Source organism: Sinohyriopsis cumingii, chromosome 9 (genome assembly GCF_028554795.1).
Source record: "Sinohyriopsis cumingii isolate HCF-2022 chromosome 9, ASM2855479v2, whole genome shotgun sequence".
NCBI lineage: Eukaryota > Metazoa > Mollusca > Bivalvia > Unionida > Unionidae > Sinohyriopsis > Sinohyriopsis cumingii.
The window spans coordinates 88,219,953-88,292,041 of record NC_142969.1 but is presented as its reverse complement, the minus strand read 5'-3'; the positions used below and the strand labels follow the sequence as shown (position 1 = coordinate 88,292,041).

Genomic DNA, 72,089 nt, shown 5'->3' with positions numbered 1-72,089 from the left:
TTATTGAATTGCATAAATAATAGCAATACTATTTTCGTAATTTATTATATAATAAATATCTCTTTAAAATAAAAATATTGTAAAAAATAAATCTGAATCTCAATAATTTCTCAAAGAAAAAAATATATTCATAAGAATAAAATAGTAGCAATGATGAGCGGTTACCATTCCGTGGGATCTCTTCATTTGCCAGTATTTGCCATTCCATGGAGATCCTTCATTCGTGGTCTTTCTTATGGCCGACATTCTTTGTTATTCTTTCTGACACTCTTTGTCATTTTTTCTGAATATAGTATGGTGCACCCTTCACGAGGCTTTTTTTTTTTTTCTGGCGATATTCTTTCTGAATGTCCTTGTGTGGGGTATCCTTCAATGTGGTTGAGAGGTCATCTTTGCTATTGTTTATTATTGATATTATATTTAAGGATGGCACAACACTCGCTTAATTCTATGGACGGCACAACACATACATACCGGGGCATTTTCTACATTAAACAAATTTCTGCTCACCTTATAAGGTCAATCTCGGGGAGAGCAAAAAACACCCACCATGTTTTGACATGGTGTGATGGTGTGCTTGTCTGTTGAATCTCGATCAAATGGGGCGGACCCCCAATGACAAAACGGGTCCTATATTATATAAGCTAACCAATACTTTGAGATACAAAAGTAGCTCACATGCCGGGCTTGGCGCATTCGCTGTTTGATTTATTTTTCTTAAACAGCATAGTTGACAAAATGTAATGGAAGCAATAAACCTGACAGATTCAGTGAAAGCAGTAGTAAAATAAAAGTAGGATAGTTATTTAATCTTTCTATTTATCTCCTGACACAGTCAAGACAGAATTATATCCTTTCGTCTTGCCAGACAATTACAACAAAATGGTCTGTTCAATTCTTACCTGGATCAGCACACTAAAGTTATGACTCTTGTTTTTCTGAATTTTCACAATTGTCTTATGTCGACAAAGAGAACCATACCGTCGCAGCATTTGTATTGCACCCTATCATAACTCAAAACTTAAAAATTTCAAATGTCCAAAACTTAATATGTCAAATTCCCATGTACCTCAATACAGACCTTAAAACAATGTTAAATTTCCATAAGGTCTTCTAATTCACCGGCCATAATGTTAATTTCCATAGGATCCATTACCTCTCAATCCATGTTAGATTCATGTATGGTGCTATAACTAGCTCAATTTCTGTTCCTCTCAGCTAACCCCCCCCCCCCAAAAAAAAAAACTCATTCATGTTTAATTCTAGTAGGCCCCATACGGTCCCATAATGTTAGGTTTCCAACGAACCCCAATATTAAATTCCCATATTGTCATCCTTTTTACAAGACAACATATTTGAGCCACATGGTGTCAGTCTCGTTTTGCACGGTGGCGGTTTCAACACCCAATGAAGCACCGTTACTATTATTCGCCGCTATTCTATGAAATTATGTTGAATACCTTTGCACATTTATACTATTTCGCTATTAGTACGCATAATTTTCAAAGTCACTAAGTTTGGTTAGGTTTTATTTAAGGCCTCATTTCTTGGTTATCTGTCTTCTATATCTGACCCTTCTCCGAGCTTAGCACACACCTAGCCATGAAACTACTTTCGCTCGCGAAAGTACCTTTATAAGAGGAGCCATATGGACGGTTTAAATGTTTGCATAAATGTAATTCGTTAATGAGATGAACCCTATAGGACCAATCAGTCCGTTCCTTAGTAGTCGCGTCACTTTCAACTGAACCACAACAGAGGAGAGGTCATATATTTCAACTTGAGAGAATATTCACTATTTAACCAACTGTCACTACCCCAACCTCCACTTATAATTTACTGGTATATGTTTGGTATTTGTGCAGTTTTTCGAAATGCGAAATACCTCTTGACAAGTACACCTTTAGTATTTCTTAGGTTCTGGGTATCTACCTGTAGTTTACAATTCAGTATACACAATATGGGACTGGGAATGTGTCTTCATACATGTCGGAGGCAAAGGGAAACAGGAGCCACGGTGTCCCAGTGGCTGGCGAACAGTTCCCGTGAAAGTGTATTGTTCTAATTTTACTACCTGATTAGCAAGTGCAAGGCATTCTACGCCGGCACAACAAAATATGCCCATGTTGCCGTTTCTTAAAATACGAAACAAATTACATTGTTCAGGTTTGATAGTAATTATACTCTTTCTTACATTCTGTTATTTGGCAGGACATGCTAATCTAAACTTTTCGTCTACATTCATCTGTGAAGGGTTGAAGTCTCAGAATTGCTATGGAATAACTTTCTAAAGTTAGGCAGATATTCAATTTAAAGTATAATTTCTCAACTGCGCTCTATTGTCTTTCTTTTTGCATGTATCAGCGGATAGTGTCTGAGCATTAGTAACTTTACTTATCTTCAACTTTCCGCGTCATCATTCCACTAAGCATTCTATTGCCTTTCTCTGACTATTATTTCTGTTATTCACAAATTCTTATTTAAATTAATATATTTGATTATCGATTACTTGTGCCAATCTGGAAATATACAATCACCAATAAAATAATACGGAATTAAATTGACATTTGATTTCAATGAGGCAGATATAAATTTTGAAAAAATGTGATTACACACATATGAGGCGATGTGTTGTAGGAATCATTGTCAGTAAGAATATGTGAATTGCGTATTGTAAAAATATGTTTGAGGCAAGAACCTGGTACATTTTAAACAACTCAATTAGTTTATGCTTGCAGCGTCGAAAGATCCAGGCTTTCCAAATGGGTTTCGTTGTTGAGAAATTTCTGAAACGCACATTTAGTAGCGTTTGTTACTATTCCAATAACGTTCGAAATTGTTTATTTCAATGATTATTTTTTCTTGCTATATTCAAAACAGTGAAAAAGTGAAATTCAATTTTTGATTTATTGCTGAATATGATGTAACAGCCGGATGTAACCATGAAATTCGAAATGGTAACAGGAGGCAGAGTGTTATTCTACGTGGAATTTCAAGTTGTCAAAGTGATTTTTGTAGACTATTGTGTTGTAAATAAACAAGGCTCATTAGATCATTCTAGGAGGTTATTTTCTATCAGGTAATGGTTGTTTTAGAAGATACTAATCTGTGACCTGGGGTCAAGCAGATAAATATATTATCTTATGACTGTTAGGATTTAGTCAATCTAGCTTTAACATCTAGCACGTTAAATTGTATTATGTTGTGTCCAGTTTGAGCTGAATTTTATTTTCTTCAAATTATTTGAATACATGTGCTTATGTTCTCTGAAAATACAAAATTGCTCTGAAAAATTCCTGGATAAAGACATTCACTTGAATGTATTCTGAATTCAACCTGGAATAATATTTCTTTGATTCAACTAGAGAAAGTTAACACATCATCACTTTGTAGACCATAACAGACACGTCATCGCCTTCATTTTGTATCTCTTTGGGACTTGAAACTAGGTGTATTCAGAACTTTTTAATACTAGGATTTAGTCGATAATTCTTGGAGTAGTTTTGGATTTAATACTCAATACCTTTGGTTCTTTCTTGTCAGTTTCATCTTTGTATTTTTGGGAAATAAGTTATTTGTTAAACTTTACGAAGCGCGTTGTCTTCACTCTTGTCTGGTACTCATTTTAAGTGCATAGACTGGTAACAGAAAATTGGGAACTCGTCCGGGATTCAGATTTTGCGAAAATATTTCAGAAAACTTTGTTCTTGAAATTTAAATTCCCCTAATTTCGGAAATTTTAAATCCGAAGTACTATTTTACATTTTACAAATCTTAAGTGAAATCAGCAGGCTTTTTACAATGTCATCAGAAGTGGAGATTTTTAGTTCAAATCCTACCCAGGAGCAGTTTGACTCTTTGACAAAAGATGAATTGCTTCAGCTTGGCAGAAAACATGATCTTTCTGAGGCAAACGTTTTTTTTTAACGAAGCAAGAAATAAAAAATAATTTGGTCTAATAGTGGTTGAAAAAGAATGTTTCAGATAAAAGTGCCTAGGTTTTGATTAGTAAGTGTGTATCAGACTGCAACATAAAACTAAATGAATACATATTAAAATACAAGATGGAATTAGAGTTAAGCAAGCTCGAACTTCTGAAAAAAAAAGTGACAAACAAATGCAAATGCAACTGGCGAAACAAGAGAAACAATTCCAATTAGGTAGAGAGGAAAGAGAGAGGAAAATTATATTAGTGAAAGAGGAGAGTGAGACAAATGCAGTTACTGAAAGAAAAAAAAAACAAACGCTGTTGGAAAAAGAGGAGAGAGAGAAAGATAGAGAAACAAATGATGTTGGAGAAAGAGGAGAGAGAGAAAAACAAATGCAGTAACAGAAAGAAGAAAAAGAAAAGCTGATATAGAAATAGGAGATAGAGAAACAAATGCAATTGAACAAAGAGGGAAGAGAGATACAATGCATATGCAGAAAGAAAAGGAAGACAGGGTATTGCAGAGAGAAAGAGAGAAGGAAGAAAGGGAATGCAATGTTAGGTCATGCTGAAATTTAGAAATAGCCAAAGGAGCATTGTTATTACAGAGTGCACTTTTCGACAAAGACCGATACATCCGTACATCGATGTCAGTACAGCAAAGTGCCGACTATCACATGGATAAGGAAAACATCTTAAAGAGTTCTGAGTTAGTGCCTGAGGCTAATCGGCAAAAAATTGAGGAACTACGGAAAAGAAGCTGGACAAACTCATATCGATTTGAAGAGAAAATGAGCAGTTTTTTGAACGTGGTGCTTAGTCAAAAAAGCTTATCAAGATTACGAAAATCTAAGACAACTCCAATTACTCGAAGAGTTCAAGAATTATTTATATAGTGACATTAAAACTTATCTTGATGAGCATAAGGTTGAACCTTTGAAAATGCTACTCGTACTATTAACGGGTATTCATTAACTCATAAGTTTTATTTTGTGACGAGTCTTCTACTCAGCAGTCTTCTGGTAGAAAAGCACTTCAGCGTAATACAAGTCCTTCTACATTTCAATCTGGCACAACTTTTAGAAATCAAATGTCTAATACGAATGATCAGCAATCCTTATATCTTCCTACGTGTACCTATAATAGAAGAAAGGACACGTTATTTGTGATTGCAACAACTTGAAACATAAGCATCAGAATCAAGACAGACCTATTCCAAATGCCCTTATTTGAAGAGGTCAATGTCACGGTTATGTATTAAAAGCCATGCATTTGTTGGGTAAAAAAAAAACTGTGATTTTATTATGGAAAATTATGAACCATTCATGTTGAAGGGTTCTATATCATTCATAGGTGAATCGGCCAACGTATCCTTATTATGATTTTAATGGACACATGAGCATCTCAGAATCTCTTATTATCAGGCAATTTGCCTTTGTCTGATAAGTCTTCTTGTGTTCTTTTTCAAGCAGTAGAGAGCGGCTTTGTTGATGTTCCACTCCATTGTGAAAATTTGTCATCAGCCTTAGTCTCAGAACCCGTGACAATCGGAATAGTCCTTCTTTACCCATTGAGGGCGTTCATTTACTACTAGGCAATGACCTAGCTGGATATAAGGTTGTGGTTAATCCACTTGGAACTGACAAGCCTTATTTGGATCAGAAAGTAGATCCAATTGAAAAAGAATTCCCTGATTTAAACCCAGCTTGTGCAGTTACTAGAGCTATGGCAAAGAAAGCTCTTGAGAATTACGGACACATGTATTAGACAGGCTTTTGATGAAGTCACTGTCACTCCTTGTTTGGATCAATCAAAATGTATTGTTCACAGCGATCCTCTTTTAACTATTCATTCTCTTTATTCTAATCAGGGTGACAAACGACAATCACTGGTCGTCGAACAGGAACACGATTCTGAGATATAATGTTTGTTTCAAGGGACCATTAGTGAAACTGAAGCCACCTAAGTACCTGTTTGTTATTTCATTAAAAATTGGATTCTTATGTGAAAATGGAGATTCTCCCTAGGTAACTGATGTTGATTACGGGTCAGTGAACTATCAAATTGAAGTTCCAAAATGGTAAAGATAAGAAATCCTTAGTCTGGCCCATTAAACTCCTTTGACTGGTCATTTAGGGATTTATAAGACTTATCACAAGATCTTGAATCACTTATATTGTTCAAAAATTAAAAGTGATGTTTGTAAATACTGTAAACCATGTGATGCTCGTCAAATGGTTGGAAAACCCAATCAGAAGATACTTAAGATTCATATGCAACCTATTCCTGCATTTGACGAACCATTTAGCATAATAATGGTAGATTGTGTCGGTCCATTACCTAAGACCAAGTCAGGTAACCAATACTTATTGATAATAATGTGTGCGCCAACAAGATTACCAGAGGCAATCCTTTGAATAATATCAAAACTAAAACAATAGTAAAAGCTTTCATAAACTCTTTTACTCAATTTGGACTTCCCAAATCTGTCCAATTTGATCATGGATCAAATTGTATGTCTGGAATATTCCAGCAATGTATGTACGAATTAAGCATCCAACAATTCAAATCTTCTGCCTATCATTCTGAGAGCTAGGGGGTTTTAGATAGATTTCATCAAACTTTGAAAAATATGATTCAGTAATATTGTTTTCATACGGGTTAAGATTGGAATGAAGTCATTCATTTACCGTTGTTTCCTATTAGGGAATCAGTTCATGATTCGTTAGGATTGAGTCCCCTTGAATTAGTTTTTGGACATAATGCGCGTGGACCACTGAAGTTGTTAAAATAAAACTTCTTTCTAATGAAGATACAGAACTCTATCATTTCGATTATGTTTCCAATTTTAAGTATAAGTTGTCAAAGGCTTGTGAGGTTTCAAAAACTAATCTGCTCCCTATTCAGTCAAAAATGAAACTAAGGTATGATACAAATGCAAAGGAAATGAGTTCTTAGCCTGGTGATAGAGTTTTAACTCTCTTGCCCATACCACAAAATCCTCTTGAGGCCAAGTATTATGGTCCCTACACGGTTAAAAAGAACCTAAATGATTTAAATTATATCATAAATACTCCTGGGATGCAAAAATAAAAACAACTTTGCCACATAAATATGTTAAAGCAGTATGTTGAGAGAGATAGCAAAGGTTAATAATGGAATTAATTTAGTTGTACCCGCCCCACTAAGTGAGGATTTAAGCGAAGGAATGCAATCGGACTATATTGCTTTTGGAGCAACAAATCTTCGGAATTCAGAAATTATGAATAATCTTAGAAAGAAACTTTCACATTTGCAACGACATGAAATAAATGAACAGAAACAGTTATTGCTTGAATATGAGCACTTCTTTCCAGATGTTCCTACAACAACAAGCATTATCTACAATGATGTTCACATTTTAATTTCAACACCTGTGAAGCAACACCCGTACAGGATGAAACCTCTCAAACAGGAATGGTTGAAAAAAAATCAGTTTTTGCTTGACAATAATTGCATATAGCCGAATAAACGTAGCTGGACTTCACGATGTATACATGTACGACACCAGATAATACTTTCCACATGTGCACTGATTATAGAAAGGTGAACAGTGTAACTAAAACAGCTTCCTTTCCATTACCAAGAGTCGATGACTGTATTGATAATATAAGGGATCCAAAGTATGTCACCAAATTTCACCTTCTGAAAGGATTCTGGCAAATTCCACTGACAGATAGCGCAAAGAAAATTTCGTCATTCTTGACTCCAGATGGACTTTATCAATCCAAAGTGATGCCGTTTTGGATGTAAGGTTAACCAAGTACTTTTCAACATTCAATGAATATGATAACATCTGGTCTAGTTAATTATGACGTTTTCATTGATGATGTAATTATCTACAACGACACCTGGAAAGAACATTTAGTGACAATTCGGAAATTCCTTGACACTCACTGATGCAAGTTTGACAATCAATTTATCCAAAAGTGAGTTATACCGTGCTTGTGTAAGATTTCTTGGACATAACGGCGGACATGGACAAGGTGAACCTATGGATGCTAAAGGCAAGGTTATCTCTGAATCCCCTGTGCCTATCAGTAAAAAGCAACTGATCCGATAGTTGGGTATGGTTGGATAACATCGGAAATTTTATTCCAATTTTTCCATAATTGCTGAATCCCTGATAATTTTATTGAGTAAGAAAACCCCGTTTCATTGCACAGAAAAGTGTCAGGAGGCTTTTGGTATGTTATAAGCAATACTTAAGAGTCCATCCGTTCTTACAGATCCAGATTTCAAGCAATCATTCAAACTGTTGATGCACGTGTTGTTGGGGTATGAGCAATATTGATTCAAGAAGATAATAATGGTGTTGCTCATCCAGTATGCTATTTTTCTAAGAAATGAAAAAAGCACCAGAGAAGTTATTCAACAATCGAGAAGGAATGTTTGACTTTGATATTGGCATTACTACACACTGACCTTACGTTAGTTCACCTCCTTCTTAGATTACTGTGTTTAGTGACCACATCCATCTTACTTTCAATGGCATGATGAAAAACAAAATAACAGAGATTATTAGGGTTGAGTTTTTTGTTACGGAAATATAATATTGACATCAGGCACATCAAGGAAAAAGACAGTCTAATAGCGGATGCACTTTGACGTGTATAGAAATGTATTGTTCACTGTTTACATTGTGTCATTCATAAGATTTGATGTTATCTTTTCACCACATGTATATTTGACTTATAGTAAAATGAAAGCTTTATTGTGTAAATCTTTCGTGTTATGTATATTTAGTTTACACTGTTTGCTTGTTAGTTTTATTTTTTGTAATTTTATTGTATGTTTTTGCAATGCAACATTGTTTACTGGATTTGATAGTGTCCACAATTGAGTTCATTTCTGCTTGACCTGATCGACTTTTTTTGTTTTTTATATTTCAATTATCTAAACAACTAATAATAGCTTCATTTTAATCGATGATTATAGGTATTTAACCAACTTATTATTCAGGTAAACATGTTGATTTTAGACAGGGTTTTGGAGATTCGAAAGGCTATTGTGTTGTAAATAAACAAGTCTCATTAGATCTTTCTAGCAGGTTATTTTCCATTTGGTAATGGTTGTTTTTAGAAAATGCTAATTTGTGACTTGGGGTCAAGCAGATGACTATATTATCTTGTGACGGTGAGGATTGAGTCAGTTGTGTTTTAACATGTAGCACTTTGTGATGTATTATGTCATGACCAGTTGGGCTGGATAATATTTTCTTCAAATTATTGAATACAAGTGCTAATTTTCTCTGGAAATAAAAACGTCCTCTGACAAAAATCTTGGATAAAGACATTCACTTGAAGTTATACTGAATTCAAACCTGGAATAATATTTATGTGATTCAATAAGAGACTGTTGACATATCAGCACTAAATAGACCATAAAATACACATCATCCAATTCAATTTTGGATCTCTTTGGGACTTGAACTGAGTTTTATTGACGACTTTGTATTACTGGGACTTGTGTTTTTGATTCTAGGATTATTTGTGAATTTAATTCGCAATACCTTGAGTTCTTTTTACTAATTTTTCACTTTGTATTCTTGGGAAATAAAATATTTGTTACATTTTACGAAGCTTGTATCTTTTATGTTACTTGGGCTTTGTGCATAGACTCGCAACACATGTGCTCACACTGGTGGACAGAAAATGACACAATGCACCTATTTATGTATCCATTGTCCATCAAGCAATAAAAGCGAGGTATTCCATTATGTGCATTGCACCATCTTGTAAAGGGGTACATTGATGATCAAGTCGATAGGTAAGGCTTGAATCCAGACTTGAAATAGTTAGCAGTAGTACCCTAAGTTGAATTGACGATAGCCATGAAAATAAGTACATCAGCTTATTGTATTACTTTTGCTTATCTACGCTTTATATAGACTGAAACATCAGTGCTTCTTTCAAAATAGGTCGAGGGGAAGTCTCCTCCATTGTGTTGTTATATATCTTAGTCCGGACCATATCATTGATATAATTACAGATTTGGTACTGAACAGATCTCCATCAATCTTTGTAAAAAGCATTTATGTTTATGTTTCAGGACCAAATAGATTCAGAAAATAGGAACGACACGGAATTAATGTAAACCAAAACTGAAAATAAATATTTGCTTTTCTTTTAGACATTTTTATATCTTCACACCACGAGATACAGAAAACTTCATGAACTCGTGCTTATTTCGCATAGGATTTTTCACTTGAGTTATTGTTTTAATGACACTCTCTCCTGCTGGGCCTTTGAAAGTCGTACACGCCGCAACTACAGATTTTTCTACACCCATGCACAACTTAAGACACTGCTTGTAATCTGCATACACAGCGTTTTGAAAATAAAACAACACACCTTTCGATATTGATTGCTATAATTGTTTTCAACCTCAGTTTACTTTTAAATGACTCATAAATAATAGTTATAGACAAAACACGAATGATTCAAAGATTAAAGAGTGAAAAAACGATGAACAGAAAAAACATGAAAATCATGGACAAACTCGTTTGCTAAAGCCAAATAGTTAGTTGATGTTTGTAAGCCTTTTGATGTAAGTCAAGTGACCTTCTTTGGTTATAAGGTTCTATTACCCACATAGATGCATTCTTCATCTGATTTAATGATCAAAATATAAAAATCAACCTAATACATTAATTTTGAACACTAACATATTAGCAAAGTATTGAATTATGTAGTATAGGTCACGACGTTCCTTTCACCAAGAAGGATATACTACTTTTAAGCTCCATCCGGTCTCCATGTTTCGTGATTCTAGGGAGGATATAATGCATATAGCATGTCACCAAACTAATACGATCATAAGCTAAATGCACCGAAAACAACAATAGGCAGTAAAACGTGAAATATAGCCTACGATGAACATCCTTTGTTATGACCGCAGTCGCCTAATGGATATATCTAGTGTCGCCCAAAAGTCCGACAAGATTTTTACTGTTTCTGTGAAAATAAATATGTTTTAGTCACTTGATATATATAAATTAGATGGCAATAAGGTAAAAACTTATTTTAAGTCAACATTTTTTATATATAATATTCGCGTTGCAACCTTTCGGCGATATCATGTATATTACGTATATCGTTCTCGGTAGTTCGTATGTTTATATCACTAAAATATATTTTAAGTTTATTTTTGATCATCAACATTTTTACGTATCTCACCTTTAGCATATATAATGAAATACCATAGCACCACATATTAGCTAAATATTTTGCCCAATTCAAGGTTTAACCTCCGAAGTGATACCTTCGAGCGTAATGCGCATGTTTATAAATTGTCCTAGTCAGATTCCGGAAAAAGCCGTCTTGATATTTTTAAAAATAGTTGCGTGTTTGTAGTTGCCTTACAGAAAGCGCATTGTAATTACTGCATATTTAATGCAGGGTTTTGTAGACGTAACAGAGATTTAGCAGTGTATCCAGTAGGAAGACTAGGCCAAGGTATGGAAGAGGTTGGTTGATTATGCAATTTGACTGAATGTGACTGTTGCTTGTTTATTCCGTCAATAACTCCTGCTGCAAACTGGACCAAAATAGCTAGCAGTGACTTGCATCATTGTTAGATATAGTGCATACTGTAGATTACAGATTGGCTTTTGATTTAATCTACATGCAATTTAGGTGCTGGAGATACTACGCAATGCCACATCATTATAGGGGTGGGGTGTGTCTCGTATCGTTGATTAAGGTAGTTTACCTATAAATGACTATTTGGATTAACGTCGTTTTCGCCCTTGAGGACATGCACGACGATTACCAATAAAGAATATCCGGTACGGATAAAATACCCCCAGGACAACACCCACCTCCCACATCTTAAAAATAAAAGACAAGACATAATTCCCTCCCCAGTACAAGTTATCCTCTCTTAATTTTGTTTTAACCAACACACATATACTTCTTTTTGTGTCGCCATGGACCATTTGATTATGAAGCTTAGTGTGGGCCTCCTTTAAGCAGATAAATTAAATTTGTTGTGCCTATTAGATGTTAGATCATAACTGTAATAAATAAGGAGATTAAGATGCCTAATGATATAATGACTTATTACACGCACATTTGTTTTCACCTCACTTTTATAAGCATCATAACACACACTTTTAATCCATTGCATTAAATCCTTCAGCTGTTCTTTAACACTTGTATTTTTAAAGTATACCATATCCAATGGAAATAGAGCATTACTAGCATAGAGATAGACTAAGAATTGAATGTACAGTATTTGACTATTATTTTGTAAATTACATAAGATCTGAGCCATAATATTATTGTATTATCATGAAATTCCTTAATTAAATTAAATATTAATATTTCTGATTTCTTTTTTCTCTCTTTCCCATTTTAAGATAGACTAGTATATTTCTGACGGTTTAAAAAGTTAAAACTTGTTCTGGCAGAGGGATTATGTCCTACCCTTCATTTCTTTGTGTGGATTTTATCCTACACCCAATAACATATGGTTTATTAAATATTTGTCTGTGATGCCAGGAATGATAAGGTTTCACACATGTGAGAAAAATGGCAGTACAATTTTACTTGTAAGAAGTGGGAATTTTGTACACTTAATCCCAATAATACACCCTGGCATTGATGTTTCATGGTTCTTTCTTACAAAATAAACAGTGTTGAGTAGCATGTTCCCTGAGTGATAGACAACGAAATACCATAGCCCACATATTAGCAAGATATTTTGCCCACTTCTAGGTTTAACCTCCGAAGTGATACCTTCCAGCGTGATGCTCATGTTTATATATTGGCCTAATCAGCTTCCGGAAAAGGCGTCTCAATATTTTCAAAAATAATCAGGGGTTTGCAATTGCTTATTGAAAGCACATTGCATTTATTGCAAACGTAATGCAGGGATTTGTAGACGTAACAGGGATCTAGCAATGTAGCCAGTCAGAATAATATTCAAAAGCATGGAAGAGGTTTGTTGATCATGCAGTTTGACTGAAAGTGACTGTTGCTTGTTTATTCCGTCAATAACAAAAATACAATCGTATCTACCTGAGATACCCATTTCATAACTAAGCTTGCATAATAGTAGGCATTTCAGTTGAAATGCAAAATTGATGATATCAAATATGATGGATGTCCAGGAAGAATTACAAGTACCTGCAGTTACAATATGAATTTTTTTATTCATAAAAATGCCCACTATATGCACATCATGACTGGCCCCCACCTTTTTTCTATGTTGTTTACATGCATATCTTCAGGCTTTAACCTTTGATTATTACTATATTTAATTGAACTTTCACTTTACAAAGTAATGATCGCATCAGCTATATAAATGTTTATCCACAATTTCAGTTCGTTACATAAAAGATGATATGGTTTGGCTGTTGAACTTTTTTGTCCATCTTTAAAGTCCAGCAAGGAACCAGCCAGTAGGGGGAGGGTGCTTTCAATAGGACATTTTGTCTTCTTTTAACTCAATATAAATTTGTTTTTAAACTAATAGATACATGTATTATGTTCTTGTTTGCTTTTAGCTCTACTGGTCATATACCAGAAGTGATTTTGGATGGTCTGTTGACTGTCTTAAGTAGTCTATTGGTTGTGTGTGTTAACACAAGTATGTTTTTGCTGCTTCTCCTAAACAACTTATAGGATTGACCTGAAACTTTACAATCACATTCATCCCAGGGTTTAAAAAATGGTGCTGCTCTGACATCGAATATGGCGACTACAGTGGCCATCTTAAAAATATTGTTATCACTATTCCTAAATGGATGGTCTTATCACCATTCTGTTTTCACATGACGTCTAGCTGGTCCCTAATGAAAATGGTACCACCAGTATGGCTGTCTCTGACCATCTTTAAATTCTTGTTACACTTACTTCTCCTGAATGAATGGTCATATCAACATTTGGTTTTCACTAAATAATTCTGCTGCTGGCAAATTGGTTCTTGATAAAATGGTGCCAGTCTGACTTTCGGTATGGCCCAAACGACAGCCATTATGGACATCGTGTTATTGCTACTTCTTCTGATTGTATGTCCATATCAACATGGAGTTTTCACTAAGAGACTTTGCATAAAGTCTATTTGGTCCTAACTAAAATGGTGCTGAGCTGATATCCAATATGGCCACTACATTAAACATCTTGAAAGTCTTGTCATTGCTACTTTTGAATGGATGGTCCTATCATCATGGAGCTTTAACTAAAATACCTCTTGGGCTTCGATAACAGTGATACTGATAATAAGTACAGTATAGCCACCACAGTGGCCATTTTTAAAATATTGTTATTTCTAATCATCCATTATGGATGGTTGTCTCAACATGAGGTATCCACCAAAAGACTATTTAGGATATCTAGCTCATCTTAAATAAGAATGGTTCCGATCTGATATCCAAGATGGCCACCAAGGCAGCCATCTTAAAACTTTTGTTATCGCTTGCCTTTGTATGATGTCCAGTTGGTCTTAAATGAAAGCTGTGGTAATCTGATGGACAAAATGTCCATCACAGCAGGGCTTATCATTGGAAAAGTACAGTAAATTTATTTGCTTGATATATTGAACAGTTTAAAGTATTGTGCATTCTCATTAGGCCCAAAATTATCGTAGCCGTCCTACAGCGCAATCATTTTAGCCATATGAAACTTTAGAACCCACTGTTATACTTTATTTTTCCTGACATCCATTAAAAAGTATTCAGATAATTAAACACTCTATCACCAAATACTTAAACCCCATCATTCAAATAACACCTATTCTTTTCTTTTCTTATAGGGGCCCCGAATGGCTGAGTGGTCTCAAGAGCTCTTCGTTATGGATCACAGCCATCTCACCTCTGTCTGCCTAAGTTCGAGTCTCGGATTCGGCCAATGTGGGTATGTGAGAAAGCTTGCCAGTAGCTTCTCGAGGGTCGGTGGTTCTTTCTGGGTATTTACCGGGTTCTTCCTCCACCATTAATACTGACCGCCATGTATAGCCTATCGTGTGCTGAAAAATGGCGTTAAACCCTACAACAACAACAACTTTTCTTATATGTGTGATCATTAATATAATCCAGGATAATTACTGGCTCACTTGGCCACTACATGTATATGTTGTACCTGACTTGACCATGCTTATGGTGCTTGACCTTTGTGTTTGGATTTGCCACATAATTTGCCTGCCATGATGGAGTCCACTGGTATCGTGTGTTATATATTTAAGTGATTTCCATTATCATCTCGTAACGTGTGACACATATTTTCAAATGAAACAAATGATGAATGCTCATTCTGAAAAATGAACACTTCACCTTCAGAACAAGCACCAGATTACCCAGCTAGCCCCATCTAGATCTGTCATTGATGATCACACATTGGTGATTCCAAATCAGATAATGGAAATGACCTTAAGAAAGATCATAATAAAGAAAAGACAGTATTCACTTGTGAATGGGAGATTTAATTTACTTCAGTGAAAATCAGTGGATCACGTGGTAAATTTTCTATATTGCTAAACTTTTGTTTAGATCTGCTTGGTGACAAATGGGTGATAGGTGTGTGTTGGCATCTGTGGCGTTCTATGACGTTCTGCTATGAGTTGGGGTGGGGTGCTCCCAATATTTTATTTCAATTACTATGGAACTCCTGCCCTGGCTCGTTTTTGTAAGAAGTGAAATTAGTGATAGAGAGAAGTAAAGCTCCGAGACCTGAGTCAGCAATGCCGACAATTAAATTATTGACTGCACAAAGATGAAATTAAAAAGAATAACTATTTAATACAATTTAAACGATATTAATTTTCTTCCTCTCGACCATGTAACAACCTATTTCATCACGTGATTATAGTGTGAGATGGCTTTCCCCTGTATTTGGTTTCTACTCATCTGTGTTCTACTCTGCCAATTCCGTTCCTACTTCCGGCGATCTCCGTACTACGACTCCCATTCTACGAAACTTCCTATACTCTTCCCCATCTTGTCTCCTTTTCTCCTCCTCCTTCTCTCTCTTTCTTTAGCGACTAGGCCTGTTCTCTGCCTACTGTCTTGTTCTAACCTGTCCCCCTCTCTGAGACTAGGGACTTAACTACCCGGTAGTTCTGTCCCCAAAAGCTTCCTGCGAAAAACACAAGGACGTTAGCATGTTTCGTTAGCCATCTCGCCTCACATTAAATCTTCGGTCACGCATTCGTGCACATCGAAAAACCCACACGTTCTTATAGAAAACAACGTTGCAATAAAGAGCGGTTTCTACTTATCATACATACATCACCAAATTGTGTCACATCAATATATATATATATATATATATATATATATATATATATATATATATATATATATATATATATATATATATATATTCTTAATCTAATTATTCTGAACAATATCACAACAATCAGACTCATTTCTGTACATTACACTCCCACAAGTGTACACAAATATTCAAATATCAATATTATGTAATTTTACACACTGCAACCACTTCCAAAGTAATACTTCAATTCAACAGTTGCAAAATCTAGAATATCACATGAATAAATACACTCTTTTATTACCAAGTAACCAAGTAGCGAATTACAATATTAATTCTGACTACTTGCTAGCAATCTATATAATCATAGCTCATTTCTCAAGTACGCATGTAAATTAAACAATACACAGGAAATTCTACTTACTAACGATTCTAGCAAGTAAATATATATACTGCACATAATTACAATTACAGTGCCGTAACATTCTGCAACAATTGAACAAATAACTCATTGATCTTTTCGAAGCTTTCTGTCCTTAGAATGTACTAAGGGTTTTCCCGCCCGTTCATGAGTGGCTTCCTCGGAGCATATTGCTGCTTGACCAGTACGATGGCTTACAATCACTAATTCGTTCCATTTCTGGTTCGAACTGATGGCCCCACTCTTCCTAAGTTCCGATTGGATATCAATTCTACCCCAGTTGGTCAACTTAACAGACGAGCCTCAGTCCATCTGTCAACGAAGGGGAGATTTACAACAACAACAAGGGTCCTTTGTTCTAGAACAAAGCTTCCAACGTCTACATGTGAGTGTTGACACCCAGCGAAGCGGGGCTCTTGTATAAACACGAATCGCTACGATAACCGCAGGGTCTACATCTATACATGGCTGCTAACCCATTCCTTTGTTCCTGACTTACGTAATCGCGGTCAGGCAAACGTGACAGCATGATTTACACTACTTAAGGTACTATTAAAACTTGTTATTAGCTTTACTTGTCAAAGAACAGAAGAGGTTATATGATTGTCTATCATGCATCATGTGTTATCCATCCATGTGTCTGTTACTGCTAATTTGTTATCAAATCTCCTGAACTGCATTGAGGATGGCGGTGAACCTTGTCTTATACACGCATTCATCTCATGGTCTAGTTGCTCATAAATAAAGACGCTGCTGCTCAGACATCCAGTATGAAAACAGAGTTCTCACCAGAAGTCTTTGGGCGGGAAAACCTTTAGGAATCTTACAAATGGTCGAGGTGAGCAGAAGTGTTTTCTGTGCGTGCTGAGGCAAAGCAGGTAAATCAGGTACTGTGGTAAGAGAATCAGCATTGTTTATTCATATATTCTCGGCTTATTTGGATTATTTGAATTATTGTTTGATTGTGTATAGTAAATTGTGCGTATCCCGGCTGGGGTACGTAACAATTATAACAGGTTTTGCATTTATTCACCACTGTGCTGTTTGTTTCTTCATTTCCGGTAAGAACAGGAGAAATATTTGGATGGAAACGGATTAATATTTACATATTACATACAATTAGTAGAGCGTGACCGCCTTATATTGCCATAGTAGAGGTATATTAGATATTTCATCATTGAAAATAATAGTGTGGTATCTGCGTTTGTATTGCAGTTTACATTTTTGTACGAACACTGTTCAAATGATTAAAATGAGTACAGTTGGAACTGAAACAATGGCAGCAGGAACAATTCCTAAAAGTTCAAAGCTCAACCAGTATTTTGAAACACATGTTGAGAATAGACAGCTAATAGTGAGGCATCCGGTGGGTTGTCAAACAATCGACTTTGGGGATAAAGCACAGGCCCCCAAACAAGCAGAAATCCTAATGGCACTACACACCCTTGGTATAGATATAGGGCAAATAGACGGAGTACAAAGCGGCGGGAGGAATAAATATGTGGTTTTCCCTAAACACCAGACTCCTTTACTTGACATGCCCACTATAGAAATAAAGGGACTGACTGCGACAATACAAACGACGGAGCCCTTCATACGGAACATAGAGCCAAAGATTGCGGAAGTTCATATAGTGGGCTTACCGCTAGATGTAGACATGGTAAAAGTAGCAAGGAAAATCGAAAATAAGTTCCGAGAGAGGCTACATCAAAAATGACTATCATATTGGGTTTTGCACCCATTAAATCAGGTAACGGGATTATATATTTGAAAAAGAAGGATGCAAAAAAATCCCACTCTTTTTGTATGTCTTAGGGTTAAATTAAGGAGCTGGTACAGAGGGTCGGAGTTCGACTGAAAATGTCACAGATGCCATCAAACGGACAGGAACCGAGATACTGCCCAATGCCCAACCCAGAAACACAACCAGGAAACTCTACAATTCCAACATATGCAAGCAAAGTAACTATGAAAACACATGGACAAATAAGAGAAGAAACAGAGCAAATTCTTAGACTTATACAAGATGTAAGGAAGGCGACGAATTAATAGGAGGGAGACGAGCCGATACACACATTGCCAAATATTGACATCACAGCAATAGGGGCGACTAACAGAAAACTCCAGACTGAGCCCTAACAAAACGAGTACGAATGGAAAGGAACACAGTATTCGACTACAGGATCGATTCGAATGCCTCTCTGATGCGGAAATACAGGAGGAAAATGATAAGGATGAAACAGAGGAAGGATTGATAAGAATAAAGTCACTCGCATCAACACCTTTACCAATAATGATGAAGAGTAAGAGAAAAGCGGTGACTGGCCCAGAATCCTCACAAGAAAATGAAAAAGAAGAAGAGAAAGAAGGGAAAAACAGTAGCGAAATAGATGCAAGTAAAGGACAAAACGGGACGGTAATGAAAAGTGCAGTAACTAAAAAAACAGGGAAGAAGAGATTGAAGAGGAGGAAACGGAAAGAGAAATGGATAACAGAGATGAAATGGAAGAAAAAGAAGAAATAGAAGGAAAAAAAGGGGGGAGCGAAAGCGACTCACAAGACAAACAGGAAGCAGTAACAAAATATGACACTACGGAAATGACGACCGACGAAACAAATACGATGACCAATGATGCGGGGGAAGAAACCTACACTTACCCAATCAGCATAGATAAGGGGAGGATTGACTCCAGTGCCCCGTTTTAGTAAAACACATTTAAAATAAAATTATGAAGATAATCTAGAAAAATTATACAACAACCAACAATGCGGCAACCTGGAGGGAAAAATAAATGGAAGAAATGAACTTTCACGTTTTATCTATTAACGTAAATGGAATTAATAAGGAAAAAATAGCAAAATTTAGAAAAGATTTAAATTATGACATCTTATTTTTGGAAGAAACTCATAACGGTTTTAAGGACGGTGTAAGGATCTTTTGTGAGAGCCATCTAAATGGGATTGTAATAAAAAATGATTTTGAAGGAGATGATATAAGACGAGGTGTAGCCACATTAGTTAAAATAAAGCGGGTATGAAGTGGGAGAGAGTAGAAGAGGACACAGACTTAAAAGGGAGACTATTACATATAAAAACTGGGAAAACACATTTTATAAATCTATTCATACCAGCAAACAAATATCGTAAACAAGAGTTTTTGGGAAATCTAACGAAATATTTAGAGAAATACACGATGGAAGAGGTCGTACTGGGAGGAGATTATAATTGGGTAGGGGAAATATAGATAGATAAGGGGAGTTAACATCACATGATGTAAGGTTCAAATTAGAAATGGAAAAGTTTATCACTAAACATAAATTTAAGGATGTATATCGTATCCTGAATATGCCAAGGAAGGAATATACCTATGAGTATAAAATAAATAAAGGATGTAGGATCGAAAAATTTTTACGTACCAACTTTGAGGGGATAAAGTATAAAGAAGCAGGTATTTTAGATTTTAAAGTATCCGATCACAAATTAATATATATTAAAATGAATGTTGAAATAAAAATTCTGGGCTAAAGTAAACTGGAAATTCAACAACAAACTACTAAAAGAGCCAACGTTTATTAGAGAAATAAAAAATGATTTTAAAAATTTTGCGGAAAACGTTAATAGAGATATTATTGAAGAATGGGACAAACTCAAAAACAAATTTAAAAAAATAGCTATAAAACACGCGCAGATAAGAAGTATAAATCTAAAACAAGAGCAGGAAGCGATTGAAAGGCAACTCAAGAAAACTAATACAATAGAAACGGAAAAAAGTAAAAGACAGATTAAATAAAATTATAGAAAAATGATTAGTGGAAAAGAATTAAGGGCAGTAGAATTCACACAAAAGGGCAGAAAGATTATATAAACGTGAATATATTAGGGAGAGGGGGAGAAAAAATTATGGATGGTCTAAAAGTTAATGGAGATAAGAAAACAAACGATAAGCTTGAAATCTTAAAACACTTTGAAGAATACTACACTAATCTATACAGATAGCAGGGAATTGCTGACGACAAAATTGAAGAGTATCTAAGAGATATCCAGTGCGAGATGATATCATCAGAACATAAGGACATATGTTATGATTTCATCTCGCAAGAAGAAACAGTGAAAAGTATTCAAAGTCTTACTAAAGGAAAATCCCCAGGGGGAGATGGACTCACCACAGATTTCTACATAACATTCTTTGGTGGGTTGTCGCCCATTTTGGAATGGTTGTATAATAATATTTTACTTAGAGATGATGTAATGACAGAAAGCATGAGGGAAGGTTTACTAGCTTTACTATACAAAGGGAAAGGAGATAGAGAAGAACTAAAAAATTGGAGGCCCATCTCCCTCCTTCATACTGATTATAAAATATTAAGCACAATTTTTGCGGATAGGATAAAAACGGAATGGGGAAAATTATAAATATCAACCAAACATGTGGCCCAAAAGGCAGAGATATACAACACAATATATTAAGTATTAAAACCATTATTGAACATATGTGACAGTGGACAAAAAGGTGCTTTGGTACTTTTAGACCAGGAAAAAGCTTTTGATAGATTGGAACACAACTACATACAAAACGTAATAGAACAATTTGGTTTTGGAAACAACTTTCAAAAATGGACCAAAATCCTGTACAACAAAATAACCTCAAGGGTGCAGGTAAATGAAGCAAAAACAGGTAAATTTGAAATTTAAAGATTAGAGAGGCAAGGTTGCCCACTATTTATGCTATTATATAATAGCAATTGAAATCTTAAGCATAAAAATTAAACTAAACAAAGACGTTGAAGGCACCAAAATACCAAACATAAAAGAAAAAGTTAATGATTGTGCAAACTTTTTTAAGGATCCATATTCCTTTACACACCTGATCAAATAATTCGAAAAATTTTAAAAGCATCGGGATCTCACATTAACCACAACAAAACCGAAATACTTAAAATAGGGAACTGGAGAGGAAACCATCCAGGTTTACCCCACGCCTGATCAAGAAAAAGGTCAAAGCAATGGGAATTTATTTTGGAGAAGAGGAAGAGAAGGAAAACTGTAGACAGATAAAAGAAGAAAAAATGTGAACATCTGGGCACTAACGCCACTTTGCCTTATGGAAAGAGTGCAACCAGCAAAAATATACATGTATGCACACATAAATTATATCATACAATCTATAGATATTAGTAATACAGTATTAAATACAATAGATAAACGTATAATAGACCACGTCTGGGATTTTAAATTACACTATATTAATAAAGAAACATCATATAAGGCTAAGGATTGGGGGGGGGGGGTGTACTCCCCAGCCCCGTATTACTTGAATCCTCAAATATTTTAAATAGATTGAAAAAATTTAGAGCAGAATCACAATCTCCATGGGATGGTATCTATATATACCGCTATGGATTCACATTAAGAAATAGGAGGGACATATATAAAAATAATAAGTTAACCAAACAATTAGAAATACAAAGAAATCAAAGGAATATAAAATAATTACTATTAAAATATAGAGACAAAAAAGAGTTCTGGAATAGGGAAGAAAAACTGACTCATAATTGGATAAGAGAGGATACGACAAAGGACCTTAAAAGCATAGTAGAAAAAGAAAATGTACACATAAACTGGAGAAGAGCATGGGGGCACTGGAATAAACTAGGATCCCTGAAAATTGAAAGCCTCTGCTTCAAATACATGCACAATGCGTGGTTGACAGGAGAGGTAGCAGTGAGACTGCACATGGTCAGAGTACCACCAAAATGTCCACTGTGTAAAAAACGAACATTTTCAAAATTTCATGTTGTGGCACAATACGAAAAAACTCCAAAACTAATAGGTTAAAAGTCATAACTGAAATAAATAAAATGGATAAATACAAACACCAAAACATTTTATATATAGATGGAAACTTTAACAAAAAAATATTACGTAAAATTACTGATTACATCGTTACAACTATGACGGCCTGTGGCCAAGTAATAATGATAGGGAAATAATAGTAAAAATGGGCGAGAGGCGGGGGCAATGAGAACTATCGATAGTGGTTGTTACCCAAAAGGGTTATTGCCCCGGCTACCTCACGATAAGATCCTTGAATTTTGTCCATACAATCTATTGTTTTGAAAATTAATATCTTTAATCATTTCTCTGTGGAAACTTAGGGAGAAAGGACAGGGACCTCCTGTGGGGAAAGTACGAGACGAGGAAGCCATAGGGTTAAGTAACATGGCGCTACGCGAAGTGAACAGGCCTATGGAAGAGTCCGGAATAACACCCGCATGGAGGACATGGAGACTTACAAAACAAAACAAAACATAACCTTTGTCTCGCAAACATAGCTAACACCCGTACAGCCACTCTACTGTATAGAATAACCAAAACGGGAGATAAAGTATTTGGCAATTGTTTGGAAATAAAACATCAAATAAAAGGTAGCCAAGTTCGAAGGAGTGAAGTGTGGGAAAATAAAGAGTATATGGAGCTCTCTAGAACGCAGCTGACCCTGGCTTAATACTATAAAGCGAAGTGCGACACACTATTATAGCATACACCAAAACAATAGTTTTTTTTTCTCTAAAATTAGCGCATCATCACTTCGCAAAAATTCAAAATTGAAATAAATTAATGAAGTAAATTATAAGAAAACGCATTAGATCCAGGTTATAAGGATCGTAAAACAACTGGGAACAGATTTGATATAGAAGGCAATCCCTTCACGAATACAATTATAGCACGAACAACATATAGCATACTCACCAATAGCACACACGGGATATAGGCACCTCCAGCCAAGGTCACACAAAAAATAGGAGAGGAACTCCGAGTAAAAGCAATAGAAACCTATTCGGAATACCAAACCTATAGAAGACAATAGGAATGTAAATACCACGTCAAAATTTTGTAAAATTTTGTACCAAATTCTTTATGAAAGCAGAAAACAAGCAACATATGGGGGGGGGGGCTTCAGAAACACATAAAACACTTTTATCTTTGGTTAGGTGGGGGGCATCTGTCTGGTGCCCCCACCCACCCACCCAAAAAAAAAGAAAACAGAGTTTTCACCAGAAGTCTTAACATACAGGTATCGTCTAGTTGAAAATCTTGTCATTACATCCCAATGCATGGTGATATAATGTCTTAACTAAAAGACTTCACATGATGTCTAGTTGGTCTTAAACGAAAAAGGTGCTGATCTGAGTTCCGTTATAGCTGTAACAGCATTGTTCGATCTTAAAAGCTTTTCCTCATTACTCCTCCATAGCAAATAGTTTTGTGACAATGATGCTGTTCACAAATCCAATATGGCTATCATAGTGGCCATTTTGAGAACTTTGTCATCACTTATTGTGCTAAATGGATTTCTTATTAACATGTTGATTTTACTAAATTCTTAAGGTCTAATGAAAATCGTGCCACTCAGGCCACCACAGTGACCAATTTAATGGTCATATCAACATGGTGTTTTCACTGAAAGACTTGTTGTGATGTCTAGATGGTCATAAATGACAATGATGCTAAACTGAAGACCCAAACGGTCATTTGGAAATTCTTGCTCTACTCTTCAATGGAAAGTCTTTTTGAGAAGGGTATTCGTCAGAAGAGTTCTTCTGATGTCTAGTTAGTCCTGAATGAAAACAATGCAAAGTGACTCACATTATGTCCACCATGCTAGCCATGATGAAAGTGTCGTTATCTCTGCTCCTCCTAAATGTATGCATATATCAACATAGGGTTTTCACCAACAGACTTCTTATGATATCTAGCTGTTTTTAAGTGCAAATGTTGCCATTGGTAGATCCAATATTGATGTTACATTGGCTGTCTTGACAATGGTGATGTCTCTACCCGCCAAATATGGATGGTTATATTGTCATCGGGATTTCACTGAAAGACTTGTAATGTTGTCTTGTTACAACTCTATGATCTTCACCTAAGTAAAAGAAAAGATAAAAAATCATAAAGTTTTGTAAAATTCAACAGATAATTTATTTCATTTTAATCAAAGGAACTTAAGAATATTGTGAATTAAATCCCAAATAGTCCTATAAATTCTACCACATTTTCCAAAAGTGTAATGTTCGAAATGAATTCCAGTGGTGTTCGAAATAAATTGCAATCTTGCATGTACCGATATGTGAATGGTCTTGAATTTGCAAATGGTCTTGCTGTTTCAAATTGATGCAACCTAGAATATGTCTTGGAATAAATTCACAATAATCCTTAAAGAGTGATTTTATGCTAAAGTCAATGAAAACTTTGGAATTCCAATGAATACTGGTAATTCCACTACAAATGTTAAGATAGGAATAGTAATTATGATTTAAACAACATTACACGTATGATGTATATACCTTCCTTCTTGACCTATGTTGCAATAAACCATTTTTGGGAAATAGTCTGTCATCTTAGTAGAATTTCCATCAAATTTGTAAAAAACAAAATTAAAAGAAAAATTCAGGTCTTTTTACATAAATATTAGCAAGCTGTTAAGAAAAGGGCAGGTAGATCATGTTTTGTTTGAGGGGAATACCAATGTCCTGAAGTCACATCCAAGTTAACATGTTTACACACAAAATTACCTTATCTCAAAGTAAAAGCCCACAATAACGGACACAATTACCTTTTAATGAGTTCTTTACAAAATGACCCATAACAGTGTATAGTCATTAAAAAAAATAATGTAGTATACATAACCGTCTACTTAGTCTTTACCAAAAAATGGTATTGTATTAAATTCCTGGATATTCTTCTTACTCAGAAAAGCATCAACCCATTCTTGTTACTCTTATTATTTGTATTGTAGTAAAAGTAGTATATGCTGTTATAGTTAGGAGATTGTTGTTGTTGTTATTTTCTGGAATATGACAATGCATTTTGTGCATGATAATTAGACGTTATTCAGGAGTTGCTCATACTTTTGCATTGTATACTCCCAGCAAGAGAAAATACTACGTAGATCAAAAATCATAACTGAAATGTGTACTGCACTATGATTTTTTATTTTGTATATCCAAGCAGGAAAAGTTTTAATTTGGATCTTCCAATTCACCTGTTTTGAAAACACAAATACAAAGTGAAGGATTGTTCCTTAATTTATATTGAAATATTCTTTCCAATGATAAACTAGTTGCAACTGGAATTTTGTTTTACATGATAATTAAGTGTTGGTAGTTTTTAATCAGTATATTGCTGCATTAATTGGCATCATTCTTTCATTTGTTAGAATCACAAATGTGAACACGAAAACCTTAACCAGTGAGCTGTTTTTACAATTTTAATTTTATAATTGCCATAGCTGAACTTAAAACTACAATATGTATGACGTTTGGAATAAATATAACTTGGATAGTTTCAACATTTAAATTCAGACACTAATAAGTTTCGACATTTATTGAATTTCAAAGATTAATAAGTTTTGACATGTCCAAATTGGTTCATATAAAAAGATAGTAGCTAGTTGAAATGTTGGAAAGAATAAGTAAATGATGTAACAGTCCAAGTTGTATCAAACTGGCTGACTGTAAAAAAAAATGCATTATTAATTATTTTACAAATTCCGTGGGGCCCAAAGTGTCAGAGTGGTTTAAAGCGCTCACTGTTATGGATCACTGCCATCTCACCTCTGTCTGTGTATGTTTGAGTCTCAGGCTCGGCCAGTGTGGGTATGTGAGAAAGCTTGCTGATAGCTTCTCGTGGGTTTGTGATTCTTTCTGGGGTTTTCCCAGGTTCTTCCTCCACCATATATACTGGCTGCAATGCATAGCCTATCTTGCGTTTAAAAATGGCATTAAACCCTATAACAACAACAACTAATTCCATATGTCGTTGCGGGCTGCAGGAATTAATTCCATGGGCCATCAGTTTGAGACCTCTGGACTAGATACATGGAAACTATACCTTCTAGTAATGCATGACAACCTTAATGTTTCTTCTAACAGTTTTTATACAACAACCATGTAATAATATTATATGTGCACCTGTTTTCCAGATGTCAGTCTGCTTGTTCTTTATTTTCTTTGGAATAAGTTAGGCTCCCTAGAGTCTGTGGTTACCAAACTATTTGATCAGCATGCCTTTGGCAATAATCTGATTAATTTTAGGTATCAAAAATCAGGGTGACTAGGACTGAAAGACTGAAGATGGTTTGACCAAACCATGTAAATGGCCCACATAGAAGATGAGAAAGACACTAATTGATTGAGAGAGAATGCCCCACTTGTTACATGTCGCTTTTGTTGGTTATTGTTATCTAGGATATGATTGACTGGTGTTATTGCCTAGATTGAGTAAATAACAATGTCAAATATGAAATTAATGGACGGAATAACAGAGATCTGAGCAAAGATCTAGAATAGAACAACACCGTATTTAAACAATAACAATTTAATCAATTACATAAACATTTTGAAATTGAACATGACATTTGAATAATACACTTTCTCTTAGAAATAGAATTTCAAAATTTATTAGAAATGCAGTTGTCCATTCTGTTATAAAGATAAAACAAATTTGATCATAGAGTCGAGTAAACATTAAAACTCATTGCTCAGCATGCCGGCATAACCTGTTTCAGTCTCCTTCCAAATGGCGCCCGACCGCTCCACTGGCCTAATGGTTAGAGTGTCCGCCTCTGATGCAGGAGTTTGAGGGATTTATTCCAAGCAGAGTCATACCAAAGACTTATAAAATTGTTTCTAACAGCTGTATTGCTAGGAGCTTAACATTAAGAGGTTAGTGTTAGGACTGGTCAGCCTACTATAATGTGGCTAGGTGGGACATAATGCTACATGTCTGCGCCAAAATACCCAGTGCTCGACATCGCTATAAACTTCCATGCTGCATAATTGCAGCGATATGACTGTACAATTGTGAAATCTACATTCAAATTCCAAATCGCACACACACACAATCCAAATGGCACATACTTGTCTCTGGTTTGTCTCTACGTTGCGTTTCCCGCCACTTAACCCCACGTTAATGTCGCCTCTTCTATATTTCTAACCACTATTCCATCAGGTTCTAATTAAAAATCAATCATACCCTATCCCATGCAGCAGAGCATCCCATCTTTCACAGCCAGTTATTTATTGCGGGCCAAGCCTATACGCTAAAGTTAATTGTTACATTGCCATATAAAACATACTTTGCATAATATCAGGATCATATGGAATTGAAACCAAGGCATGCAAAATATTTTGCCTACTCAGGATGTTGGAATAAAGGCCTAGCGTGATGTCTGGTGCAGGAAAATGAGTCTTCTTGCTGCAAATAATATGGCTTGGCAGACTTTGGGTGATGCAGTAACTACTGACAGTTTTCAAATTTGCTGTTGTAAAGAACATATTACATTACTAAGTCTTGTTTGTGATTTTTGTTTATATATTAAGATAATTATCATTTAGATATAAATATGCATACAGATGTTGAGTTTAGGGTCTGTTTCCTTTTTAAATGAAGGATTTTCAGGAAACAACCTTGCAGACTAATGCTTGACATACAAGCAAACCTAACAACTTACTTACCTTCTACAGCAGAACAACTCGATAACTGCCTGCGTTCATTGCTCGATATATATGCCCCAGCAACCAAGTGCAGAGTATCAATTCAATAGTGTTCTCCATGGTAAAGGAGTGTTAGGGACCAGCTTCGCACTGCTAAAAGAGACCGCCGTAAAGCTGAAATGCTTTGGCTTTCCACCAGACTCACTATTCATAAGCAAATCTATTAAACCGCTTAGATCATAGATCATCATCCAGTGTCTCACCAATTGTACGCTGATGACACCCAAATATACAAATCTAGCCACCCAACGGAAGTTGATGCTACCATCCAAGGTGTAGAGAGGTCCATTTCTGATGTGAAATCATGGATGACGTGTAACAAGCTGCAGATGAATGATGATAAAACTCAGGCTATTCTGATTAGAAAACAAAGATGTTCTTATTCACATCCTTTACTTCAAACAATAAATATCAGCAACACCAACATTAAATTCACACAATCAGTACGAAACCTAGGTGTTACTCTGGACAGTACTCTCACATTGCACCAACATGTCATGAACATATGCAAGGCTGCATATCTTCAACTGAGACGCATCAGCTCCATTCGCAGATATTTTTCAGTTGATGCCACTAAAACATGTGTGTGTTCATTAGTACTTTCAATACTGGTTGTAATTCAATTATGTCTGGTTCATCTCGATATCTACTCCGAAAACTTCAAAACGTTCAAAACACAGCTGCTCGGATCATACTTAGAGTACCACGATCAGAGCACACCTCCCCGCTGCTCTATACCCTACACTGGCTATCCATTCGATACAGAATCAAACACAAAATTTATTCTCTGTGCTGCGTTTCACTGACGGACTGTAGTCCAGCAGCGGGGGGGGGGGGGGAGCGAATCGGACATTTTGTCCAAACGTCATTTGGCTTAATTAATACTTTCTGCACTCAGCGGATCCGGTGTCGTCAGCGCCTGGTGAAAAAAAAACGACGTCGTCGTCGTTGTCATCGTCGAGGGGCCAAATCGACAATTGTCCGGACGTCATTTGGTTTAATTGATACCTTCTGCACTCAGCGATCCCAGCGTCGTCAGCGTCCGGTAAACACAGCGACGACCGCGTCGATGTCATCGCCCCCCCTGCTGCTATGATCTTACAAACAGAGTGATTACTAACTCCTCCTCTTGTAGATCAATTAGGTTATTTGACTGATCGGTAATTCTAAACTTAATTCTCGTTAAAAGCCGATTATGGCATCGCATATAGGCCGGATTAATCGGACTCTCAACGATTAAAAATCCCGGAGGGGCTGTTGGTGAAAATGAATAAAGGATATACCCCTGTTGAGCTTGATTTGATTGCTTGGTATCTACCTGGTAACTCCCTTCGATAGCATCACACACTAGATTGATCGCTATCACCGATGCGATATTTACGTTGTACGGGGCAATATGCCTACCATCATCTCCGTTATCGTGTCTGAGGATATGAGTTGATGGATTGAGAAAATCATTAAGAGACTTTCTTAGTTCTGGCGCGTTGTATCCTGGAACCTTTAAATCGGGTAAATCGGCTTCTGCGATATTATACTCGGTTAGGAATTTTTGTTTATTATCATCGCTGCTATCGGATATTGTTTTAACGATTCGTTCATTGATATATTCCATGTCTGATATAAGTTGATTTAACACCTCAACGTGTTTTCGTGCTTTTGTTTTCCGTAGCTGTTCTAGTTGTAATTGGTAATAATGATTAATCTCGATAAAAAACCTATTAATATCATTTAAACCAACTGTGGTCGACGCGAACAATTTAGGAGTTTTCTTATACGGAAACTCCCATTGCATGGTATTCCTGTCTTGAAATATAAACTTGCTGGGTAATAACGCGCTTTTTATAATAGACAAATCAATTCGATAAATGGGATCAATCTCATGATACGATTGATCATTCGTGTGCAAGTCCGCGGAGATTTCATGAGGTGGATTCTTAGGCCATCCTAGTATGGTTCTTATTGAACTACCATAAATATCAACCATATACCCCGGTGTGCTTATTTCAATCGTCGACGATAACGTCGGTTCATGAACCGTAATAGCGATTTTTGATTCTTTTCCTGTGATCGATTTTATCCTGCGTTGAAATTCTTTATTGATTTGTTCTATTTGGTATGACCCAGTTGGTATTGTAACCTCCTTCCAGTCTGGGGCCCCATCGGGTTTATTTGTCCATGCAAAAACCAGCGAGTTATTAGGTTGTTGTCCGTTAAATGCGTCCGCTCGGATATTAGGTCAACTGTGATATATTCGCAATTTTGCCAGCGCTATTTCCTTCACTGGAACCGGTGATGGGAAGTTCACACTGAATTCGGGTTTCGTTGACGTTATCGATATCATATTTGTTTGTACCGGAGTGGTGTTCTCCGCGATCCGCTGAAGTAATTGAAACCCTTCGGGGTTCAGCGACATTATTATTATTCGTTGTTTTTAGTGTCTAATTTCAACAACCAAAGCCCATTGAAGTGGTTCCGGCTTCCAGTTGAAAATCCTCGATTTTTGACATCGCGGAGCTGTACAACTGGACCATCGTGGAGAATTCAACATCGGATATGAACAAATTATCAATCGACAACGAGATCAACCCGGATAATTTCGAGTACGCGTCGGATACTATTTGATGTTTTACTGTATACTCGTCGAGTTTTTTCTGAAAACACGATAATATCTTTTTAGTGATTGCGTTGGCGACTCCAGCAATTGTTGTCATCGCGGAGATAGCGATTGGAACAGCGATCGGGGCTATCGTGGTCACCGTGGATAAAATAACACCGGTACCGGCTACTATACCCGACACCGAGTACACGACCGCGTCGATGGCGGTTATTTTTCGGCGGTATTTTTTTATTTTTGCACGGTATTGTTCGGAAAGCGTTTTCAAATTCGCGGAGAATTCTTTTGCGGTATCGAATCGATATTGATGTGACGTCGGTGATACCTCTGATTCAATTACCCTGGTGGTCATTTTTATTTTAAAAGAGCTAGTGTTTTTAATTAATTAGATTCGCTACAAATTCCACATACCATGTGATGTTTGCCCCGGCTAAATTTCCATCAACGGCATAAATTGTAAACTGTTCAGTTGCGTTCCTGTCTATAATTGTTGATATTGTATTGTTAAACCCAGATGAACTCGACGATAATATATTAAACTGCATCATTGAAACCAGTGTCAATCGATAAATGCCCTTAACAGTTGCGGTGATATTTACTGTATTCTGTGTAGGAGTCCAATCGAATGATCCATGCCGAATTGTGTATACTGTGTTGATGATGTTCTCATGAGGGGTTTTTATTTTTTCGAATTGCTCTGCTACTCTCGGTAGTCCGTCTTTAATCGCTTCAACATCAGTTCTAATTATTTCTATTCTCAGCAAAATCGCGTCCATATTATTCTTGTTCGCTGAAACATCAAGTTTGATTGTTTCTATTTCCCGTGTATTATCGGTCATACTTTTTTTGTTCGCTGCAACATCAAGTTTGATTGTTCCTATTTCATATGTATGCACGTCTATACCTTTTTTGTTCCCTGCAACATCAGTTTTGATTATTCCTATTCCCCGCCAATACGCGTCTATATTTTTTTTGTTCGCTTCAATATCAGTTTTGATTGTTCCTATTTCCTGTGTATGCGAGTCTACATTATTTATGATCGTTGCAACATTAGCGCCGATTATTTCTATTTCCCGTTCATGCACGTCTACACTCCTTTTGTTCGCTGCAACATCAGTTTTGATTGTTTCTATTTCCTGTCTATACGCAGTGATATCATTTATAGTTGTTGTAATCTCATCCAGCTTGGTATTTTTTTTACCAAAGAATTTATCAAAGTTGTCATCGATCCTGTTAACATTTTTTCGTAACGTGTAAAATTGGCCCGACAGCGTTGTAAACTCCGAAATAGTATTTTTTATTGTTGCAAGATTCGGTTCGGTTACCGTCGGGGTCCCAAAAAACTAGCGGTAGTGAGTTGTATATCGGTGACAGATTTTTTCACCTCGGTGACAGATTGTTTCACCTGCGCGTCAAGTTCGGTCACCGATTTATCCAACCTTATAAAACCGTCTTTGACTAATGTTATCGTCGACAGATGTTCACCCGGTTTGAGTCGTCCGTCGCTGGTATACAGCGCGATAGTGTCCTCGGCGGCATCACGCTGTCGTGTTAAAACGTCATCCAGCGACACATTACTGGATTTCAATTTACCCTGGCGGTCTTGAAATACAACTATTTCACCTGGGTCAACACTTGTTAAATTCAACGTATCAGCGATTTCATCCTCAATTAGTTTTTTTATGTCATCGGTGGCGGGCGTTTCCGTGGGCTTTTTCAGCGCCGAAACCGGTCGTCCCCAAATATCAATCATCGTTATTGTAAAAAAAAACAGCGTTTCTAATTAACCCGCCGGGCCTCTACGACCCCACTAGTGTATTCGTTTACAACCACATGAGGTGGTTTTCGCGATGATGAAATCTCCGCGAGTACGTTCAATACCTCACGGCCACATATCGGTGGGTCGCTTAATCGCTGTGTTGGCAGCGTGGAATAAAAAACCCGGGCTGAACACGCCCGGGCTGAACACGCCCGGATATACCGCATGAACTCGTTCGGCGGGGCTAACCCGTATGAATCAAAATAGACGATCGCGCGCGGATCAATCGCGTATGCAACCCAATGAATTCCCGCTCCGGAGGACCCATCGAGGTTAATTATGCCGGTTTCAATATTCCTTGGTGCCGCCGGTAATTGATCCCTCATAAAAACACCTCTGAAGTTTTTTTTATCGCTAGCGCGTTTGCGGCGTCTATTAAATCAAAATTAGACATGGGAGTCATAGACTTTTGAGTTAATAAACGGTTCCCGGTAGTCTTAGACCCTTTCCCGAGTACCATGAATACGGGGTTCCCGGTAGTCTTAGACCCTTTCCGGCCACGGATCGTTTTCTTTTTATAGCCTTTCCCGGTTGCCTTTTTCAGTGCCATTCCCGCCTCGGTACCAACGGCTCCTAACGCTGCCGCCTTAGCCACTGCTGGTGCGGCCGCGGCAATCAACGCTGGAAACGCAGCTAACAGCGGAAATATCCCACCGGTCTTTTCCATGTTTTTAATCGCTGCGGCCGAGAAATCTATTTGAACACCCTTTTTATTCTTCATCGCATTATTGAAATGTTTTATTTGACGCGCCGTCAACGATATCTTATGATTACCACCCACCATCTGCGACGGCTTCAGCGTTATTGTGGTCCCGCATTGTTTAGCCGACTTTGATCGTAATTTCTTGACTTGACCATCAGTCAACTCTACACTGACGACACTATACGACATTTATTGTAAACGCGTTTGTGCTTTCAATTACATGTTTTCCACTGGTGCATCAATGATTCTCATTCGTCCACCAACACCTTCCAACAGCATTGATTTATCGCTGAGAATGATAGCAACCGCTCTGTAATTAACACCACCCGGGGCTATACGAGCTCGGAAGTGTATATCAACGACGGATTGTCTCGTTAAATCAAGATGTTCCAATGAAAAATAATAAATCGGATATAGGTTTTTAAAATCAAATTGTGATATTTGCAAACCGGTGTCGACGTTTTGATCACGACCCATATATGACAGCAATCGATGGTACACACGTGCGATATGGTTGTCGCCGTAATTAAGCTGTATATCCTCGGATGGTTCCTGTTGTCCGTTTATTCTCAGCGAAACATCCCTGACTCCTAATTGATCAAATATCATATGGCTGCGTTCTTGATTACCCAATCGTTCCCTATTCTGTAGCGCTATGAATATATGACGCGGGGCTGAAACACCCTGTTTTGATGCCAAGTGCCATGTAAACGCATCGGCGACGTTATCCTCTTTAGCATCAGTTGTTACCGCTAGCCAACTCAACAACGATTTTCCTCCCTGTTCCATAAATGCTAACAATCGTGCTTCCGTGGTAACTGATGAAGTCAGCACCGGCATCCACAATGCTATTTTAGTTAAAACAACCTTACCGGCAGCGACGCCAGCAGCACGCCATATTGCATTGTTATCATCGCCCCTTCGCGTTAGCGCGATTGTATGCTTAGCCCCATAGATAACTTTTCTGACATTTCTGCAAAACCCAAATATGTGATGGAGTGGAATCGCGCATGAAAACTGCCGGCGTGGTCTTTGCAACATTGTTACTCGTGCTGCGAATCCCATATTGTAATTACCGTTAAGACTTTTCATAATATTGAAATCAGCGCCTGGTTTTGCTCTGCGATCTGGATTGGCTGCTTCAGCCTGGTCAACTGTGGTATTTTCTTTTATTAGCACGTTGATGTACTGAAGATGATCAGCGTTATCGGTGGAGTCCTTTGCGAACATCATAGATGGCCCCGCCGATTTTGTGTAATCATCCGAGTATCTCGCTAACCCAATTATCGTCGTTGCAACATCAACCTCGCGTTCTATTGATTCAATTTCTCGCCCGTCAATAAGATATCTGGCGCTCTCAAATAACGCCATGATACCGTTGTTGACGAAGCCAACTCGAACACGATCGTCATCTGCGTATGGTGCATTATCGGCAGCATTTGTCACGAGTTCTCCCTCGATTTCGATAAACGCTTCACACGGCAAAAAATATTTACTGGTATCTTGGACTTGAAGTTCAATTCGCGATCGTAGGTCGGCTTGTGGTGGTTGATAGGAATAAAATTGATAATCGCGGACAGAATCATCCCTGCGCACTGGGGCATCTATATCAAACGCGGGATCAGCGGTTCGCGCAAACATTTCTATTATTATTCATGTCGATGTTTTCAATTGCGATTTTTTCGTCGTAAATTCTTTGAATTCTGTTTAAGACCACTCCCCCGCTATTGCGTTCATGGGCGCGTTGGTGGATGACTGAGCCGCCAACGACTCTAGTTTTTCTTCCACGGCGTTATTTATTACTTTACTGACATTTGCAGGCATCACCGTCGTTGATGGCATCACCGGTGGTTTTTGTTTTTTTCTTCTCACCAACGACATTAGTTTGTCCTTTGCTGCAGAAAGCGCCTTTCCGGCAACATCTCCGATAGCGCTGATTCCCTTATCACGAATAACATCAATAGCCTTCATTCCTAATTGTTTGGCTAACGGCGCTACTTTTGGAGCCATTCTTGTAAATAACCCCGCAATGGTATTACCGAGACCATCTCCATAGTACACGCGGTAAACAGGCAATCGCGAGTTTACCACGTAGACGAGTACTGGTTTATCGTGGTTGTAATGTATAATCATCTTTATTATAAAAACACCAGTTTTCCAATTAGTGATTGTGATCACCAGTGATTGATCACCCCCCACCTTTCCCACCGCCGTGTGGAAAACCGGAATAAATTTTATCAAAATTTCCTTGGGTTTTTACCCTCGATAAAAATCCGGTTTTTTTCTGGTTTTTTTCTTGATTTCTAGTCATTTTTGGTCATTTTTTGTTGCCTATAGTCGTTTTTTTTTCGATTTTTCAGTAAAAACATCGATTTTCTCTAAATGATTTCCTGGGGTTTTCACCCGTAAAAACCGACCAAAAACGACTAAAAAACGACCAAAAACGACCAAAAAGGACAATTTTATAATTTTTTTAATCATCCACTAACTCGTCTATGAGCGTTCGATACGCACTAATGTCCATGATACCGCCCGTAAATAACCGCTTGCAAATATCAGCGGCCTCATTGATTATTTCCGGAGAGTTATTTCCGGCTCGTTTTCCTCCGATTAGTACCTCTAGCCGTGATATATCACTGAGAACACTGTTAGGACAAGCGTTTTCAACCAGACCACTACCACTTGGATACCCCTCTCCGCTTGTTTTTTTAGAACCAGCTTTTTTTTGGACTTTTTCTTTTCGCTGTTCTTGAAGTTGTATATCATAATCATTAATTCCTTTTTTAAATTCTTTATATCCCAATTCTTTTGTATCCAAGCGATCAATCTCTTTATTCGTTTTATACAACCAATTAACCCAGTCATCTCGTTTTATATTACTGTTTTTATACTCGTCTTTTAAAAAGTTTTTTCTTGAATGATAGCTTTGAGCGGCAAAATTACCAAAAACCCTATACTCGTCGGATTTCAGTAATTGAGGTCGTTTTATTTGTGCTATAGCCTTTTCAGTGAGTTTATCCATAAAGGAAACCCCTCTTTGAGTGGAAATTTTTTGAAGTTCACCACCATCGCCCTGTTCAACAACGGGTTCAGAATCATCAATATCAGCTAATCGTTCATACTCCCGTTGGGTTTTTATATCACTGGAAAGTTGTTTTATCCGTTGCTGTGTTTGTTCTGTCTCTGCTGCTATTTTTTCAAGTACAGGAAGAAGAGGCGCCTCTTTCCGTTCGCCTTCCTTAGGAATATCTCCGTATATTGCCCGTTCTGTTGCCGCCGTAACATCTTTGGTCGCTTTAGTTACCGGGGCAAAAAGTTGTTCGCTTCCAACAGTAAAATCGGTTTGTAGTTGCTGCCGCGTTTGAAGTTGTTCTCGGACCCTGTCTCGTAACGGTATGAACTTTTTAAGCGCCGCTAACCGCTCTCTGGCTAGCCGAGTAGTAAGTGATTCGCCTACCATTATTGCAATTGCTCCGCAATTTCTAATTTCCCGCCGAGTGTACCATCGGGGGCTCCACGGAGTTTTCGTCTATAATCCTTCTAATGTTTTTGATCTTACTAGAAATCTCCCGGCGTCGTGCATAAACACGTCCGAGTTTTTTTCGTATTATTTCAACGGCAGTGAATAGTCCAATGAATGCATTTGCGTCATTGTGGTACAAGTTTTCATTAATCGTATGTTGTAATCGTTTTATAAAAAAGTACTCGCGGGCCAGGGTAAAACGCCCCCGTTTCGATTGTTCGTTAATAATCTCATAATCGGATAATATTTTTTCACTGTCGAGACTATCAGATAATTCAATTCCTTGATTTTTTAATTTTGAAATCTCGGCTAGTATATTATTGATGTCTTCGATATTCATTATTCTTATAAAACATCTTGTTTTTAAATAAAAAAAAAATGAAACCCCGCGTATCAATCCCGAGGTGTGTTAACCGTAGGATACCGGAACAGACGTGACCTTGTCACGGTGACTTCGTATTTATATACGAAAATCGAATTTTGTGTCCATTTTTACCCGATAAAGCTGTTTGATATACTCGTTCTGCAACAAATCGTACTGAGGCGCTACAAATGTCAAAGCATCTACTGGCTTCATTCATCGACTGAAATATTTTTTCTTCGTGCGTTGTTGTATCAAATGACTTTACGGGTTTTGCTTTCTTTGGGTATTTACCAGTTTGGCCTTTTTTACTGTTTTCACTCCGAGAGATGGCTTGCAGATTACACAGTCTGTTATTTTGAGGGCATCCATCAATATGATCAATAACGAGACCGTCTTCGATTGGTCCGTTAAACGCTTCATATACCACCCTGTGAACAAGATATTTTTCCCCTCCAGCAGTAAACATTAAATACCCCTGATTATTTTTCCATCCAACCGGCTTCTTCAGTTTGCGGTTTCTGACAACGCCGTCGCGAGATGCCTCGTAATTGACGAGCAGGGGATGCGGCTGAAATTCCTGGTCCATTTGTATAATAATACTACTTGTCTAATTCATTATTTGCTTTAATTATAAACCTTTCAATGTAGTCTTGAGGGTTTTTTATAATCCTGTCGTTGTTGGGGTCAATGACGGCGTTTTTCATTCGTTTGTCATAATAGCGTTTTAACTCCCTGTATCGCTTTTCGCCACAATTAATACACAACTGCGATTTTCCTCTTACACCAACGTGACAAACCAAGCACGGGAGGGGGCCAAGAGAACCATTACGAACGCTTTGTAAATGATACCCGCAGAATTCACCTCTACATGATTTATTGCACGGGGTTGTCGACCCAATCATCAACCATTTGCAGTGATTCATTATACTATATTCTTTCATTTAAATACTTGTTTTAATTATATGGATGAGTTCGAGAGATTAGCAGCAATTAAGCCCTGGAAAAATATTAAGTTCAATCTCGATAGAGTCCTCAAGGACGCACCAAAAGCGTTAATAAACGATAGAACCCTGTTGAGTAAAATACGCGATTGTATCAATGAATTCAAGCGTGATGGTGCATCTCATAGTTGGTCAACATTTCGAATTGATGGCGTTGTTGATGCTACCATGAACGACAACCGCGCAGCAACGATAATATCACAACTTGGCTCCAGCAAGTATTTCTTTAGAGTAAAATTCATTGTCCGGGTGGAATCAGGTAATTGGATCATACGTGATTAATTTGAACCAGTTCTCAGCGACAAGAAAACAGTCATTGTTAGCCGCGACTCCAAGCCCGGGCTGTTAACCGGAATTGACAGACCATACTATGAACGAGCGTATCCTGAAACAGCAGTTGTTTATGGAATATACCCGTTAAATAAGAAACCTGATATCGGAAAACTAGCGCCGATGAAACAGTCAACGGGGATAAATTGTGTAGCAGAACGAATAATAGAGCATTTTACAAATGCATGTCGAGGAAACAAATTGACTGATTTACGACGTAGCAAAATCAACCAGTGGGAGGAGACAGTGCGCGAGCGAGGAGCAACCATCAGCGACATAGCGAGATTAGAAACGTCGTTAAGATTTCCAATAACCGTTACAACGATAACCGGTGAAGTATTACACGAATCAAAGTACAAATCAAAGGGAGCCCCAATTAAAATTATTGATCATAACGAACACGCGTGGACGCCCGCGATCACAGTGTTTCCACGGGATAGAACAGTAAAGTATATCCCCGGGGAATTTATACAAGATGGTTTTCTCGCGGAGAGGAAACTATTTGATGCTATTGCCTGCTTCTGTAAAAACGACCCTGTATCAGTGTGGTTACTTCGCAGCGCTGAAAACGATACGGATACCTTTGATCAGTTTGTAAGACCAAACGGTGAATTATACCGCACTGAAGCGTTTCACAACAAGATAAAAAAACCGCCATAGAATTTGAGGAGCATGATGAACAACTGCTAACAAATTGTTTTACGATTTCATCGGTTGCGGCTCATGTTGCAGTAAGGAAAAATGCGTGGAGTCCAACACGCAAGGAATTTCTACCGGATGTACAATCCAGTTGTTTGGAATATTATCACGGTGGACTATGGAACACTGAATACAACCGCGACGCTATGATTTCCGTTGATATGGTTGCCTGTTATCCAGCGAGTTTTCTCGGGTATGGATCCGCCGCTGAGTATTTCAACCGATTTGGACACCCCAGACATGAAATGACTCGTGTTGCTATTAATGGACCACTGCCTGATTTTGATTTAACCGGATTCGCTCGCATAGTATCATTTGAATTCGCGGCAGGACTTCATCGCTGTTGTTATATTTGGATCGGTAGACACATGGCTGAAAAAAAGTGGTTGCCAATAGCGCTGCTACGGTATATGATTGATTGTAAAATGCTAGTTTCGTTGATTGTTAGTGACGCGATTATATCATACCGAGCGCAAACTGAAGTCTGGTTACCAGAACCGGAGCGTCTAGATAGCATAATTGACGAATCCAGAAAACACATCGATGCCGACGAGGAATATATCATCGAATGGTCCAGGAGGATATTCAACCAACGAAACCACGAGGCAAAAGATCTCGGTAGAAGAATAATTGGTAAGTTCACACAAGGTGGAAAAAACTGCGACTACAAACGATTTTGCTCACGGCTGATTATAGATGACGCAGAATATGATTTCGTAATTAAGGACGCAGTGGCGAAAAATAGATACGTGAACTGCGAAACAGCTTTCTTGTCCAATGGAACAAGGTTGGGTACAGTTGTTACCTACAGCGATGGAGACAGCCCAGCATACCCGCATTTGAGGGCGTCTATGCTGGGTTATGCTTGCATACATTTATTCTCAATGATAAATAAATTTCCCGACACCGCGGTTAGAGTAGCCGTTGATTCGTTTTATGTTGACGTAAAGTACAAGGAAAACGTAGCCGGGTTTACTAGTCCGGACGAGAGTTGGGGTACATGGAGAATTAAAAATGAAATACGACGCGATTATTCCCCGTCAGTAGATATTACCGTTGAAAACAATTACCTACGCGGTGATAAATTGTCAGAATGGTCTAATGCACCACCGTGTTCTGATCCAATTTGTAGGCACAAAACAGTTTATTTAAGCGGCTGTGGCGGGTCAGGAAAGACGACTCGGGCAATTGAATTATTTCGAACGCGGGCAAGTATAATCGTGCTTACACCGACCCATAGACTAGCGCGAGAAATAAAACAACGAAATGTTGACGCCGTTACTTATCACAGCTTTTTTCGATACAGCGGCGGTGAGTGGACTCCTGATCGAATGGGTGAAAAATTTATTCCTGAGGTTATCATCTGGGATGAGATATGTACTGTTTCGTTAGATGTTTTACAAATGTTTCTTGATTGGTTGCTGCTCGCGAATACAGCGGTAATCATGTGTGGCGACCATGGCCAACCACCACCATTTGTCGGCGAGGGTCCACATGATTGGTTAAAGGGTTTTGTGGACTACTATGAAGAAACCGATACTGATTACCGAGCACTTGATGAAGAACTGCGCGAGGTTAAAAAATTAATCAGATTACAGCCGGATAGAGTTCAATGTGAAATAATACGCGAGGTGATTCCGGAAACGCCGTTAAATGAATTCTGGGAAACATGGAGACCAAACGATTTGATTGTAGCGAGTAGAAAGATAGTCAGAGACACACTTCAGCGAAAGTTGTTTACGTTGCATAAGGAAAAGTTTCCAACGCGTCCAGTGCCGTTATGTTAAAGACCCGCGGATACACGGCGGGAGAACATTGAAGTTGAAATCCCGGCCCCGACAGCGTCAGGGACAAAAAAACAAATTCTCGTGCTGAATGATATCGTGCTCGTTGATATCAGCGTCGTCGAGGACGCGCTACGTGCTGATAAATCCCCGTGGACGCTAGGATACGCAACGACAATACATTCCTCGCAGGGACTGACTATCACGGATACAATTGTTTGGATAGTTGATAATCGCATCGAATGGTCAAATCTAGTCTATCTTGCAGTGTCCAGAGTACGGAGGATAAATCAGCTTCGAAGAATTGTTATTGACGGAGTCAGTGACGAAGCCAGTGACGGAGTCACCATCGATGCAAGCGTCATTGATAGAAAACTCTCGGGTTACCGCCAACAGGATAAAAAAAACAGCGGCGTTTTGATATTGATGCCGAATTAATAATTGCGTTACGACAACAACAGAATAATCAATGCGCGAGTTGCAATTGTATAATGAGTTGGCGTTATTCGGATAAAGACGCTCGCCAATTTACCGTGGACAGGATCGATAACAGTCTCGGTCATGTCAAAAACAATGTGAGGTTGACATGTCTTGAGTGCAATAGACGCAACGGCGCTAGTTAAGACCACGCGGGGGTAATTGAGTATCGTCAGGTATCACTTGTAGTTGCTCGCGTGTAAAGCCCCGCTGCGGGGCAGATGAATCCAGTCTATAGATCGGTGGTCTACCAGTTGATCGTGTTATCGTTGATATGTTATGTGTGGTAACACTCCAGATAGGATCAGTAGCTCTTTTTTTACCGCCTTCAAGCTCTCCTGGTTCATATAGATATCTAACAGTGACGTCGCCGAGAATCGGCTTGGAAACGCTATTTATTTTTGATCTTCCGGGTATATACTCGTATTTAATCGCGTCGCTGGGCTTCATGTTGATTGCTCGGGTAATCTCGTTATTTAACGCTGCAATTACGCCTGGTAACCTTTTGACCCATTCACGAGATCTTTTTTCTTGGATGAATTCCTTCGCGTATTGATATCCAAATAACCGTTCAGCAACAGTCCGATTGAATCGTTCAACAATTGCCTGATCACGATGTAGCGCAGTATGACCTCGTCGTACCGCGACGCTATGATGTTTCAGCGTTGATAGAACAGCGCCGCGAAATTCACTACCAGGATCGACTTGTAATAGATTCGGCCAGCGCAGAGGACCTCTTCGATAAATTCTTTCAAACGCAGCGGCTACTTCAGTTGCTGACTTTGTTTTTAACGGCTCCGCTTGTTTGTATCGACTCGCAACATCAACTAGAGTTAGCGCGTATTTGTAACCGTTGTCATGCGGCAGAAATAGTATATCAGCCTGATGAACTTCATTAGGTACGCTGACATCAAAGCGCGAGAAGTTGATTTGTTTAGGCGGTGGTAGATAGATTTGCCATATAGCCTGTCTGGATAACCAATTAGCCGCAACGGCCCTCGTTACTTTTGCAGCGCTTGCAAGCTTACCAATTGCGGCCTTCCCCTTCCAGTATCCTCTCGGAGAATAATAGATGGATTCCATCGTTTTTCTTGGATGATTGTTATTAATTACCAGCGCCAATCATTAATTTACCTTTCATAGCCGATTTTACCAACTATGAGGCCAATTTTTCCTTGAAGGATTTATCAGGAATAGCATTTAATGCGTGAATTAATTTTACGTCCGCGATATGACGCTGTTGCAGATCGCTACTTTTGTAAACAACATCATGAGCATGACACGCCTTATCGATAGCGTTTATTGGATACTCACCGGGTTTGGGCTGATTTTGATCGAGTCTGATATATAATCGTGTTCCGGGGCCACAGTAGCTATATCCTGGGAGGTGTTTTTCTCCTGGATACTTTGCCCACGGGGTTCCGGGGAGTTTTGATAACTTGGCTGCAATATCACCTCCTCGCTTTTTTTTAAAGCGCCCCCGGGTCTAATAGAAATAAATCTAAATTTCTTTGTACCGCATTGTACACACTTACCAGTAAGCGCCGATCTGTTATTTCTTGTTGTAACGGTTGTCATATCATTTGTGCCAGTACGCACTGTACACTTCACACAATATAGATCCATAATTTATGTATAGAGACATGAATATAATTGACTTTTCAGCGACTAAAACAAGAGAACCAGTTAAGCATGTTGCAGCGTTACCAAACTCGATCCGGATGATTATCATCGGACCATCTGGATCCGGCAAGACGCAATTGTTACTTAATTTAATAATGAGATGGATGAAGTGGGATAAGTTATATTTAATCGCCCCTAGCGTAGATGATCAACGATGCTACGAGGTGTTGAAAGATTTCAACGAGAATGCATCAGCGATCGCTAAAAAAAATGTCATCGAGTTTATTACAGATATCAATGATGCACCGGGTATCGATGATATTGATGGCGACGTTAACAATCTAGTCGTGTACGATGATGTTATGTTAGACAATCAAAAAAACCCAGCTAGGATATTTTCCAGAGGCAGGCATAAAAACACTGACGTGATATATGTCACTCAACGATACACTCAGATTCCAAAAGTAATCAGAGACAACTGTAATATTCTTGCTGTGCTCAACGGCGTCGATACACACACGCTACGAAATATTTGGCAGACATGGTGCGGCGGTGACATGGACTTCAATGTTTTTCGAAACTTTTTTAGTCATGCTCAGTCAACCCCACATGGATTTGTAACGATAAATTTACATGATCCTCGGACACGATATCGTATCGGACTTGACCAAATATTCGGTTAAATTGTAAATAACCACTTAGCAGCAGATGGGGCGATGACATCGACGCAGTCGTCGCTGTGTTTACCGGACGCTGACGACGCTGGGATCGCTGAGTGCAGAAGGTATTAATTAAACCAAATGACGTCCGGACAATTGTCGATTTGGCCCCTCGACGATGACAACGACGACGACGTCGTTTTTTTTTTACCAGGCGCTGACGACACCGGATCCGCTGAGTGCAGAAAGTATCAATTAAGCCAAATGACGTTTGGACAAAATGTCCGATTCGCCCCCCCCCCCTGCTGATAGTCCAACATACCTCTCCGACATCACCCACGTATACACACCGGCAAGATACTTACCCTCCTCTTCTGACAATCGTATACTCATTATTCCCACTATGAAAACAAAGTCATATGGACAGTGTTATTTTGCATACCAGGGCCCAGCAACGTGGAATGAATTGCCCACTGAACATAGACTCAAGGACACAGTGATCACATTCAAGAGTGCTCTCAAAACTCACTTATTTCGACTGCAAGAACAAACTTAAAGACCTAATAATGTTTCCTACCTTAAATATTTTCAGCATGTCTTTTTTATTTATTTATGTTTTATAATGTCATGGTGTTTGTGTGTGTAATCATATCATTATATGTTTTCATCTCATAGGTGTTGTCTAATATTGTAAAGTGCTTGGAGTTTCTAAAGATTAGGCGCTATACGAAGTCTTCATTATTATTATTATTGTGAATTTAATAGGAAAATTAACTTTTGACCTTCATCCAGGTTGTGTTATTGTGTCTGGGCTTTTTATATATTGTGTTTACTTCAGAATGATTCATTCCATATCTTAACCTCAGTCTAGTGGAGTCAGTTGTGTTCAAATATATTTTGTGAAGATTTAATTTATTTATTTCAATTATTGACTGTAATTACAAAGTGCTCTTTGATTTTAGGACTAAATTACTATCTTGGAATTATTGTGAATTTAGTCAAGGATATTTTGGATTATATTGTTGTGTTACGTCGAGACTGTCAGCACATCCACACTATTCCAGATGTCTGGCACTTCAATGCATTCAGTATCGAATTTCTTTTGGAATACTACTGGAATTCATTTGAAGTACTTGATACCCATTGGACTTAAGTTAGAATTGTTTTGGACTATTTGGGATGTAATTCAGACTAGAATAAGTTCCTGTTAAATTTTCACTTTGTTTTCTAGGGAAATAATTATCTGTTGCATTTTATGAAAAACTTTTTGGTTTTTACTATATTCTGATACTTAGTTTAAGACCATAGAGTCATACAATCAGTCAGTGCTGTGTTTGGGGGTTTGGGGTGTAAAAGAGATGTACAATACTGGTATAATGTAGTGCCCTTTTCATTTGCATAGAACCTAGCACTTGTATACTTTTTATAATTATGAATTTATGTTTAAAAACTGCAGCTAGATTGCACTAGTTGCAAATTGTCATCTTGGTTCTTTAATTAAATTGGAAATAAAATAAAGGATACTGGGTTTCTCTTAAACAGGTTTAATATATTGTTGCCAGGGGGAGGAGGGTCAGATCCCTTGCAAAGTTGTGATCATAACAGTTTATGGCCATGACATTAATTCTGAGTTGTTTTTGCATGATTTTGTAACTGGCAATATTCCGTGCCCAAAGTTTAAGCATGTCAGTGCAGATTAACAGTACATGCATACAAGTTTTGTTGTTATCTATCTGTTTATAACAGCTTGAACTCACTAGAAAACACTGTGGCATGCAGTTATATAAATATATATTACAGTGTGAACTGTGTTTGTAGCCATTAATCGAAGAACTTCAGGTACCATGTCGGAACACTGCATTGCAAGTTTTTGAGATTTTACTTTTCACACAAGATTTATTTAGGATTCATGTAGAGCTTTAAGGAAGAAAAGAAAACTGATAGCACAATGACTAGGCTCCCTCTAAATCAAGATTGTGCCCATCTTGTAAACTACCTGTCTGATCTGTTCACGAATGGTGCTGTATAATTTGCCTGAAAGAATCCTTGATCCATTTGTCGAAATTGTGTATTTGCACAAAAACTTCAAAGTACAGGTATAGTAGTAACATTTTCCCAGCTATGAAAGTTTTGCCAGGCTAGAAAATTCTTTACACTTCCAGCTGAAAGTGCGCTCCCCCCCCCCCCCCCAAGGAATTCGCTAGGTTATTATCCCCCTGCCAATTACACCATTAGAACATTTAAAAAGCAAAACTAAATTTATAAAAACAGATACTAACTTAGTTTAAAATTTTTATAAGAACAAGTCTCTGCCCCCTCCATGAATATATTTTGTTTTTAAAACCAATAATATTATAATAAATATTTATGTTACACATTTCCATATTAACAAATATATATATATATATATATATATATATATATATATATATATATATATATATATATATATATATATATATATATATATATATGTCCATTCCTCATCGTGGGGGTTATATGTTTTTCTTATTTTGTTAAGATTCATTCTCCTACCGCTCTTAGAAAGGAATGACCTGCGTGTGTTTTCCGATGTCACGTAAGACCTTCAAAGCAGATGCCTCTTAGTTTCCCACTAAACATTGTCAATTGTGCACTAAGTGACGGCGGTATGTCCGTGGAAAAAATCAAAGGCATATTGACAATGATGACGCCTTATTCGTGTTAATGACTAGCGCTACAATAAGAAGCGCTCGTGATGAGTGGCAATCTAATACAAATAGTACGTGACCACCGTCGACACACAGGATGTTGACCCCTTAAATTTGTCAGTTATCGGATACCAAACGCAGAAGCCGTTGTCGGGTCCAGTGCGTAGTACATTCATCCTCTTTTGGTTTGGCGCCTGCCGTGGATTTATTGTATCCCACACATTTAATTTAGTCAGTACTGTGTTTTTATTTACAGGAATGACACACTTCTGTGGGTACATAGTATATGACAATTTCACGTCCATCAGATGAAATTCAGGAATAAGTATCCGGTCACTCTCGCTGGGATACAAAAACAAAATCTTTAGAAACTTGATATATTATCCTCTGCAACAACAACGACACGATCATCGTCCCGGGCGCTAGTTTTTATTTTATCAGCCGCAATAGGAATCATGGTAACATAACAAGGACAACGGTTTCAACCCGTGTAATTGGACCATACTGGTATGTAATGGAAACAGTGATCAGTATGTCGATCACATTAGCTGTGGTGTGTGTTTGTCACTGTAAACACGGTAATGTGTAAGGGCTGCAATGCCAACGATCAAGCTTCCGGATTTCCAACTACTCTTACCATATATAGCTTCCACAGTTAGCAACTCCGTTATGCATGCTTACATTAGATAAACAAAGTCAAGTGGAAGCAAACAGAAATATACAAGGAGTCATATGTGCGGTCTGGACGAGCTGGATTGGAGTATTGGTGCAGCTCACACAACGTACATGACATCAACAAGGAGTATAAACCATTGGTGAGAGAGCATGTATCAACTAGAGAGGCGTACCGCCCCCCCCCCCATTCAAAACCACGCAAAAGAGCTCATCGAATATGTTTACCCCTCATACACGCAAAACCATTCCGACACACGCACATTAAACGATATTTCTCTGTCTGCCACTAGTTTAAATTCTTCCAGATTTTCAGCTACACATGTATGATCATGGTGAGGAAAGATTTATCATCAAGATACATCAGGATAATGTTCTTACACTATTGACCTTCTTCAGAATTGATCGATTATTGTCTGTCTCATGTCAACGTTTAACGTTGTTGTTGTGGAAAATGTCAAACGTTTACTGAGCAGTGATATCGATATTTTGAAGGAAACATCTTATACTGTCAAAGCTTGAACAAGGAGAGATAGAGAGAGAAGGGGGGGGGAGAGAGAGAGATTGAGAGAGAGATTTCTTAATACGTATCTTTTCTATACAACAAAAGCTTTCTGCAACGTGTATAATGAGTCGAATAGACAGTTCAGTTGTCGACGTGATGTTGTCTTTAAGATGGGGACACAGGAGACCGCAAAGAAATGCATTTGGAAGGATAAGCGCTTACTCTTGTACGTATCACTAAGGTTCACGGAGATGGAATGCGATCGCGTTTCAAATTGGACTTTTAAGGTCTGGCTGTACATATTCTGACGGCATTTAAATATCCATCCATCTGTCTGGTAAACAGTGCATATTTGTAAGATCCAATCTTGTAATATATTTTGATTGTAGAATATATTGTATCATGAAAGCACGTTTTAGTTTTGAACGTATATCCGTATTTAGCCACGTGAGGTATAAACAGAATTACAAATAAACATTATAAATGCACAAAAATAAATTTTGCGACAAATCTAGACTAATCATCTATCCTATATTCTCTAAAAAATATATGCAATAAGGTTTGTATCAATGTTGTCTATTCTGTGGTTCCATGGCATCTTTGAGAGTGGTAGAGCATGGTCATTGTGTTATTGAACTAGATGAAATGGCTTTCTGACACAATGTTGCAACCGTTAATCACTGATTGCAATTAAATCACTGATATAAGAGAGATGATAAAATTGTTTATAACATACAATATTTGCAGGAGGAATATGATGTACAAACCGTTGCTGCCAAAATGAGTGAATACATCTCGCTACCCCAGCATTTGGAAATCAACATGCTTAAATGTGTTACTGTTAAAGTATTGATTGGGATACAGCACTAAACATACAACTCTCTCCAATGAATGTCACTCTCTACAGTATTTGACTAATACGGTAGAAAAGTGGACATTTACATTTTAAATGACTCACAAGCTCCTAGTCGGCAATGTAGACAGCGTAAAAACATGAACAACTTAAATTAAAAGGTATAACAATTTAATATATGTAGTAATAATAAATAAACAAATCAAACAATTTATGGATATAAATCTTACAATTACAATCCTCTCGTAAATGAACACATTAACTTGGCCTGTTACAAATCCATCTTACGAGAATTTATATCCTAATATGAAAGAGTCTCCTTTCAGTGAGAACTCTTCCTTGTACTCATCTGTGTCAATTCTCCTGTCTCACTTCTCCTTCCCTCCTTCTTCTTTCAGTCCCTTTCCTGCTACTATTCTCTTTCATCCTGCATCCTTCCTTTGCCACACTTGTACTCCGCAACACCTTGTACTATTCTCGTACTTCTCCATCCCTCCTTAAGGATTTAGTGCCGTCGCTACATGCATCCAGGGAGCTTCCTCTGGAAAATATAAAGGACGTACATCTGGTTCTCTATATACTCATCTCGAAATCTTCAACTTTATCGCGGACTTCTCATTAGACAAATGGCGAACACTTTAGCAGGTCTTCTCACACTCTAACGTTCTCATTCCATATAAACTATGCCCTATATACGAATAATATTACTTAACGAAGTCGCGTAACACAGGCACTCACATATCTAAATAGTAAACTCCTACACAGCAATCTACCGTTGTTGCGGTAATCGTTCACATTGTAAGTGTCCTACGAATAATAGAATGATACAAATAAATACATACATATGCATACATATTCACTGTCCATTTTACATACATCTTATTCTACATGCTGGACAATGCAAATACCATTCTAATAATTTCATATTTACACAAATCAATGCAAATATTCAGATGAGATATTTCTTACCTGTAGAAGCTTCTTATTTATTTTCCAATTCAGTTCCTCTTTGACTTTTTTTTGAGGCACTCGCTCGGAGTAGTCATTTCCCAAGATACTTTTATAATTCTTATATCCTCCGCTCCTCTCAAAAGGTGAGGAACCACTGATTAATTTCACCAAGGTACTGGCTAGCTGTTTCATTGTCCCATTGTCTGTCTGAGACATTAACTCCCTTACTGGTAGGTTTTTAAATTTCTTTAATTCCGATCGGCGGGTACGTATACCTTGAAGTTCATGGCTTGCCATATACCCCATCCCACAGTAATCTGTGAACACATAAATCTTTCATTCGCAACGACACAAGGAGTTGAATCCCTTTGAAGCGACTAGCGGTCTCCCGTCTAATTACTGAATAAACACGTTGCCGGTATCTGCTGTGGTTCTTCCAAAGCATCTCAGACAATTATAACAATGACTTAAACCCGAGTACATTGACAATGTGATCTTTCATCTGATTGGATAGACTTGTTACTACTCTGGAGATTATTTTTCTTCTCCGAGTTCAACCAGACTTTCCACTGAGGCTTATATCAAGATCTCGAAGGAGTTAAATACTAAGCAAGATGCACAATTACTAATGGGGCGATATTGGATCTGATTGACTGAGCTTGCTAGGACCTACCAGTCTTGATAGTTTTGATCTGAGTGTGATCAAACCTTGGATATATGCTTGTGACATCGCGATTTGAGCAGAACTTGATAATGAGCGAGATACAGGTATTTCAATAACGAAATATGATATCTCTTCCTCTGATCATGTCCCAGTTCTGGAGAACATATTTCTGATATATGTTTAATTAAACTTGTACCATAAGTTTACTTTATTTAAGAGCTCGTAATAGATCGATAGTGAGACAAATCTAGGCATGAAGATGAGGTGAAGAACACTTTGATTGGTTGATCTTTGTACAGCGCTGGTGGTCATAATTGTTTTCCGATTTTGATCAAACTTGAAATCAAAGCTTGAATCACCAAGAACTCAAGCACGTTTCCAAAATGTTCAATAAATTCTAATGAGGTGATTATGAGCTGATTAAGTTTGTTTGATCACTTATGTGTTGTCTAGCTGGAGGTTTTAATTAAAAGTGGTAAATACTTTTATTTAATCGATGAGCGAGATTTAAAATATCAACAACTTGATCTTACAACTTGTTAAACTGAATCACTTTGCACACAAGAAACGACATGTCTGACCGGTTTTGTTATTCAGAATTATTTACCTGGCTAATATTATTGAGATGTTAGACAATTTTATTATGAGTGAGACCTATACATATTAATGAGGTAATTTATTTACTACCTGCCTGAGCTAATTGCAATTCTAAAGACAATGTTCAAAATAAGATTTTGATTAACTTGGCAATTAAGCTTATATGTCAATACCTCCTGTAGGTACAAATATGAGCGAGATCGACACATATTAATGACATGATATCCCGCGCGACCGATTGGAATAGCTTACCAATATTCTATGGACTCTAGTTTCAATTTGCTTTTGATGAAATCTGTTAAGAAGTTTTACATCATGAAGATGTTGGAAGAGTTTGATCATGATATTTTTTCTGACTGACCAAGCTTGTTACCTCTCTCTAGACCAAGTTCTGTCCGATTTTGCCGAAACTGAGTAAATAAGTGTACAACATCGTGGTTTTGAGACAGGTTCTGTAATAAGAGATTGCTGGACATATTACTTACTTGATCTGGTATCTGAATTTCTGATCTTGCTACCTCTCAATCTTCGTAAACCAATTTTCCGATATATTAACCATATCTACACCTCGGTGGATCGAGCATATATTTGAGTGCTATGTTCTAGCAACATATATTGGACTGTATGAGTTGTCTCCCTTAGTGTGTAATGTCAACTAATCAATAGCGTGTAGATGCGGTGCATTGCACATCGGTCGATTGACTTTGCATGTTTAATATCGAAATTATTACTACGAACCAGAAAGAAGCCATTACATGCGTATTTAAGTGAAAGATATTTGTACCATCACGGACCGGCTGTGAAAAATTGTTTATTTATGAGTCTATTCAAGATGTGTGCTCCAGTTGTTTCGATAATGTTGGAAAAGAGTTCGAATTTGAGCAAGTTAATTGTGATTGGATGCGGTAGCTTGCAATGACCCGAAGCACACAAATCTCTGCTCGATGAGTCAAGTTGTAGATAGGGTTAACGTATGGAAACTTTGGCTAGTAAAGTTTACAAACTCTTCAAAGACTATATTTCGCATTCGATTTCGATAAAACAGTACAAGTGCTTTTTATGACTAGGACCTTGGTAGAGTTCAGCCATAACTGAGATCCATGCATGTTAAGCCTTATTCATTTTAATAGTTACATCATTCACAGTAATATGCAAACCACTGTACTTTGGAAGCACTGCATGATATATTTTGTGTGATATCGAGAAATTAATATTTATATTTTTCATGTATATTATTTTTCAACACAGCTAAATTTGACCATAGTTTGGTCCCATTTGTACTGGAGAACAAATATGCATTGTTTATGGATACTGACACACAAGCTCTGATATTAAACTCGTACAAAAGTAAAACAAATTTTAAGAAAATATATCTATGTGAAAATTATAAAAGATATGTTTCACGAGGGTGCGACTCTATCAAATATCTAACTGGATGTATATTACGCGTGGATGGTTTTGAATAAGACCGAATTTTATTTCTTATACCTCTCCAAACTTCCGGATTCCGTCGTCCGCCCTTTACGACGGTCCTGGTCGTATCCAAATAAAAGAGGGTAAATATCAACAAGGCTTCCTGTTAAATTTTATTTTAAGTGTTGTTGCATATTTAAAAGAGAAGGTTAATACACTCAAGTCTGGCTGGTCTGCAATCTTATTATTGTATCTACAAATAAACAAAATCACAAATGTTTTCAATTTCTTGTTTGTCACTCTTGATATGCCTTTCTAATGAATGTAGTTATTTAGCTTGGCGTAACATCGGTCTCTGAAGTGGTGTTCATTGTGAAAAGTAAGAAATTGTCAAATTGGACATAGTCAAAATCAGATAACTTTGTTATTACAAAACCAAATGAATTAAACTGACAAACTAATTCACCTAATTCTAGAAAGTACAACGTGTCTTTCAGGAAAAATAAATTAATAAAGGGACACGCAGTAGCTCATTTGGTAAATCTGTAATCCAAGGGTCATATCGGCCTAGACCAGACTGTGTCGACTCCATTGGTGTGTCCATGAGAAAAGTACTTACCCGTCTGTCTTCCATGCCATGTTGTAGCCACTAATGTGTTAAACTGCCGATAATAACCAACAAGCCAACTATTCATTAAGAAATCATTTTTTTTTAAATTAATAGATGTTACTAATAATACAGATTTTGAATAAAAAAATAAATGTATATCTTAACATGGAACACCCTTTATTGATGACTGGATATAACATTGGCTACCATTGCTAACAGACTGTTAAGCTATTTTAATAGTGTGATATATCTTTGGACATCCCCATTGATTTCGCCATTGTGCAACTACTGCCTTTTGCTGAGGTAAAATGTAAGTCATTTTGAACGCAGTAAGGATAATTTTTTTTTCAGTTGGAAATGTAATCTGAAGTACAGTACACTTTCTACGCTTGTTTCAAGTTTGGTCATGTCATTTGGATTTGCAAAACTAAGAAAGTACATTCTGAGGAAATTCAAGATGCATAAGTTTAAGTATATGTATTGACATTCTTATTAATATCTATAGGATACATATAATTATGCTGTGTCCCTTGCATACTCACTGTTGGGGGGACCCAGCTATGACATTCCTCGCTTCTCTCTCAGATTCATATTGGATGTGCTTTTATAGATGTATTTCTGATTTTTAATAATTTAAATAGTAGGTGTAAGATACTCATTGTCAGCGTGACGTTTGATGAGGAGGGAAACCTTTAATATAATTGATGATGATATCTTCAATTAATTAGAAGCCTCACAAAATAACATTTTGAAACCTGTTTTAAAATTTCGGGTAATGAAGCTGCAGATAGCAGAGTCTAGTCTCAGATCAAAAATAAACTGACACTATTTTTTCTTTTGTGCGGTGGAAACATATTGTAAGGGGTGTCAACGGAAGCAGATTTTAAAGGGCTTTCTATATCGTTTATTTATTTCTAATAGTATTAAAAATATAGTCAAAAACCGAAAATCCGACAGTACGATCTGATCTGATCCGACAAAGTTTCAAGATGTCTGTCATAATTAATTCGTCTATTGCATGGTTACTTGATATCAGAAATACATAATAAATTAACATGAGGCTAATACAAATAATTATATTCCCTGGATTTCCCTCAGCCCCTGTGTACCAATCACTAGATCGTTACTAACAAATTCACAGTTTGTTAAATTGTGTTAAAACCTTTCACAAGTTTATCTATTTTTAGTAACAGCAGCCATATTTGATGGCAGATTGGAATCATTTGCATAAACTTTAAAGCCTTTCATGTTAAACTGTTTACTGTAATAATTGGCCAAATTATGCGGAGTAGTTTTTCATAAGATGTAAGTTAAATGATACCCCATTTTCAGACATTTATTTCAACTTCGTGTAGTTTCTTACATATAAAATGTTGCCATATCTGATGTCATTTAAGCCCAGTTTGCACAAACTTTAAAGTCCTTTAACTTTAAACGTTAACGGTTGTTGAGTTCCACGCAGTGGCGAAATACGGGTGAATGGAGCCCGGGACAACGGTCATAGCCCAAAAGGGTTCTGGCGCCCCAAAACCTCTGACACCCTTGGTTTTCTGCCCTAAGATATATGGAGTCCTATCCGTCATCCCTCCCCACCCACCCAAGGTAGCACGCTAATGGTTTCACATCAAGAATCATAAATATATTCCGCATTATCGGTCCAATTACAACTTGAATAGCTTTGCACACTCAGTAATTGTATATATGTGACTTCAGCTTCTGTCTCCACTTTATCTTCACCAAGACTGCTGTAGTTTTGCACATTTATAATTTACAAGTGGGTACAGCTCCTGTCGGCGTTTTATCTGCATTAGTAACGAAACATCGTAAGATGACAGAAACATATATACCAGTTTTATCATTCAGTTACATTTTTGACCAATCATATCCGTTCATTTTATACTGTTCAAGCTGACCGACACCCCTTTGGCGGTTATTTTTGACTAATAGTTATGGTTATAAATGTATACATTCCGCTGAGTTAATGGAATTGAATAATCTGTAAGTAATGGACTCTTCTAATATTATTTTTATGGATAATCCACAGTCCATGTTTACTGATTTCAATATGAATGCAATATAGCCCCTTACTAATCTTTAAATCGTCTACTTTACTGAGTTAATTAGATTTGTTAAAACCTTTTTCTGATCTTTCAATCACCAACCAAGTTATTTTGAATAACGTCAGTTGAGATTGCACAAATGGTTAAACAGCTTAATCTTATTAGCAATGCCTTTGTCCATACAATCATTCCATTTACTACCTTCAGTGTAAGTGCGTATAGCATATGTTGCTTTAATTTAATGTGTCTATGTATGTGTGTGTATATGTATAATTCATAATTACAAGTGAGTGTGTCAAACACTGTAGTGTTTTATTTGTATATACACGCTGCAATTATAGTTTTAATATTCGACTTTCCGTTACTAAAAGTATGATTGGCTGATTTGGAATCAAATGTATTATTCTCAGGAAATAGTAGTAGTAGTGATACTAGTAGTAGTAGTAGTTGTAGTGGTAGTGGTAGTAACATTATGTGTATTACCAAAAATAGCGAGTTTTGAGTTTCTAATTGCAAAATATGATTGATGGAGTCCCTCAACGATTGGTCCTAGGACCATTCTTGATTTTAGTACATATAAATTATAATGCAAACAAAGTAAATCAATTAGACTTTTCGCTGACGATACTACGCTATATATAATCGTTGAAAATCTAAAAATGGTAGCTCAAATTCTAAATTTGGATATTCACAAAATACGAATGGTCCCGTATGTGACCACTGACCTTTAACCAAGATAAAACAGAGTCGACGCTTACAAGAAGATAACATATCCAAAAAAGTATTATGTACTACAGATAGCTAGCAAAGATGTAAAATAAACGTTTAAACTTTTGAACATAAACATTTAAGTTGTATATTGGCTAATGTCTCCGCCTGGCATACCGGATTTAGGAAGCAAATATATTAGATACGTATTTGAACATACACAATAACGTAGCATATCATGCTGCAGATGGTTAGCAAAAATATTAATTAAGTGAGTATATCGCCTAATGTCGCCACTTGGCATACTGCAGATGGCTGGCAAAGATAAAAAACATAATTGTTTTGAACTGAAGCATTTAGGTAGTACATTGTCTAGTGTCGCAATTTCGCACGCACATGCTAAATCATTGTGTAAAAAGGACTATGATGAAGTTCATGCTTTGGAGAAATTGAAACAGATTCAATCGTTTGTCCTCTTAAAGAATATAACGCCCCTTGTTTAACTATTCTGATTATATCTGGGATTAGTGTACCATGTAAGAAAAAGGATCACTGTAAATAAATACAATTTAAAAAAAAATTGCAAGTTATAAGAATAGTTACTGAGAGTAGGACATGGACACTACTATACTGGACATGGTGTGGAACAGCCTGAGTTTTAACGTTATATGCATAAATATTAATCCATCTAAAAATGTACGCCAATGAGAACCAACTGTTGTGGTTTATAGAACGATTTATTCTTAAATAATTTTTCCAACCGTAGGTGGGGTAGTTCAGGTGACCGAGCGTCGGAAAATTCACTTAGCTCCCACTTTCTCAGCACGATATTTTCAAAAGTGTTTTTAGCCTCTGTAAAATCAGCAAAAAAAGTATATACCTTCCAGCGGTAAGCACTGTACATCCGGGCATACCGCATCGTCTGAACATCATTTTACCGCTCTATGGACAGCGCGTTATTTACACTACTTTAGGGGTTTTAGAATTAACACAGCGTTATTCGGCAATTAGGCATGTTGAGATTTGTATTATGCAGACCACATATACGAGTATAAAGCCCAACATATATAATATTCTTGTTATTAATTAATACATATATGCGAGCCCGCTCCTAGGGGCAATGGGTTGACTTAACCTCTAAACCTGTTTCGGTCTACATCCGTAAAACGTAATAGCTAAATACTACATGCTTACGCTCACCACCCCTACCCCTATTATGCGGGTACCCTAGTTATATAACCTAGAACTGATTACATATCTATTTATGTGTCACTGATCTAACCACATCAAGTCAGTGTACAAATATTGATTGTCAGGATTTCTTCGTAATATAGAAGAGATTTTCTTTTTATCTATCTCTTTATATATGTTAGTGAGTTAACCACTTCAAGTCAGTACACAAATACTGATTGTCATTAATCCTTTGTAATATAATACTTTCTCTTTCAGCTGAATCTCCCCAGACATTGCATTGTTTCAAAATAGTATGATCCGGTAGAGTAAATATTCTTTAAACAAACAAGATCAAGACTTATTTAGATCTTATTCGCAACTGTCCCCAAGTTGTTCTTAAAAGTCTTCAGAGTGTATAAATCCCGCTTGAGCATTATTAAGTAATTAATGTCAATTTTGTAAACACAGGGTGATACGATTCATCTTTTGGGATAGCCATTACCAAGATTTAAGTACTTTGTGACCTTCAATAATCACAGCAGAACCTATACTTTGTAATTAATTGTAACTGATAAGAGCACATATATTACTATAGTGTAATTACACATAGGTACCAATATTTATTCAAATGTCACTTAAACATGCAATTTGTTTTGTTGGTTTATAAGACTTTAACCGGAATATGAAACAAACTTTATATATGTTGATGAGAGAACAAACATAAGTGTCCTCCTAGTTCGCACCATATTTTTCACCTATCCAAACGATAGTGGTCACCGATGTTATGAATGAGTAACTTTTCAACTATACGTTTATGGGGACTTTGTCAATTTTCGGTTAAGTTTTGATTTTTTTAAATAAATTGGTTGCTTTAGTTAACTATTTGGACTTACCTGTACATATAACAATGTAATCGATGTACTCCTGTCAGAATCAATTAAAATGTATAGTTTCTGATGTGCTTGATGGAAGTCACATGGCCAAAATACATGGCGTAATGATCAAGATTAACACATAAACCTTAACAAACAATCAAACCAAACCTTTGCAAGTTTTAAAAGTGACGCATCATTCGGAATGTATCGTTACCAACAAAAAGTCTCCTTAACACAATGTTGTAATGCTTTGTCTAATAGGCTCTTAACATAGGTTGACAGGGAATTTCAAAAAGAAAGCAAACGTGACATTTTATCGGTGTCTGTCAGATCTCCATGTAGGACTGAGAAGATTTGATTTTAATTAGATATAACAAAAAATATCGCATAATAAAATTTGACAGTAATGTACACTTGTTCAAAAAAACAGTGATATTTTTGTTGTGCACAATGTGATTTTGTTTGGAAGCAAAATTTAGAAATTGTTAATAAGCTTATCATAATTGTTACTTCCTCTTTGGAAAATAACGAACATGTGTAATTCCGAAACTCGGGTAATGAGTTTTGATCCAGTCCATACAAATTTCCAAAAATGTCCAGTAGCTGGAGAGCCAAAAAATAAATTCTTAACATTTTCTATAGCCTCCCTTTCAAACGGTGGCTTTTATTGTGATCACCTAAGTGTTTGTTATGTTTTTGTTAATTTCATTAACCGATTCGTGGGAATATTTATATGAATAAATACAACATTAATGCTAATAAGTTTGTTAAATTTGTGTAAAAATTAGCCATAACAAAAGGAATAGTCAATTTGTCTGCATCAACAGCACGTTCTATCTGACTGGACCAAATTTCACGTGTACAATTTGTATTTTTAGTTCTTATCATGTCTTTATAAACTCTTTTTTTAACATACCCTATGACGTGATGTGATGTCGTAATGTAATCGAATATATTTCCACGTTCAAAATAAACCTCATTACATTCCCTTTCTTTTCGCTATATCTTTGAGAAAAGAGCAATGTATTTTATGAAAACATTTGCTTTTTTACTGTATCAAATCTTAATTGAGATCATTGTGCATAACACATATTGAATAAGTCGAACGACCTTTATTTTCAATCTTGTATATGATTTGAAATTTTATATACAGACTGAATTCAAAATATCTTGACAATAATTCTTAAACAGTTGATATTTCATTTTTCCATAGTGATAAATAAAAAATAACATCACATCTTTGTTAATGGGTTTTAAATTCTCGTTTAGTTTAATTGTACATAATTTAAATAACGTTGTACCGTCAAAATTACCAAAATATTTTTCAATAAACTAATTTCTGCCATATAAGTGTACCATCTTCATTTGTACTAAAAGACTTCACACGCGTGAAAATATTATAGAATACAAAAATGAGTGCATGTAAATGATATTTGATCACCCTTCCTTCAAAAAAGCTAAAATAGTCTCTTTTAATCCTCTCAGTTCTTCCGCCCGAATAAAATGGACGAAGCTTTTTTATTCAGTTCATTTGCTTTATGGGGTGGACGCTTTGGTAGATGAAGAAACACCGAATGAATTTAAGCAAAACCAATGATTTTATAAAAACAATAACTCTTCCACCAGCTGTGCAGGCAACCTATTTCCACCAAAGATCAAATTTCGATATAGCTCAACACAAAGACAACCTTCAGTAATCTAAAACTGCACAATGACCAATTAATATCAAATTTTGGACCTATTTTTTCGTTTCAAATATTTTAATTTTTAAATCTAAATAAGGACGCGATACCAGCAAAATCATTAAAAATCCGCATGGTTGTCTTGAAGGACAACAGAAAATAATCTCAAAATATAAAAGCATACTTCCCTAATTTTAATTTGTTGTCGTGATGGAAAATGCATGTATTGCTTGTATTCTTTGTGAGGCCCATTGCGAAAAGCTCACTTCCTGGTATAAATAAGTAAGGTGCAAAAGGAACTCCCTGGTTCAAACTCTCTCGCAATTAACAGTTGGAGATAAGTCTTCATTGTTAATGATAATATTTGTATGTATCTCAAAATACTTTGAAAAAGTGAAAAAAGGAGTATATAATATTACAAACTGATAGATTATATATATATATATATATATATATATATATATATATATATATATATATATATATATATATATATATATATAAGGCATTTTATACATCTAAAAAAGTGATATTGAACAAAAGTAAAAACTTTGTCATAGTGTTTAGAAAAAAATGTGTAGACCAGATTTACCAGATTCATGATTTTGTCGAAGACAGTGCATTTGCATTTCTCTAATAAATCTCCTGTTCATAAAATTATTCGGTCTGTGGCTAATAATAGAGGAGCATCAGTCGAAGTAGCAACCAATCAACAGGATTAGCCATGAGACTTGTCTCCAAATACATTTTTGATAAAAATACAAATCTCATGTCTATCTTCTTTTGGAGTTCATGTAATGATTATTCCTCAATGACATTCTGAAGAATGTTTCATATCGCATCCAGCGTTTAAAGACATAAAAAGAAAATTGAGCATCAAATTGATTCGATTTGGGATTAATTTCATTTGTTCATGTTTTTCAGCATTTGTTTCTAAATCTGTGTTTTAAAAAGCGGTTATGAGTTGCAAATTAATTTTGCATTTGATTTGTATATTTTTTAACCTCTTTTGTTCATTAAATATATCGTTCTAATCTGTTCAAAACTTATAAGTCCTGTGCAGACTGTGTTCTTGACCCAAACGTATATTTAAAAAGCGATACACTTACCAAGCTTATCATATTGCATAATACTAAAGCTGGGGTCATGGAGCTAGCCTTATAATTACTCTATAAAAGGGGCGTGTTAGAAAACAGCGTTCGCCATTTTTTGTATTGTTTTCTAAGTGCTCATTCCAGGAGGCAAATTCCTTTGTGTTATATTATATATTGTCGAGCAAACAACTGGTCTATAAGATCACACTGTTTTATACGGTTCGAGTCTGTGTTTTGGAAACATGTTTTGTTCTTAAAACAACAGACTATTATTTTAAGAATAAACAGCTCACCTTTTTTGTAAGGGAGTGTCATGAAAATCTGCAAATGAATGAATAACAAATGCATTTAAGACAGTCATGATATCAGGATTGTAGTACTTGTAGTAGGTTATATTGGTCAGTAAAACGTTGATATCACTGTTTGTTTGTTGGTGGGTGTTGGGTCTGCGTTTCAGCGAAATTATCTGGCCATATCGCCACATTTGTTTCATATCATCGCAATCATAGCAAAAATGTTGATACTAGATGTAATGCCAAGACCAAGGTTACACGGCTTGCGGAAATTCCATTGTTTTCTTCAATAAAGTTATAATTAGGCCGGTGATTGCTAGCAGAGACACTTATGGATGATTTGAATGTACCTGAGTACGTAACACTCCTTTTTGTGAGGTATTCATTACTATCCTACTGTCTATACAGATGAAATACTTAATATTGCCGCGTTTAGGTGGCAAAAAAGAAAAAAAAAATATATGTAACTTCAACATATTGAAATATAAGTCATGAAAAATGGCTTATATATGTATACCGTATTTTTACCAATACTGATCAGGTCCAAAAAAATGATGAAAATTTCAACATTTTTAGCAGTACAGTAGATGCACATGCTAGATAATGGAATGTGAACTTGAAAAAGTAGAAGAAGGAAATACTGTGCCTAAAACAACGAAGAAACATAAAAGTTGAGTAAAATACCCACCCTGCAGCGTTCTTTAGAACCACAACCAGAGCCACACGATGAACCACCTGAAGGAACAACATGAAGTGGCCTTGCCACTCGCGATCACGTCTTATGAAACAAAGTGATAATATGATCGGAGAATCGCAGGTGATTCAAGGCAAATTTTGTCCCAATAACATCCTTGCTGAAGTTGATCAACTAGAAATTCTGATTGTTGGAAGACCAGTCAGTAATAATTCCCACGAAATTATTACTGAAGCAGCCGCTATTTGTAAGCGTTTATTTACCGGTGGCGTCATGGACAGTAGCGTCAATCGGGCGCTGATCTATGAAATTACTGACGATTACTACGGTGAGTGATCAATTAGAACGGCGATAACAAAATGATATAATAATGCACAACTCCCAACGTGGACCTGGAAACATCATGGTGATAAATTCACGATTAAGGTTTATAAAATGATCTACTGAGATGGATTCGGCAATATTATTCAAGATTTATTTAGAAGGATAGCCCCAGAAGCTATCCAGATTGCAAAACATTTAGGTATGAAAGCCATCGCAATTGTTCGTGATAAGGGTATTATCACTGTTGGTGATGTTGCTCGTAAAGCATATTCGGCCATCAGAGACAGACTCGCACGATTAGTAAGACGAAAACCACAGCCAGTAAAACTGCAGCACCTACGTAATGCCACCAAGTGTCAGCAAAATAATAAATCAATTAGCTGGTGGGCCATCTCTGACAAAACAAGCGGCCGAGGAGATGGAAGAAAAAAACATAACCGCAAAACTAACTGGTTTGATCCATCGTCGTTGGAGATCGACCACTTATCGATCAATTTTGGAACGTCGTTTAAGACAGCAGAGAATAAAGCAAAAATGTTCAAGCGTGTGTCTGATCCCGCATTTGACATGGATGTACCAGTACTCAAGGATGAGTATGTGCGTGATTATCAGTATTATTCTTATGAAGCACGAGAACCAGACCAACTTGGACGAATCGAATTACATGTCCAAGATACATAAAGCTATTTCTTGCCCGCCGAGACATTCCTTGAAGTTCACGGTAAACTTGGGAAAAATGATAATACCATATACGGTGCAAATGAGCGAGGTGTATTCATTAACAACGGTGTTATGGCGTTGTTTACCAATGCCAGATATATAATTGATGGTAGATAAATCGAAACATGTTTCGATATCGGTGATGCTGCAACGACAATTATCGGTCTTGCAAAATTCAACATATGTTCAGACAAAAACAATTCTAAAATAAACATTTTGCGATGTAACATGACATAATGGATGACAAAAACATTCTTGATATAAAAGAAGAATTATAATTAATACATAATAAGCCGAGTTGTTTCTTTTTAGATACTGTTCAACAAATCAGTTTCTTGCTCCACCCCTACAATAACTGATTGTATGGAATTCGCAGGCTCTTTGTATAATTATGGACTAAATATAGCCAAAGTTAATAGTTGCAAATGTATGAAAAGCACTCAACAAATGAGACTTTATGAGACTTTATGTCAGATATGACAATTTGGTGAATGGTATAAAACACATCAAATGCAGCCATAAAAGGTTCACAATCAGTTCAACTTCAAATTCCATCAACGTCAAGATCTCACAGACATTGTGTTTTATGTAAAAGACCATATGGTCATCAAAATCATCTTGTTAATGTCCCATTATGTACCATAACCCAGTCTTTCCATTTGGAAATCTCCCACTTTGCTGATGAATCCCATGCAATATATCACTGCAACACAAAGGTTTGAAAGCTTTTCAAGAACAGATATTAAATCTCGTTTCCAAAATGTGCGTGAGCTAATCAAAACAAAGTCATATCTTTACATTGATGTTCCTGCTTCCTTACCCGATGATGATTATTTCCACCTATTTTGGATAGAAAATGGATCTATTCCTGTAACCAAATACGGTTTAAATCGTGGTTCAAGACAACAACTTGCTGAATAAGCACAACTTTTACGTCAAGATGGATGCAGCCACTTGCAAACTGAATAAATTTCCCAGGATATAAGTTGATTACGTGCGTGATATCACTATGGGCATTTATCAAGCCAAACAGACTCCAAATTATAAAATGAACATCTCCCAGAGGAAGGGCAAAATGACGTTATGGCATGAATGGATTTTCCAGGTCTGTTACATTTACAAATCCAGTCTCGCCACTCCAAAAATAAAATATTTCGCTGTGGATCCAATACAAGCCGAAATATTATATGGACTCCATCAAAGGATGGTATTGGACCTGCAAGGTTGGTGCTCGGTTGCTGTGTATTGTGCCCATGTATATACAGTTTCCTTTGGTTTCATGGCTGCAAAATATGGGTAAATGATGAGTTGTCATCTTAAGGATGCATCATATATTACAGAATGTGAATATTACATCGAGTAATCAAATGAGGAGTTGTTTTTTCTACACTCTGTCCACTACCTTCATCAGTAGTCATCTGGCTCGTTTTATGTATATATGAAAATTATACTTTTGTGGAACATAAATTGTCCTCCATATCATGATGTTTCCATTATTATGGCATCGTATATGTATGATATTGAAGAAGAGAGAATGATAATACATAACAATTGCCATATTGAGGCCTTCCAGGGCCCTCATCACAGAAAATATTATAGTACCCCAACCTCAGCAACTAAATTTTGAATTTTAAAAAAAAAAAAATATCAGAGGCTAAAAAAGGCTGTAAAATATCAGTACTGCCACCATTCCAAATCAAAATATTCCTACATGCAGATCGAAATGGTCATATATCATTTATTAAATTTTATCATCAGCAAATAATTATACTTTTTCCGGTGCCCATATTGGGCTATTACCCCTAAGCACGTGCTTAATATCTTAATGTCTAATCTGGCAATGTACATACCACATTCAAATGAATACAAAAGGCATATTTTTAAGATATACTCATTAATAATTTGACTTTGTATGTCCATGTTGGCCTGAATGGTTTATTTTAATGCTTTGTATTCTCTCTGATTACTGTTCAGTCATTGCAAGTTCTATCTGGTCACCTCCCATTGAAAGCATGAGAGGTCCAAGGTTAAATACACGAAAAATGACAATTACAGTAACAATTGTTCATCTCATTTGTACAGGCGGCAGGAGTGTATCACTCCTGCGTCATATTGTGCGTGGATGAGTGGGGACGTTACAATCATCAGGATTTGCTATTTATTTATTTTGGCTAAATGCTACCGTTAGGTAATATGTGTTTAGTGCATTTCTGTTATCAGATGTGCATCGTCTAACTTGCATAAATTTTCAGTTTGAAACACCTCTGAGAACCTCCAGTGATACAGAAAGCCTTACGGCGAGATATTCGCAAGATTTTGCGTAGGAATACGGACGAAGATGTCGGTCAACATGTATAGTATACAGGACTTAACATATTTATTCACATAATGTGACTATCTTTGCTTTAATGGTATATATGAAAACATTTTCAAATAAAGTTATTTTATTGGTTAACATTTTTCTATACGTGTTTGAATGTATACATTGCCCCCATCGAGGGCCCCAGTTTTGAGTCATTACGAAGAATTGAATAGATGCCTACATGTGCATTTGGTGTTTATTAGAGAGAGATAGAGTATAATCATATACAGTTACTTTATACAATGCAAAAGAAGAAAAAAACTTACTTTGTCTCGTTTCTGATCTATGTGTGTGTGCAAACTTGCTCCCGACATTTTCTTGAAAGTTGCATTCGTTATATAAATCCCCGAATCTTGCACGATGTAAATCATCATCTTTGCAGACTCTAAGTGCTGGTAAATGACACTTACAGAACGATTAATAAAATGATTGTGTTTCCATTTGTTCATTATAGGCATATGTTCTTTATAAACGTGTTTATCCTCTCACTTCACAGACAACTGTATGCAGTCAGTGCAACGCAGTATTCCGCGCTGGTTTGAAAATAGACGCAAACGATCTAGAGCGTACAACACCTATAGTCTGTTTCTATCCTGTATCCTCCAATGTCATTTCTTCTAAAACATATTTCACATTTTTCAGAAGTTCATTAAAAGTGCTGAATAAATAGTGTTTTCTTTTTTATTATATATATATATATATATATATATATATATATATATATATATATATATATATATATATATATATATATATATATATATATATATATATATATATATCTTTATGGATGAATGTAAAGGTTATAAATAGATGGTAGTTTGACTATAGGATACCTCAAGGGGTGTGGAATACAATTTTGTTCTTCTTCTAAAGATAGAAACACACTAGTGTGTGTGTTATATAGCCATACTAATATGATGATAAAAGTACATAAATACATAAAGAACATTTGTCATGTCCAGTGAAGGTAACAAACCGATGTATTCGGTGAAGAAGCAAATGAACAGGCCCCTGTTAACGCCTGCTTTACAATCATATTCAATAACATCAAACAATCATTTAAATAACTGAATAATATTAAGCATTATTCAATATTATTAAACAACATTTTATTAAATAACGGTTTTTTATTTTATGATTAAGTACCTTTTTGTCAACGTATTTTAGAAGCAGTTTTCAGTTGACGTATAAGTTCGATATTCTATTTTTGTCTACGATGGACCATTTTTGAATAGTTTTAGAAACTAAACTTTATTTATAGAGCTTCATAACCGATACAATTAATACAAATGCATATGGCAAGTTTTAAACTGAGTGAATAACGCATGGTAAAGCAGTATCTATGAGCAGTAAATGGAAAAGATGAATACTTTTCATGTCTTTTTTTAGTGTTTTGACACCTTGTAACCATGGCACCGGACACGTGAACTCGCAACTGATGTCATACATAAATGTTAACCACTCCATGTGTACAGTATGCATCATATAAGGACATTTGGAGAGGGGGAGAGCAGAAAATGACCCTTTTTAATATAGTCATTTTGGTAAATATTGCAGCATGAAAACAATTACATTGCATGTGTGGCAATTATAAACGTCCATGTATTAGACAGCGTTACATGATAAAACTTATTCAGATATGAAACATAAATCTAAACCAAATTAGCGGTATTTTCGACAAAGGTTAATATTAAAACAGAACCTTCATAAGCTAGCATATTAGTAATGTTAATCCTGATTAATTGCGGCCAATATGATCAAATACGTTTGCTAAATTTAGATTCGTTCACATGGATTATGCACTGGATATTCTGGGAAACTGACCCTTCAGTTCTATATTTTTGTCTCTCTGGTGGCTTTTTTGTACAAATTTAAGTACACATACATGAATACATATAGGGTACCTGCATACTCCCTAGACCGCGTCGGTGGCCTAGTAGTTACAGCGTCCGACTCGGATGCGGGAAGTTGCATGTTCGAACCCAGGCCGAGTCATACTAATGACTTATTTAACAATGATACTAACAGCTGCCTGATATGCGCTCAGCATTAAGAGGTTAGTATTAGGACTGGTCGTCCTGGTTTCAGGATAATGAGTCTAGGTGGAAAATCATGCTACATGTCTGCGGCATGATGTCCCAGTGCTAGACATAACTATCACTGCAGATATGACTGAAAAAACCTTAATGAAACACACCCGCACAGACAAACACACACATTTAAAAATCAGGACATAATCTATACAGGAATTATATTTATTTTGTCAAGACAGTATTTGACACTTCCTATACTTTGCTTCTTTCCAAAAATTGGATCTCACTATAGTAACCATTACTCTCAACAGCAATGTAAATTATTCAATTGAAAGTGCCACAATGCTCATTGCACTTTTCAAGGGAAGAAGGTTTTGAGGATGACAAACGTGATGTTGGAATGATATATGTCTTGTATCCAGATGTTATTTCAAAATAAAGCCCGAAACTAGTCACATTTAACATGACCAACTGTTGGTGCCAGCAAATATTAAATGCTTTGTAAGTGCATTCAGTAATTACATTAAAGTCAATTAAGCATGTGACATGTTTAAAACATTCTCATACAAGGTACATGCTATTTTCTATGTATCAAAAATGTACTGATATGATTTTTAAATGTTTCATTATTTTGGTACCATAGAAAAGTATATTGACATATTTTAAGGAGACATACTAAACGTAAAATGTAGTAAGGAATTGTTACATGTTGTTCATTTGACACTCATGCATACACTCATGTAGGTGGATGAAAGTATTTATAGTAATTGACTGCATAATGGCAAGTTATTATGGTAGAAGTTTGTATTGTTATACATGGCAATATTAGAGGCTTAAGTAGCTCTTTACAAAATTTTAAATTGAAATATGTTTACAGTCTATTAAAATATCATATTACAACAAGGCGTTTGATTTACAGTCTTGTATACACATCTAGGCTATGTAGCAATCTTGTTAAACTAAGTTTAGATATCTATATTTGAGTAATATTATTGTGAGCCAGATCAATTCTGACAAAGTTGAATCTGCTATGCAGTAATATAACAACACTAAATCCGGTTCATTTCATCAGCCTTATAAACCAATACTTTCACAACAAATATAGTCTTGTACAAATAAACATTTCATATATGCCATGCGATAATATCAGAGGCTACATGCGTATACTAACTGATTTCTCATTTCAACTCTTTTCATGAAAACAAATATCAGATGTACATACATACATACATACATACATACATACATACATACATACATACATACATACATACATACATACATACATACAGACAGACATACATACATACATGCATACATACATACATACATACATACATACATTCAGAAATATCACTACTTAAATACAGTTTATCTCTCTCTCTCTCTTTGGGAGCTAAACATCACCTAGATTATGAATGAAATACTGTACATGATTATGATGATTTCCAATCTGTGTTCGGCTGATCCTAACTTACTTAAATCTATAGCGGCCCAAGCAATACTAAATTATTTTGATTTTACATTACATGCATCCTAACAGAGTGTCATCACCTGAACTGACCCCAAGTAGGCAATATAGTAATATTCTCACATTCATATGTGTATGGCTGTATATTCAACTTAAGAACACCAGTGCAAGATTGCTGCTCATGCTTCACATCTGACGTTCATAATGACTTCTGAATATATTGACAATTTACTGGGAACATAGGGCACACAAAATATAAAACACTTCCTTGCTTACATCGCCTTGTGAAAATATTGGATTCCAGAAATCAAGTTAAACATTAATTGCAACATGTTTATATATTGAATCGAGCAGTGGTTTACGTTATATGTCCCACATGCATATGGTTGTTTTGCAACTTGAAAGTTAAAACAGTATTCACAGTATTTCTTTTTGACTTAGTGCTTTAGTGTAGGATTGAAAATCTCATTATTGGGATTACATAATTGCATCAAACACTCAGTACATCCTTGTATATGACTTCAAATCCTAAGCTTTGAATTGAATTTTGGTATCCTAAACAAGATCATATGATGGGTTATATCAGTATTACATTGAGCGTTTCAATGTCGACTTGGGAAGGTAGTCACAATTGATAATCAGTAGAGTAATATTACTACTTGTGTGTGATTTGGATTTTTAATGTAGATTTAACAACTTGTCAGTCATACCGCTACAACATATGCAGTGTGGCAGCTTTTAGAGATGTCTTTCACTGGGGCATAATGCTGCAAACATGTATTATCATGTCCAACCCTGTCACATTACCCTGACAGCAGGCAGACTAGTCCTAATACTAACATCTTTTAGCACCATTTATATAAACTCTCTTATGACTAGGCCAGGGATCGAGCCAGTGACCTCCTGCTTTAACCGCTTATGCAACCCAAAACGTAATATGACTATGAAGAAGGCATTTATAATGAGATTTGATTTAAATACAAGGTTAACGTCCTATAAGAAAGACAACACTGAATTTTCTTTTATATTTTAGAGGTAGTATGAAGCATAGCTGTAATAATCTTACTGCATCATATTTCTTAAATGACAAAATGAATGCTTGAATGTCACTATGGAAATAGGGTAATGTTACTATACGTGTTTTGGGATTAACAATGTAGTATAATTACTACATCAGGTTTTGTATATCCAAAAAATCAGCATTACACTGCCACGTGGAAATAGGGTAATATTACTTCATGGTTTTTGTGATAAAGAAAGTAGTATTATTACGACATCAGGTTTAAGAGATTACAAAATAAATACTTGGAAGTAGGGTAATGTTACTACATGTGTCTTGGGGATAAGTTATGTAGTATACTACTACATCCGGTGTTTGAGCTTACAATATCGGTGCCTGGAAATAGGGTAATGGTACTAAATGGGTTTGGGGGAATAGCAGGAGTGCTATGTAGTATTGTTACTACATTAGTTGTAGTATGTTACTACATCCGATTTTTGAGCTCACAATATCAGTGCCTGGATTAATAAGGTAATGTTGCTACATGGGTTTGGGGGAATAGCAGGAGTGCTATGTAGTATTGTTACTACATCAGTTGTAGTATTGTTAATACATCAGGTTTTGGATCTCACAATATCAGTGCCTGAATAGCAGCAGAGAGGGAGAACAGACCATAGAATTCCGACAAACAAATAAAACAAACAAAAAAAAAAAAAATAAACACGTAGAAAGGTCCACATTTTCACAAATAAACGTTTCCTTGAGATGATTTTATTTTTTGTTGAAACCAACACCATCAATAAAACCTAGTTCGAAAAGGTAGCTGAAAAATAAAGTACTCTACGTGTTTATTTATTTTTTGTTTAATTACTGGACGACCAACATTGGTAGGCGCCCTCTCTGCTGCTATTAATTAAAAGATTGTTATATTAAAAATAATGGTACATCCAGAATCTCATACTGCAAGAACAGCACGAGAACGATTAGAAGCAATTAAAAAATTTCTTCCCGTGCGAGATTCATTTAGAAAAAATCTACAAGCGCAACAAGAAGCACAAGTTGAGTACGAAGAAGACACTAAAAAACTGTTTAAGCCCGTCACTGCAGCTACTGAACAAGTTACAACAGTCATCAAAGAGAATCTTCTTCCGGTATCAAAACAAACAGCAGAACAAGCTGAAAAAATAGCAAGAAGAACTAAACAGACAAAGAAGATTTTACGAGATCTTCCACCTGGCATAGCCAGGGAAATAGCTGCGGCTCAACCTCCACCTGTTGGTGAGGAAATACTTGAAAGTATTGGAAAACTTCGTGCTGAAGTCGCCGACGTGCAAAAAGAGCGTGCACGTAAACCCGAACAGCAGAAGTAAACGTGGAATTGATTGCAAGATTTAAGGAAGGTTTTATCGAAGATATTAGAAATACTAAAAGAGAAAAACTACCTGAAAAAATATTAATTAGTATATTTAATAAATCTATAATTTTAAAACCTAGTTATGAAAAAGTAAGTAATGATGATCTTATTAAATGGATATATCGTGTATATAGAAATAAAAAACAAGCTAGATATGATGATTTTGAATATAGAAATCTTCATCAAGAAGTAAGAAGACTTTATGACGAGCAAATAAAACAACTAGAACAAGAAGAACTCTTCCAGTATCAGCTTCCTCCACCTCTGCGACATATAGAACAACAGCAATCTTCTTCACCGCAAAAAACATCTGGAGAGAAAAGGAAGCAGATGGCAAAAGAAATGAAACGAAAAGCAGAAGAAAAATGGAAACAAGAAGAAGAAATATTAAAAAATATAGAAACTAAACAACGGGAGAAATTACGTTCCCTGGGTAAAGAAAGAGATCCTGGTGATGATACTCCGAGTGCTGTAGGAAGTGGTTTTCTGACTACGTCGGGAGGAAACAATTGTATTTGTCCTGATAATATAATTAATGATGTGTCACGGTTAGAGGTTCTTATAGGAGGAAAACGTGCCGGAAATAATTCACCAGAAATAATTAATGAAGCATCTGATATTTGTCGGCGATTATTTCAGGGTGGTATCATGGATATCGGCGTTTACCGAGAACTTATCGATGAACTTGCTGATGACTAGTTGTTAAATAAACGGTAAATACAAATAAGATGATCATAGATAATAATCATCGTAAACCCATGCAGGTCAGAGCGGTAAACTCACGATTACCAATCTACAGAGCTACTTACGGAGATGGACTTGGTGATGTTATTCAGGGATTATTTACAAGGATAGCCCCAAAAGTAGCACCCGTTGCAAAACAATTATCGATGAAAGCTATTGATATTGTTCGTGATAAAGCTCCTGGAGCAATTGTTAATGTTGCTGGTAAGGCGTTCTCGGCAATCAAAGAAAGATTAGCACGATTATTGCGACGAAAACAACAATCACCTGTGAAACTGGCAAGTACTGAAATTATGCCAGCAGATGTCAGCAGAATAATAAATCAGGCTGCAAATCAAAAACTAGCGGCAATATCTGAAGAAGCAGAAAAAAATATAACAGCAAATTTAATAGCAGGAAGCGGTCTTCGTCGACGATGATCATCTTTTGAAAAATGGTAACTATAATAAAAATGTTCAAGCGCGAATCAGACCCAGCATTTGATATGGAGGCAACTGTCCTTAAGTACAAATCTATACGTGATTATCAGTTTCATTCTTATGACGCAAGACAACCAAATCAGCGGGGGAGAATCGAATTACAGGTTCATGATACAAGTAGATATTTCTTGCCCGCTGAGGCGTTTATTGAAGTAGAAGGTAGACTTGTAACGAATGTTGTAGCTAATAAGCCATATGATGCTAAATGGCGTGTTGGTTTTATCAACAACGGGATTATGTCGTTGTTTGAT

The 72,089-nt window shown here is 36.5% G+C and overlaps 1 protein-coding gene and 1 long non-coding RNA gene across 2 annotated transcripts; both read right to left on the bottom strand.

The window, feature by feature from the left end:
* Positions 1-15,687: 15,687 nt before the first annotated feature.
* Positions 15,688-65,268, bottom strand: LOC149792186 (uncharacterized). Its single transcript, XR_016423506.1, has 3 exons — positions 64,961-65,268; positions 24,251-24,527; positions 15,688-16,044 (listed from the first exon to the last, which is right to left on the bottom strand). It is a non-coding gene; the product is annotated as an uncharacterized LOC149792186 (long non-coding RNA).
* On the bottom strand, positions 48,691-49,810 carry LOC149792187 (uncharacterized). The gene is made up of 2 exons (XM_089969368.1): positions 49,444-49,810; positions 48,691-49,015 (listed from the first exon to the last, which is right to left on the bottom strand). Exons 1-2 carry the CDS (start codon positions 49,729-49,731, stop codon positions 48,992-48,994), a joined length of 312 nt encoding a protein of 103 aa, XP_089825494.1. The 5' UTR covers positions 49,732-49,810; the 3' UTR covers positions 48,691-48,991.
* Positions 65,269-72,089: the final 6,821 nt, after the last annotated feature.

What these genes read in the sequence shown, in the direction of transcription:
- LOC149792187 (XM_089969368.1), bottom strand. Translation starts at nt 49,731, where the DNA reads ATGGGGTATATGGCAAGCCATGAACTTCAAGGTATACGTACCCGCCGA. An exon ending in TAAATAAGAAGCTTCTACAG is followed by an intron (nt 49,016 to 49,443) that starts GTAAGAAATATC and finishes TATATTTTCCAG; the next exon opens with AGGAAGCTCCCTGGATGCAT.